General features: G+C 52.7%; 3 protein-coding genes across 6 annotated transcripts; 1 reads left to right on the top strand and 2 right to left on the bottom strand.

The window, feature by feature from the left end:
* Positions 1–3,259: 3,259 nt before the first annotated feature.
* On the bottom strand, positions 3,260–5,024 carry LOC111157656 (potassium voltage-gated channel subfamily J member 4). The gene has a single exon (XM_022519265.1). The coding sequence runs from the start codon at positions 5,022–5,024 to the stop codon at positions 3,669–3,671; it is 1,356 nt and encodes a 451-aa protein (XP_022374973.1). The 3' UTR covers positions 3,260–3,668.
* A 31,651-nt stretch (positions 5,025–36,675) lies between these two features.
* Positions 36,676–48,302, top strand: LOC111157662 (KDEL endoplasmic reticulum protein retention receptor 3). Of its 2 annotated transcripts, XM_022519278.1 has the most exons (5): positions 36,677–36,956; positions 41,382–41,482; positions 45,804–45,962; positions 46,598–46,850; positions 47,635–48,302. In XM_022519278.1, the coding sequence occupies exons 1-5, from the start codon at positions 36,866–36,868 to the stop codon at positions 47,673–47,675; spliced, it is 645 nt and encodes a 214-aa protein (XP_022374986.1). In that variant the 5' UTR covers positions 36,677–36,865; the 3' UTR covers positions 47,676–48,302. The 2 variants fall into 2 exon arrangements, with proteins under 2 accessions (XP_022374985.1, XP_022374986.1); XM_022519277.1 differs by having other exon boundaries at positions 36,676–36,956; positions 46,598–48,302.
* Positions 48,303–48,575: 273 nt separating this feature from the next.
* Positions 48,576–68,200, bottom strand: LOC111157495 (DEAD-box helicase 17). 3 transcript variants are annotated; one of them, XM_022518938.1, is made up of 13 exons: positions 67,849–67,936; positions 63,283–63,433; positions 62,816–62,915; positions 62,060–62,193; positions 61,690–61,755; positions 59,846–59,987; positions 59,321–59,481; positions 59,061–59,233; positions 58,611–58,721; positions 58,298–58,359; positions 56,825–56,872; positions 52,596–52,832; positions 48,576–51,595 (listed from the first exon to the last, which is right to left on the bottom strand). In XM_022518938.1, exons 1-13 carry the CDS (start codon positions 67,896–67,898, stop codon positions 51,090–51,092), a joined length of 1,941 nt encoding a protein of 646 aa, XP_022374646.1. In that variant the 5' UTR covers positions 67,899–67,936; the 3' UTR covers positions 48,576–51,089. The 3 variants fall into 3 exon arrangements, with proteins under 3 accessions (XP_022374646.1, XP_022374644.1, XP_022374645.1); XM_022518936.1 differs by having other exon boundaries at positions 51,090–51,595; positions 52,590–52,832; positions 56,825–56,884; positions 67,849–68,200; XM_022518937.1 differs by having other exon boundaries at positions 51,090–51,595; positions 56,825–56,884; positions 67,849–68,135.
* Positions 68,201–69,303: the final 1,103 nt, after the last annotated feature.

The following is a 69,303-nucleotide window of genomic DNA, read 5'->3' as shown; positions in this document are numbered from 1 at the left end:
GATCAAGACCTCAGCCAAAAACCAAGAGTGGGACGCTTAACTGACTGAGCCACCCAGGCACCCCCTGAGCGCTAGGATTTTATAAACAGTATATAGTCATGAAAAATGGAAAATCTGTAGACTCCATCAATACCAAGAAAGTCAGACCCCGTAAAAAACTTCGGGGAGAAAAGCCAGACGCGGGAAGAAGCCGCACTCCCATCACAGCAGGTGATCTAACTGAGCACCAGCAAGGATGAGGCTAGAGTCTGACCTGGTGAAACAGTTGAGTTACATTTGTAAGGAATAGGTTTTTCAGAAGCTGGCGGGAAGGAAACAAAGACGATCCTACAGGAATTATGCCTGAAAGGTAGGATTTGAAGTGAGATGAGGGGGAGGTTTTCAGCTTCATTAGACCACACCCTCTAACCCCCCCTGCCCCCACTTCTCTTCCTCTCTTTCTCCCACCTGATATCCCTTCCTTCCTTCCCTCCCTGCCGCCCACTACTCCCTCAGGCTGTGCCTGAAGGGGGGAAAGCTGGAGGGCCTGGCTGGGGAGGAGAGATGCGCCTGGGAAGATGGGGTGTGGCGAGGAAGGGCTAGCAGCCCCCCTTCAGCCAGCCCTGTCCCGTGACTGATACCCCAGCTTCCCTCACCCCAGATACAGTGAACCTCCCCCCCCATTTCAGCGCTGCCAGGAGCCCCAGTGCAGTGAGAGATCAGAGGAGCTGCCTGCCAGCGAGCAGTGGGGGCAGGCCGGTGGGAGGGCTCAGAAAGGGGAACAGGTGGGAGAGGGAAGGTGAGTCAGCACAGAGCAGAGCGAGCAAGGGTTTGCAAGCAGCCAGCGTGGCCTGGAAGCCTTCCTGCAGCTCTGAGCTGCCTCCCAGGCTCCCTGTGGCCCCTCCCCCGGGCCCGCCCCCAGGGCCCACGCCTGCACTCCTCTCTCTGGAACCCCGGAAAGTCCTTGCTTTTCCAGCCCTTGTCAAACTCGCCTCTCCCGTGTCCTCCAAGTCGAGCCCATTTGTTGACCTCTAAGATATGTTCTGGGTCAAAGATTCTGAGTCCGAGGGTGCCTTTCGTGACCCTCTTTCGTGATCCTCTTTCGTGACCACTAGTCACCTGGGCACCAAAGCATCCCTGGGAATGAAGTTGGCTGGGGAGGCCCTCCCGGGGGGCCTGCAGGGCTGAACAGTGGGACATCTCCGATGAGACCTGTGGGAGGTGAGACCCTGGCAGAGGGACACCAAAGGCCCCTCTGAGAGGGCTGGGCTCTTGTCTTGCTGAGTGGTCTCCCCAGGCCCTTAGGAGGGGCCCCAAAGGTCACAGGAGCGCTCAGAAATCCGGAGGGGGGCGGCCCCTGCCCCTCACTTAGCCCCTGCCTGGGAGAGGGTGAGCAAAAGGGAAGTAGGCCTCTGGCCTCTGTCCGTCCTCACCTTGGTTCGCGCCAGTCCCTTAGTTCCTGGGCCTCCACAAGGATTGAGACCACCGTCCTCGTCTGCCTGCCTCTTGGGACTCGGTCAGAGTTCAGCGAGTGACGGGCTGGGAAGGGTGTCCCGTGAAGGGAGGCATTGGGAAGGTTATTTGTTGAGGCTGGCTTCCTTCTCCAGGATGGAGGCCTCGGTTTCTTGTTACACCGTTAAAGCACCGCGGATACACCATGTTTTACCCAAATGGCAGCCATGTTGCTGGTGCTGGTGAAACGTGATCGTTCCCAATGCAGCTCACAGCAGCTCGAGGTGGATGAGCTCGCCTGCTGCTTCCTTGCGTTTCCTGAGGTAGTGGCACCTCTTACCTAGAAGACTCCCGGGAACAGCGAGGGTTCCCGCTGCTCCCTCACACCTTGACTGGTGGGTGCACAGTTGGCACGTAGACCAGACGTAGAGCTGAAAGGAGCTCTTGCACTGAAAGTCTCTGTGACAAACTGCCACGGAGGGCCTCAATGCCACCACCGTGTAGACACCTTTTGCCACGTGACTTTTACCGTGCTCCCAAAAGCTGGAGTCTGATTTCCCACCCCCTTTGAATCTGGGCTGGCCTGGTGACCTCTTTGGCCAAGAGATCGCAGTGGACATGACGTTGTCCAAGTTCAAGGCTAGGCTCAAGAGACCTTGTAGCTTCTGCCTTCACCCACTTAGGTCTGAGATGCCATGAAGGAATTTGGAGGAAGAGAGGCCCCAGCTGTTAGACAGACGGACTATCTGACATGTGGGCGAGGCCATCTTGGACCTTACAGCTGGGCCGAGCTGACATTCCCCAGCTGCTGGAGTGTGAGCCCCAAGAAACCGGGCAAGGGAGCACTCAGTCCACCCACAGAAGCTTGAGAAAGAATAAGAACACAGGAGTGTTGTCTAGGTTTTGGGGTGGTTTGTTAACAGAGCATAGATTAACCAAAGCCCAGAGAAAGGAAGGACTCACCCAAAGTCCCACCCAGAGGGACTTGGACAGAAACCAAGTCTGACTAGGACCAGGTTTCCCAGCTGCCCCCGAAAGCCCTTCCCACCAGCACCCTGAGGCCAGATTCACCTGCCCAGCCTGTGTAGATGTAAGTAGCCCCCCCAAATCCCCCCAAGCCCCCCCACCGCCGGTTACGGAGGCTTAGCTCCCACCCACACAGGGCTTTCCTGCCTATCATCTCTTGGGAGGGAGGAGTGATTCATCCCATTCTACAGATGATGAAACTGAGGCCAAGAACAGATGGGCGACTTGCTGGCAGCCGCACGTCGGTGAAGTAGCAAAGCTCTGGTTCAAGCCCAGGTTCTCTGCAGCCGGCTCAGGATCTTTCCCGTTGGCTCCCAGGAAGGAGAATGGCAGGTGGACAAGTCCCCTCCAGGGCTCAGTGTCTTGGAAAGGGACACACACACCACACACAGACACACTCACATCACGGTCTCTCTCTATCTGTTCTTCTGTGCTTTTCATCTTCAACCAGCCTACCCCTAATGGACCATATACTTTATTAAAAATATATAGTTACAAACTCCATTGTCAATCTGGGCTGGACCCCGGGGATCTGGAGGGACCACAGGGAGGGATGGTCCTCATCCTGCCCCTCGGGGACCCGCCTCTGCACCCAAACCCAACATCCAGGGGCCAAGATGGCTGGCTTTGGGGACCAGCCTGCTGGGCGGGGGGAAGGGGCTAGGCTCGCTGGGCCTGGGAGGGGGGGCGGTTCACAGAGAGGGACTGCACCTCCTTGTCCTGCAGGTACGAAGGCAGAAGGCAGATTTGGTGCCTCCATCTCTCCATTTATAGATATTTACAAAAGAAAGTCGAGAGCAACAGGTCACAGTCATGCAAAAGAAACGTCCCCCACCCTCCCTCCCCCCACACTAACCCCTGCCCACCCCAGAACCCCACGATGCCCACCCCCCCAGCAGTCCAGCCGCCTTCCCCAAGGTTCTGAGAGTAAAGGGGGCACGTCCTTGAAGTGTCAGTGGGAAAAATGTGGTGGGTCTGGGGTCCCCGAGAGGCCAGTGGGTAGGCTGACAGGTCAGGGGGTATCCTGGGCCCTTCCCAGGCCTGGGCTCTGGAGTCACTGAGAAGGGGTTCCCCAGTCTCTGAAGCCCCCAGCTCCCTGCCGCAGGCCCGCGGAGCCAGGGTCAGCTCTGTCCTGAGTGTGGAGGGGGTGTCCTGGCATCCCACCCCCGGCAGAGGCTCTTGTGGGAAGTGATGAGGGCGGGGCCCGGAGGTCAGATGGCGGACTCCCTGCGGTAGGAGATGTTGTCCAGCGGGAGGGTGGCTTGGATGCGCTCCAGATCCAGGTGGCTGCCGAACTCCAGCATTCGGATGATGCCCGCCTCCTCCTTGGAGCCCGCCTCCAGGCCCAGGCCCGCGGCCACGGCAGCAGCGGCCGCCGCCTCCTCCTCCATCTCCTCTTCCTCCTGGCTCATGAGGGCCAGCTCGTTCTCATAGCAGAAGGCACTGGGCGGGGGCGGCGGGGCGGGCAGCACGGTGATCTTGCTCTCCTGCAGCTCCCGGGCCGAGCAGCAGGGCGTGCCGGCCACCTCGTAGGTCTTGTGGAAGCGCGAGTAGTCCACCTTGTAGTGGCTCTTCTCCTCGAAGACCACAGGCTCGAAGCGGTGGCCCCACAGGATCTCGCTGGCCAGGTAGGAGCTGCGGGCCTGGGTGGTCATGGCGGTGGCCTCCACCATGCCCTCGAGGATGACCACGATCTCAAAGTCCTCCGACTCCAGCTCCTCCTTGCCCATGCCGTAGAGCGGGCTGTCCTCGTCGATCTCGTGGACGATGATGATGGGCGACACCAGGAAGATGCGGTCCAGGCCGATGTCGTAGCCCACGTTGAGGTCCCGCTGGTCCAGCGGCAGGTACTCGCCCTCCTGGGTCATGTAGGGCTTGATGAGCTGGGCCCGCACATGCGCCTCCACGATGTGGCTCTTACGCAGGTTGCCCACGCGCCACATGAGGCAGAGCTTGCCGTCGCGCACCGAGATGACCGCGTGGTGGCTGAACAGCAGCGTCTGCGCCCGCTTCTTGGGCCGAGCCATCTTGGCCATGATGGTGCCAATCATGAAGGAGTCGATGACGCAGCCCACGATGGACTGCACCACCACGGCGATGACCGCCAGCGGGCACTCCTCCGTCACGCAGCGGAACCCGTAGCCGATGGTCGTCTGCGTCTCCACCGAGAACAGGAAGGCGCCCAGGAAGCCGTTCACGTGCATGATGCAGGGCTTGGGGGCCGTTGGGGCCACCGGGGCACCCCCTCCCGCCGCCGCCGTGGCCGTGGCCGCCGCCGTGGCCGCCGCGGCCGCCGGGCCAGCCTCCAGGTCGCCGTGGAAGAAGGCGATACACCAGAAGAGGAGGCCGAAGAAGAGCCAGGAGACGAGGAAGGCCGCGGAGAAGATCATGAGCATGTAGCGCCAGCGCGTGTCCACGCAGGTGGTGAAGATGTCCGCCATGTAGCGCTGCGACTTGTTGCTCAGGTTGGCGAAGTAGACGTTGCATTGGCCGTTCTTCTTGACGAAGCGGTTGCGGCGTTTCCGCCGGGGCACGTGGGCCTGCCCGTTGCGGCTGTGCCCGTGCATGTCCTGAAGCCGGCGTGATCACCTGGGAAGACGCAGGGCCTGGGGAGAGGAGAAGCCCGACAGGTGAGATGCTGGCGCCCAGGGAACCCCACTCCCTCCCCACCTGGAGATGCTCAGAAGGGGAGGAGCCTGGCCTGGGACCCAGGACCTTCTGGAGCCCCTGCGGGCAGAAGGTGGGCAGAAGGTGGCGGGTAAGGTGCTTCTGAGGACAGGGAGGGAGTGTGGGGGCCTGAGCCAGCGCCTCCAAGCACCAGAAGATGAGGCCACCGGGACGGCCCTCGTGCTGCTCCCTCCAACCCTTCCAGCCCCCCTGCCCCGTCTGGGGAGCTTTCTTCTTGGCTCCACCATCGGGCCCACTACCCTGAGCAGAGGGAGCTGTGAACGCTCCAGCCCCTGGTCACCTCCTGGGCTCAGCCCCTGCCTGCTTGGCCCTCTCTGGGGCAGGACATCCTCCCGGGCTGACCCGTAGAGCAGCCAATGGCCACCTGTGGCTTTGTACATTGACTCAAGATGAAATACAATTTTAACTTCAGTTCCCCACATTTCAAGGGCTCAGTAGCCACCTGTGGCTAACGGCTGCCGCGACCAGACGGAGTTGACAGAGAACATCTGCCTCATGACAGGAAGTCCCACTAGGCTGTGCTGGGACCCGTGGCCCCATGTCAGTTCCCGTCCCGTCCCCAGACCTGCTGGGAACAGAAGTGGTGAAGACAGCAATGGTCGTGGTCAAGACGGAGGAAGGGGGAGCCCCAAGCTTTGGCTCCCAGGTAGGCATTGCAATTCCCATGTCACCAGTGAGGGAGCAGGGCTCAGAGAGGGGAAGCGACTGGCCCAAGGTCACACAGCTAGTGAGTAAATCCAAGCTCAGGTGTGTCTAACCTTACTTAGCCCGTAGGTGCTGTCAACACCTAAGGGCTCACGGGTCCGGAGGCAGAGGCAGACACACCCACTGCCTCGTGGAGACACCTCAGAAAACTCATCTCCCCTCACCTGTAAAATGGGGATCAAAAGCCTGCCTCACAGGACCCAAGGAGACACTGGGTGCTCGGTTAGAGACAGCCACCCTCCTGCCCTCCTTCCCGCCTCTCCAGAGCAGGAGGAAGCTGGCGAGAGGCAGGCTTTGCCTGTCAGCCTCCTCAGCTGTGTTTCGGTGGAGGCGGCCCTTACCCCTCAGGGGTGGCAGGAGCACCAGCTGGGCCCACGGAGGGCAGACCCTCCCTCCACCCCTCCCCTCCACGGGGCGCAGGGAGAGAGAGGGAGAGAGGGTGCTGCCCGGGGCCCCAGCCACTGGCAGGGCTGGGCCTGGGCCTGGGCTCCCGGTAACGTTTTGGCCCAAAATTATATAAGGCTGGAAGTTTCTATTTTCTGTTCTATTCTTCTTCCTGATCTAATTGTGCATCTGTGGCAATGTTTATACACTTCCCCGCTCAGGACAACTCGGTTGCCGCAGCAACGGGTCCGCACCAACGCTGAAATTTAGAGATCAACAGCCTGGTGCCTGCCTGTGCCTCTTCCCAGGAGAAACTCCCTCCCTCCGCCAGGCCTGGGGAGAGTCAGCCCTGCCCCCCCCCCCCGCCTCCCCCGCCATCACCCCCTCCTCTGGGTCTTCTCCCTTCCCCGCCTTTGCTACCCGGGGCCCGCAGCCCTGTGCTGAAGTCCTTCATCCACCGCATGACATGGGGGCAAGTCACTTGGCGGCTGTGAGCCTCAGTTTCTTCATCTGGAAAATAGGACCAGTGAGACCCACGGGTCTGAAGATCTAACAGACAATGTGGGTGGGCAGTGCTGGCCCTTAGGAGGCCATAACTTTGGCTGGGAGCACCAGACCCTGTCTGCCACCTCCCCCAGAGGCCTAACAGCCTGGGCTCCAGGTGGGAGCCCTGAAGAAAGTGGGGACCAGGGGCACCTTCTAGTTTTCTAGAAGGAGGTCTTCCTTCACTAAACATCTCCCTCTCTGCTCTGTCCCGCTGTCCTGATTGACTCCAGTAGCACCAAAGAAGGAACCAGAAAGCGCTTACTTCGAGACCCTTCTTTTATAGCTGAGGCCAGGAAGTGCAGACCTGGGATGGATTTGCTCAGGGTCCCAGGGTGAGGCCGAGGGGACCAGCCCGATCAGGGGCTCCTCATTCCCGCTCCAGGGCTCCTGGGCGGGAAAGGTGCTCCTGGAAAGAGAAGCCTCCTCCCCGGAGGGGTGGGGGTAGAGTTTGTTGCAGCAGAAGGCTCTTTATGGGGCTCCCACTCTCTAGGAGGGCCCAGGGCTGAGGGCAAGGGAGATGGTCCCCACATGTTCTAGGCTGCTGGCCTCACTCACCAACACTATCCACTTTCCCCGGGTCCTGGGCGGAGTGGCAGGATCAGTCTGGCCCCAGGCTCCAGGTTCAGCCCTCACCCCCAGCCCCTGCCCATCCCCACAAGCCTCACATCTCAGCCCAGTGGGGGCACAGCTGGCCCTGCACCCCTGCATCTCCTCTGCTGGTCACAACAGTGTTCTCAATCAAGCCCCTGCGACATTCCAGGCCCCGGGCCCGCAGCTCTGCTCCGCCATGCCCACTCGTGCTCAGAAATGTCCGCTCTGGGGCCAACGGGAAAGCTGCCCCCCAGACCCATCGCCCTCCGCCACAGAGGAGCCTGTGTGCCGCCTCTGCAGGGACCCGTTCAAGTTAGCGAGCGCTCCTGTCCCTGCTGACTCCTGCGGCAGGAACGACAGGCTCACCTGGCAGGGCGTGAGCTGACCCACACTGCGCCCGACCGAAACCTGAAAAGTACGAAGCTTGGCATCGTGCTTTCATGTGAAAGCCCTGGGAGACGGCCAGGTTTTTTGTCCCTTGTTTGTCACAAGGGGCTTCCTGGCGAAGGCCCAAGGGCAAAGTGCCCAAGAGAAGGGGCACAGTTGGTCCCAGAAGGGCAAGACGCATTGACCACCGGGGATCGCCCTGGATACAGGTGTTCTCGTGGGAAGACCGCGTCCCCAGGATCGTGTCTACAGTGAAACCGTACTTTTCCGGAAGGCAAAGAGCTGGTCTTCATTCTCTTCCAACAAGTGTGCCAGAAAATGAACACACCAGGGAGAACTCGGTTTCAGCCCATTTCCCACGGTGGAGGCTCCGGGAGGCCGGGCCCCCCTCATTGCCTCGTGGTGTGACCTTGGACAAGTCCTTCCCCTTCCGGGCCAGCTTCCTCGGCCGGTCGCTACCCTTGATCCTGAGTGTATCCTGCGACTCCTTTCATGGTCATCTTGGGGAAAGGATAGGGATAGGAGATGCCAGCTTCACTCAACGTCCTTTCTTGGCAAAGTGAAGGAGAGAGGTGCTGGGCCATTTACCAAACTTTTTTCTTTTCTTTTAATTTTACGGTGCTATCAATGTCCCAGATCTGAAGCCCCTAGTCCAGACCTCACTAGACGACTAGAGAAACTGAGGCCAAGAGCAGGGTGGTGGCACAGGGAGGCAGTGGCTAGCCAAGGACCTTCCAGCCCAGGGAGATGGTAAAGGTGACCGGCAGGGATGTCAACTCGCTGTCACCATTGCGAGCCTACTCCTTCCAGGGGAGGGCTGGACGCCCTGCCTGCCACGGGTCCAGAGCAGGCAAGATAAAGACCCCACACCTGTCATTAGGTTTTCCTCTGATTTTGTAACACTGAATGCCCCCTCCTTGCCCACAACTCCCTTTGCCAAAGGAAAGCTGATAAAGTGACAGCAGCCCCAGGGGGACTCCGGCAACCCCGGCTGACTGTGAGGACACATCTCCCCGTGTGTACCCACCCCATGCCCCGGAGAATTGCTGGTGGCTCAGGGGCATGTCACCCTGGCCCCCAGCCCAAAAGGCAGCACTTCCTGAGTCTGGGCCAGCCAGGCAGGAGGAAGGGGACACTTAGCCAGCCTGCAGGGCCTTAATGCTTGTCGTTGTTACTAGATGGGACAATAGGGGAGGTGAAGTGACTTGCTCAAGGTCATACTGCTCAGCCCTGGGACCCAGCTGAACCTATCGCCCTTCTCTTTTCGGAGGCTGCTCTCAGGGAAGGAACCTTCTGGAAGTGTCAGCTCCCTGCCTGGTCTATCTCCCTGAAGCGTCACTGCAAACCTCTGTTTACTTAACAAGTATTTATTAAGCACCAACTGCAGCAACAAGCATCGTTATTATTTCTCTCCCCAGCTGAAAAATCACAGGCCGGGGGTGCGGGGAGTAGGAATGAGGATGGAGGTGGCCCAGCAGAGGTGGCAAAGCTGGGATTCCCACTCCGGTCTGGCTGGCTCCCGCTCCCGCTCCCTGGCTCACCCTGGCCCCCAGTCTCCGGCTTTGGGCTTCCTTCGCCTCCCGCAATGCCCCGCTCAATACGGATCCCTCAGGTCTCTCCGCAGCCCCCACCCAGCCCCAACCCCAGCTGCTCTGGTTTCTGATCTTCCCTGACTGCCCCACCAGCTGCAACCCTGCCTCCTCTGAGCCCCTTGGCTCTCCCTGCCTGTCTGCTCCACTCCGCTCCTTGTCTGCTGTAGGAGAAGAACATGCTGGCTAAGCCCCTGTGTTCAGGTGGCAAGACCTGGCCCTCAGTCTCAGCTCTGTCAGGTCCTAGCGTGTCCTCTTTGGACCTCAGTTTCCTCATCTGCAAAGTGGACACGATGGCACTAGTACCTACGTCCCCAGACCCCCATTGAGTCAAGGGTGATAACCACCAGGGATAGAAACGCGGGCTGGGGGCTCCACAGGGCTTTGCAGGTGGAATGCATGGAATGTGCAGACGCTGGTGGTGGTGATGACGGTGATGAGATGATGACGGTGAAGGTGACACGGGACTGGGGACTGGAGGTGGGAAGCCCCACGTCAGGTCCTGGCTTCACTAACTGCTCCAGCCAGGCGCTCCATCTGCGAAATGGGAGACCATGTTTGCTCTCTGGCAGGAGAGTGGGAAGATGGAATGAAACATGGCGCCTGGCACAGAGTCTGAAATAAGGCGGGGGAGCTGGTGGGTGTTCCTGAGTTCCATCAGCCCCATTCATCCCTGAACGCCTCTCGGGCTTTGACGGGGAGGCTGACTCTTCTTCTAAGAGAGGGAGCAGGCCCAGGGCCATAGAGGTGAGGCACAGTGAGGCGGGGTGTGGGGCTAACTCAGTGCACCCAGATCAGATTCTAGAAGGTGGGAAGATTTCCCTGGGGGACATGGAAGGAATTCGCACCATTGTCCCGTTTCCCAGCCTCCTGAGGAGCCCAGGGCCTGCCTGTCCTCCGGCTCTGACTGAGGCCTTTTAGGCCCAAGCAGCCTGGTTTGGGTGAGGGTTCACTCAGCTCGGATACACAGGGCTTTGCATGGGGGTGGAAAAGGGCTTGAGGCCTGGCAGCTGAGCTGTGCTCCTCAACGAGTAAAAGGGAGCCAGAGATGGATCTAGCCACGGGGGAAATTGGGGCAGCGAGTCCCCTCCCCACAGCCCTCTGAGGGCCCCTGTCCTGCTCCTCAGACTCCAGGAGGTCTGACTACCTCGTCTTCATGAGTCTCAAGAGCCCACACCTTCCCCCTGCCCTGGCTTTGACCCAAGTCCAAAGTGGACTCTGTACCACTTTCTGCCTGTGTGACCTTGGGCCAATTACCGAGCCTCTCTGGTCCCCGCACTCATCATCTCTCTCTAGGTGAGGCTAACAATAGCCCTTACCTCATACAACTGTAACGAGGAATAAATGGGACGGTACACGTCACGTGCCCAGCATAGCATACGTGGTTGCTAAGTGGCACGAGTCACCCCCGGGTCTGACCAGTCCTTCCCTTGTCCGCCTCCCCCTGAATCTGAACCACAGCGCCCTGCACCCATCACGTGGCCCTGCCCTGGTTGTTTTCCCACAGCAGCCCAGGGAGCAGCCGCACAAGGACAGTGGCCACCTTCTCCCGGGGTGGGGGCTGGGCTGGAAGTGGGAGCAGTCCCGCCCCCTCCGGCAGATCCCCTTGACCTCTGCAAGCCCTGAGTGTCTTCACTCACGAAGGAACGCAGTCATGCCTACCTCCCTCGGCCGTCGTGAGGGTCAGATGCGGATTGCCAGGGGCCACAGGGGTGCGGGCCAGAGTGGGTGCTCACGAGCGCCACTCCTCCCTCACACTTTCCGTACCCTGGCCGCCGGAGTGACATTGCAAACCCCACGCGGAGCCCTGAGCATGCACTTCCTCTGTGGCGGCCCTCGTCTGAGTGCTTTACGCTGATGAATTCCTGCCCTGCTCACCGTGACCTCAGAGGAAGTTACCGTTATGATCCCTACTTTAGAAGGAAGAAAACAAAGGCAGAGAGAGGTCCAGCAACTTGTCCAAGGTCACACAGCCCATTAGGGGTGGAGCCAGGATTTGGACACAGGCAGCTGAGGCCAGAGCATGTTCATTAGATGCCTGACTCCCCTGGCCCAAGGACACACGGCCACGTTGCACGTTTCTTCCACTTAGGAAACGTTTATGAAGCCCTACTATGTGCTGGGCTCTGTAAGTCAGTCCTTCTGGGAGAGGAGAAGCTGGGTCATAGGGCCAGACACACAGGAGACTCTGGGCTCCCAGGGGGGCTCTGAGCACTGTGGGGTGAACTGACTCATTCTTCCAGCTCCACACCCCAACCCCCAACTTTCCCGCCCAGCCACTAAGCCAGCAGGTGAACAGGCTCAGAAAGTAAGTTCCCGGGAATGTCCAGAGAGGCCTTCTGGTCACAGCCAAGTGGCAGGAGCTCGTGGCCGCAGGACCCAAGGGTCACTGGTTCAACTTGCAGCCGTGCCCCTTCTTGCCCAGCCAGTGCCTGGTTCCTGCCCCCACAGACAGCTTACCAGCCCCACAGGAGCCACCTCGATTGGCCTGACAGTCCCACCAAAGGGACTGTCCCCAAACACCTGTGCCCTTCTCCTATACAGGGATTGGAAGGTGAGAGCAGATCCCTGGAGGCTCCTATTTTCCAGAACAATCTCAGCTCTCCTTGGTGGTAGGAATCAACCTCCTGTGCCCCACCCCCCACGGCCTCACTGTGGCTTCTCGGAGTCTGGTCTGCTGGGCGCATTCTTTCTCCAAAGTTACTCGGTCAATAACTACTTAATCACACCCTTGCTGTGGGTCAGACCCAGGCGTGGACTCACCCAGCTTATGGGTCAGCCCGGGAGAGACGCTGCGCACATTCTAGCATCTGCACAGCTGGGTGGTCAGAAATGGTGGTAAGCTGCTTGAAGGAAACGTGCTGCGATTGTGGCAGAGAGGACAAGGGGCTCTGGTTTGGTGGGGATCCCCTAAGGCCTCTTTGAGAAAGTGACATGGGAATTAAGGCCTAAGTAGTGACTGGGAGTCAAGTCAGGGAGGAAAATTGTGTGTCTGTGTGAAAGGTGGGGTGTAGAACATTCCAGAAGGCGGTTGGCGTGTCGAGAATCTGCAGCAAGTCCACTTAGTGGGAGTGAGGTGAGCAAGAGGAGGGAGAGCAAACTTGCCCAGGACGAGGCGCCAGAGGTAGGGGGGGGAAGAGTTACGAATGTCACCCTCACAGCCAGAGGACACAGGCGGGCAGACACTGGGGTTTTGCCTGGTTAGATTTTTCCAATTTTCATATGAAATTTTTTAAGACAAATAGGAATAAAGTATAATACAATAAACCCTTGTGTATTCTCCACCAGGCTTAAGAAATAAAACCTCCTCAGGGTGCCCGGCGGCCTCAGTTGGTGAAGCGTCTGATTCTTTACATCAGCTCAAGTCTTGATCTCAGAGGGGTGCCTGGGTGGCTCAGTGGGTTAAGCCACTGCCTTTGGCTCAGGTCATGATCTCAGGGTCCTGGGATCGAGCCCCGCATCAGGCTCTCTGCTCAGCAGGGAGTCTGCTTCCCACCACCCCTCTCTGCCTGCATGTGATCTCTGTCTGTCAAATAAATAAAATCTTAAAAAAAAAGAAAAAAGTCTTGATCTCAGGGGCGTGAGTTCAAGCCCCGCACTGGGCCCCATATTGAGCGGAGAGTCTACTTAAAAAAAGAAAAAAAATATACCCAACCCTCCTCGTGTGGCTCCCATGGCTCCCCCACCCTGGTCTGGCCTCAGAGGCCTCCACTGTCTGGGCCTGAGGCACCCACGGGGGTAGAGGTGCTGGGGCCCCGCGCGGGGTCCGTGCACACAAGGCCCAGACGGTGGCCTGTAGGGTACAGAGGTGGGTTGCACAGGCGGCTGGGAAGAAGGGTGCTGGGAACAGGTGCCAACGGGACGCTGAAGAAGGACCCAGTTTAAGGAGTGATGGTTTCTCCATGTGTGGTGGCCACGGGATGTGCAGGTGGAGAGGCCGCAGGTCGTTGCACCCTGAGGTTGGGATGGAGACGGCTGATGCTGACCACCTGTGGCCGTGTGGGAAGTTGTGCAAGCGGCTGCAGCTGCCTGGGGCAGGAATGCTGGGGAGAAGAGCAGAGGGCCCCCAAACCGCTGGGCATCCCCAGCACACAGCCCAGGACCAGGCACAGCAGCGCCCGGACAGCAGGGCCCCGAAAGCCAGAGAAGAGGGGTTCCAGCAGAGCTGCCTGGTGAGCCCCGACCAGCCCAGACCATGTGAGGCCGGCGGCCCCACAGCCCTTTTCCACTCGGATGCTGTCCGTCCCCAGCCACCAAGGACGAAGTGAGGACACGGGCGCCAAAGAAGGCAAGGGGTTCGGGATGGTCGCTGCAGTGGGCCAGGGACAGGAGCAGAAGTGGCCTCGGGAGAGCCCATGTCCAGGACATGTGCCCCAGCTGGGGAAGGGGTCGGGCATGGAGACCACCACCCCAACCTCGCTCCCTCAGCAAACAAACCCTCAGGAGCCGGGGCTGACAGTGGGGGAGAGGGTCTCCCAGAGCCATGGTGGGGGGCAGGGAATGGGGGCTGACACCTGTTACCCACACCGGCGCAGGGTTCCCTGGATTCTCCGATGGGCCTCATAAGAGATGTGGGAAGACCGGGGGAGTGGGGAAGGTGAGTCTGAGCCAAACCCCAGGCTGACTTCCCGCCTCACCCGGCATGGCCCTGGGTGGCTTCAGAGAGCCATGGGACTGCCTGGTGCTCTCCTGGGACTCTAGCCCGCAGACAGGCAGGAGGGGAGCCAGGCCCCTTGTCTGCCCAGCCTGGCCCGGAGGCAGCCCGATGCCATTGGAGAATGGCACACCCCACAGCCGGCGAAAAAGAGGAGGGAGCCCTGGAAGGAGCCATGTGGGTCTTCAAGATGTGTCTTTTAGCAAAAAAAAAAAAAAAAGGAAAAAAAAAAAAAGAAAAGAAAAAAAGAAAGAAAAAAAAGGCAACAGTGATGAACATTGAGTATAGTATCTACCATTTGTGGAAAAAAAGGAGAGAACGAAATTTATAGACACACATATTTGCTTGTCTGGGCTTGTCTGTGGATGGAGCCCCAGGAAGCTGGTGACAGGGGCTGCCTCCGGGGAGGGAAGCAGGTGGCTGGGGATGGGTGGGAGGAAGAATTCTCACTGTATTCCTGTTTGTGTCTTTTTAATTTTAGAGCCGTATGAATGTATTACCTACAGAAAAAAAAGACACATAGAAGGCTTTAAAATTAGTGCGTACATATGTGTATTTTTCTGAAAAGGCTTAGAGCATTCATAAGGTCCTCAGAAGGGCCTGTGATCCCAGGAAGCCTGAGAACGCTTTACTTCGGTGCTGTGCGGCCACGGGAAAATGCCTTGACTTCTCTGAGTCACATCCATAAGATGGTGAGGAATAACGCCCACTTCGTAGGCATGCTGTGAAGACGAACCACGGGGGTGGACGGTAAGAGTTTATAAACCGTAAAGTGCAGGAGCCCTTCTTGAAGGGGCTGAGTGAGGGTCACCTCCTATCCTCTCCCCGGCCAATCGCCATAATAATGGTAGAACGATTAACGCTGAGTTTCCACTGTGAGCCAAGCCCGGTCACAACTTTGATCCTCACCCCGGCGGTGGCTGCTGTCACTTTCATCCTCACTGGGGTTCAGGAGCTTCCCCAAGAAGGTGAACTGGGGGGCTGGGGCCTGGACGCCGGCTCCACACTCTGTCCACCCAGCCCGCAGCACTCCTCCTGCTCCAGGCCACGCCACACCACACAACTCTTCCCCCAGCCGCCCCCGCCACCTCTCCCCCTGCAGTCCCATGTCCACACGGGCTGAAGACCCCCGTGGCCCCTCCACTTAGAGCTCTTGGGACTTCCTACCACACGGCCCTGGCCCGTTCCCCACCCCCCCCCACCCCTCCGCCGCTCGGGCCTTTCTTCTTGTGCCTTGAACACAGCAAATTTATTCCTCTCTCTGGTCTTTACACCGGCTGTTCCTTCTGGTTGAAACCCTCCCAGATGCCACTGCTCACACCTTGCTACTGTTCAGGTCTGAGTCAGAGGCTGCCTCCTCCAGGAGGCCCCGGGCCCTCTCTGTCTGCAGCATTTCTCCGAGCCAAACCCATCTCACGTACAATTACCGTTAAGTGCTGGGATCTCGAACCTCTGCTTCACCCCAGAACCCTGGCGCCCGGCACGTAGTAGGCACTGATCAAACACCCGATGACCGACGAAGAAACATGATAATTTCCGTTGTCATCATTCCCTTGGGGGACCTAAGCAGGGGCTATGACAGCGTGTGATCAGGGAGGCGCTATTTTTGTCGTCGTAGTCAGGGAGAACTTCCCCGCCGCGGAGGTGGTCTCTGAGTGGAGGCCAGAAGGAGAGCCTCAGTGGCACTGGAGCGAGTGCCTGATGGCAGAGGCCTGGGGCCTTTGCCTCCACCTCCCACAGAGCCCCGGCTTCTCCAGTTTCTCTCCGAAGGGGTCCCCCGGGTGGAGGGGGAGTAGGGGCTCCCTGGTTCACACCCAGGACTCTAGGCCTATAAGAGAAGCTCCAAGGACTGGAGGGGGAGGAGGGGGAGGCAAAGGCAGGCAGACAGGTCTCTGAAGGCCCAGGGACAGGGGTAGTAGGAACACTCAGCCCCTGCTCCTGCCCCAGCCTTCCTGCTCAGCCCCAGACCAGAGTGACTGTCCCTGTGGGGAGCCGGCTACACCAGGAGGAGTGCAGTGTGCTTACTGTCCTGGCCATCTGTCCCACTGGTTCCTAAGGCCAGAGACTCTCAGACTCCATTCATTCATTCACCACCCTACACCTGTGCTGAGCTGGAGTGGCCTCTGTCCCCCTGCCTAGTGTGTCCGCAGCACAGCGTGGCGCCTTCCCCAGGGGAAGCTCTGTACCTCCCCGTGGAATGAAGGACCATTTATTGAGCACCTACCATATGCTGCGGGGAGAGAAGGGAGTAAGACAAGACACAAGCCTGCTTGGCTGAGCTCCGTGTGTTAACATGTGAGGACAGAAGGTGGGGTTCCCAAGGCCAGAGGGTTTAGAGAGAGGTCCCCAGGAAAATGTGGGGAGAGCAGGAAACGCAAAGAGGAAGCAGGCCTGGGCCCCCGACTGGGCTGATGTGGGCTGGTCAGAGAGTGGGCCCCAGGCCATGGGGTGGGGTGGCTGACTGGGGGGCTTGACAGCCCCGAGCAAAGTGGGCTGCTGGGCCAGGGAAAGGAGATCTGAGGACAGGAGAGTGGCATTCTTGGAATTCTGGGTACTTATATTCTAGCATCCTAGAAAAAGGGGGATCTGCACACCTCAGCCTCTGTGAGCGCTGACTCCAGGATTTCTAGACAGGGCGGGAGCTTTGAAACTTTCTGACCAAGACTCAGATTAAAAACAAACACATTGTACATCGTTACTCATTATACAACGTATATATTTTTAAAACGGTAACGAGAGCATTGCAAAATAATGCCCTCATTACATACCAAGGATTTCACATTTTCTTTTTTATTTTATTAAAAAAATAAGTAGTGAGCTCACTCAGTTCATTTCACAGCCACTAATGGATCAGGACCTGCTCATACCCTGAAGAACACTGGCCTGTCCGGTGCTCAGGAGCCCTGAGCTGGCTGAGACGGGGATCTAGGTTTTGTCTATTTTCTTTTCCGGTGTCCCCTGGGGCTCGGGCGGGGCGTGGGGGTGCCCACAAGCCTCTAGGGCCGGTCTTGAAGCTGCGACTGCCCATGCTAGGACCATGAGCTTTTGGAGGGCATAGCTGTTGGGAAAGCTGTTGGAGGTCATGATGGAATGCTTGGCACAGTGTTAGACCCTTAGGGTCACGGGACCTCCATACTGTGGCGCAGACAATAAGGACTCTGGGTTCTGGGTCTGATCCCTTTCTCTGGCCCTGTGTTAGAACCTGCCGCCGTCCCCCTAACAGATGTCATTCAGCAGCTGCTTGCACACCTCCCATGACAGGGAGCTCACTCGCTCCTCAGGCAGCCCACTAGAGTGTGGGGAGTGAGGCTCTGCCATGCTATTCAGGCAGCTAATATCTAGAACTCCCTTCCATGACTGGCTGTCCATCCGTTCTCCTCTCTCCTGGCCTGTCAGCCCAGGGACCCGAGCCAGCTCCAGCATGAGGCCATGCCCGCGCTCTGCCCCACCTGGCTTCTTCTCCTCCCTGTTGCCCAGTGTCTGGGGGATGGCTCTGAAACCCAGCCAGAGAGGCTCTTTCCAAGGTCAGGTGGCCTGAGGATTTGCAGCTGCACAGCCTGGTGCTGGGGCTCAGCCAGCCCTGCCCCCACCCAAGCAGGTCTGGAGGGTTCGGCAGAGAGTTCGGACGCTGACACCCAGGACAACTAGAGAGGCAGCGTCTGAAGGGGGTGGCCGGTGTGCGCAGGGGCTGGAACCTGGCAATCAGCAGGAGTCGCCCCTGACTGGTCGGGCCACACAGCGGCTCCTGTCACCGATGGGCTGTGTTACACTCAAAGCTCATGGATCTTCCCAGCAACCCACAGATGTAGGGGCACAAGCCCACCCCATAGGTCACGGGATGGAGGCTCAGAGAGGTAAATCTGCTGCCCAAGGCCACACAGCCTCTCAGGGGTAGAGATGGACTTGAACCCAGAGCTGTTTCCCCTCCACAGGGCTCAGCTGGGACTATGGAGGCCAGAGGAGAGAAGTGTTTGGGGAGCAGGGGGAAGCTAGCTGCCCCTCTGGGAGGGAATGGGCTGTTTCCCTGAGAGCAAAAGCCAATTAGAAGAAACATCTACTAATGTTCTACATTAGTAGAACCAATAGGTATCCATTAGTAGAACCTTCCAGACATAGTGGGATGCCCCAGGAGATGGTGAGCTCCCTACCAAGAGGGGTGTTGGGGGCTCTGATACCCTTGTGTCAGAGTGACTGGGCCCCCTCTGCCCTCTCCCACCTCGTTGCCCATGACCGTGCCACCTGCAGCTCTGTGCCTGTCGCCTCCCCTAGAGCGTCCCATGGAGTTTCCCAATCACTGGCCCCCGCAGCTGTCCCCTGGGCTGAGTGGCCCCTTTACTGTCACAGGGCAGAGGGCTTGGACTTCTCAGGCCTACAGTGAGAGTATGGGGTAGAGGCTGAGATTGGGAGAGGAGCTGTAGGGGCGGGTAGGGGAGAGACTTCGCTGGTGTGGAGGAGGGAGTCTCAGAGGCCAGACGGTAAAAGCTGGTGCCGATTCTGCCACCAAATCAAGGCTGGGCAAACTCCCTCCTCAAGGCCTCAGTCTCCGCAACAGTAAAATGGGATTAGTCCCTCAGTCATGTACGCCCTCCTCCCTGGCCCAGCTCAGGTCCCCTCCCATCTTGCAGCCCAGGTAGAGCTGGGGCGCACTCTGACAGCAGACAGGGCAATAAAAGGGAAAAGCCAAGCACATCCCATTGGAGAGGTTCCCAGGGGTATAGTGACCCAGTCAAGGTCACGAGGCGTAAAGGGGGGTGGAGCTGGGATTCAATCCCAGGCCTGCCTGACTTCCTTGTTCAGCTGCCCCAGCTGTGACCCAGGGAGGGGGCTGTCTGTTGCCCCTTCTCTCCCTCCAGTCTGGGGGTTTCCCAGAGAGGGGCTTGAAGAGAACTGGCTCTTCCCTCCCTCCTCTAACCACCCCCCCAAGATAGGGAGTGTCTGAGAGAGGGGGCAGGTGCTGGCAGTCCCAGGGATGGAAGGCAGAGGAGTCAGGAAGCAGCCCTGGGTCAGTCCAGCCCCAGCTCTGGCACCGTTGCTGTGTGACCTTAGGTGATTCACTGTGGGTCTCTGGGCTCAGTTGCTCCATGTCCCAGCAGAGTCTGGGAGAAAAAGCAGTTACAGGAGCAGATGGGGTCACCAGAAAACACTGGGGAGAGTTTCCCCATCTTTCCAGGCCCAGCGGTGCCTCTGCTCAACTTACACTCCCCATGTCCAGCCCCATCTCCCCTCTGCCCTTCCAGAGGCCCCTGCTGGGCCCACCTGAGCCGGTCTAGCCCAAAGCTCCCAGCTGATAGGGCCATGACCACGACCACACCTTCTTCCTACACCACTCCAGCTGGGGTCCAAACACCAAGGACCACCTGTCTTGGTAGCCTCTCTCCCTGACCTGCCAATGCCCCCCCAAGGACACTTTGCCCCCCATCGGCCCACTGAGACTGGGTACTCCAGCTGCCGGCACGAGAGTTAGTCAATCACTGGCTAGGGGGTCACAGGGAGGAATGGGGGAACTGGTGCAGGGAGATTCAGGGGATCCCCAGGCTGGAAGAGATGCATGTTTCCTCCTTCCCCAAGCCGAATGGATGGTCCCAGAATGGCTGGAACTGGGAGCATTCCAGCAGGACAATGGTATAGGGCTGTCTCTACCTGCTGGACCTTGGGCAAACTCGGGCTTCTAGCCGAACCTCAGTTTCCCCAACTGAAAAGTGGGAGTAATGGCCCTTGCAGGGTGGCAAGGAGGACTCAGTGAAACAAAGCCTAGCCTAGAGCCTGGCACATGGGGGCTTGTCCCCCTTCCAGCCACAGGACCCCCAAGAAAACCTCCCTGTCCACCCAGCCATGGAGCGTCAGCACCACCTCCCTGAGCAGCAGGGCCTCTGAGTGTGCGTGTGAGAAAGTGTGTGAGAGAGCTGTGTGACTGTGTGCCAGAGGGCAAGAGAGTGTGTGAGCGTGTGTGCTGGGAGGACTGAGGCGGGGGCGGGGGGGGGGGGCGGGCAAAGGGCGGGGGGCAGTGCCTCATCCCAGCACTCCCCTCCCCCATTTGCCTACCTGCGTGTCCTGAAACAGAACAGTGGTCTTAGAATCAAGCAAAACCCACCAGCTCAAACCTCATCTCAGCCACTTTCTATTTGTGTCCCACCAGCCACTCCCCCTTGCTGGACCTCAGTGTCCCCTTCTGTAAACAGAGAGGACCTCGGAGGTCCCGAGGTGCCCGGCTTCACCCTAGGGACCAGAGAGTGGGTGGCAGGCGCAGGAGGGTCCCAGGCCTTTGAGAGCAGGGGGAGTGGGGGGCTGAGACCCAGAACCAGCTGGAGCGCGAGCCCACCCTGCCCCCCACGCTGCATCCCACCCACCACCCCAGGAGCCCCGTGTGTGTGTGCGCGCCGGCAGGAGCGCGCGTGTGTGACTCAAGGTCTATTCATAGCTGAGCTGCACCAGCTGCGGCGTCACAAGCAGAGGGGCCTCAGCCCGTATTATTATTTCAATTACCATCTGAATTAAAAGTTTGAGCAGCGATCAGCCCACGTAGCAAAGGGAAGAGGGAGCAGGAGAAAAATAAAGATGAAAAGGAGAAGAAGGGCTGCGCCGAGATTCCCCCCCACACCCCAAGGAGGGCTGAGTCGCCCCGGAGGCTTAAAGGTTATGCCAACCTCCAGGATTCCTGCCTGCCCCTTGCCTTGGGGCCCCGGGTCCTTGTGGGGATGGGAGGAGCACTTTGAGATGGCCGCGCTCCGGCAGCTACGCTGCGGAAATAGATCACCCGGTCCAGATTCTCCCTCACGCGGGCCAGCACAGCACAGCAAGCTCCGAGAGGGTGGGGAACGGACCTAAGGTCGCATCTGAGCCACACCCCAGGCTGCAGGCGCCAAGCTCCTCCTCTCCTGCCAGGCAGGTCCCACCCACAAGTTCCCTGTGACCTCACAGGGCAGGCGACACTGACATCTGTGGGTGGCTCTGGGGCAGGACCAGGGAGGACAGAGGCGGACCTGCGTCCCTGCTGGTTTCTCTTCCTGCGCCCTTCTCTGCATTCCCGAGGCCGAGTCCCATGCCTGCAGCCAGCACTCTCAGCCCTCTGCCCGACCACAAAGCAGTCGGCCCCTCGGGTCCCAGACCTCACACCATCGAGGGCCCAAAGGACCCTCCCGACCCACCAGGGCGGGGAACAGACCCCCAGCCCCCCGGCCCAAATCTGACTCTCTGGGCACCTTTGAACAGGTCCCTCTTTGTCCCTCTGCTTTAGTCTTCCCCTTGAAAGTGAGTTCTTACTTGGGTGCTTGTCTGTATTCATGTCTTCAGAACGGAGCCCCCCCCCCAGGGATCATTGAGGGGGCGTCGTGCTGTGGGGGCAACACATTACCTCCTGCCAAACCCCAGCCCAGGGGAGGGACTTTTTCCATTCTTTTCTCAAGGAAGTCCTAGGGACAGCCCCCACCCCCACCCCCACCATCAGACTGGCCGGATGCAAATCCAGACTCATCCACTCACTTCCCTGCTGTGTGACCTTGGGCAAATCACAGACTCTCTGAGCCATGGCTCCCCCGTCTGTGACACAGGGACACCATATCGACATTGCGGGGCTGTTGGGAGGATTACAAGGGAAACCCTTTGCGAAAAGCTCCTGCCCCAATGCCTGGCGTAAGGATGTGAGTTCCCTTGTTGGAAAGCGGGTAAGTGACTGGTGCTGCCCCCCCAGCCTCTCCTGGGATATGAAAGACTCCTGGGATTTTGGAGGTGGAGATGTCATGCACCCTCACCCATAAAGCACGACTCACCAGGACAGAATTATTGGCAGGTACTTATCTGGTTCTACTTAAATAGCTCTAGGAATGAGGAGCTCACTATCTCACAAGACATCCACAGAGGCTCCCCGTCTTTCTCTACCTCCAGCTCTGGGAATCTTCTAGAAAGGGCCATAATCTTCTAGCTTAACCCCAAATCTAGCCTGTCCCTCCACCTCCAGCTCTGGAAATCTTCTAGAAGGGGCCATAATTTTCTACCTTAACCCCAAATCTAGCCTGTCCCAGCCTGGGACTGCTTGGGACTCGCTTTAAAATGAGCCCAAAAGGGAGCTCTTCAAGTTTACTGAACGACAGATGGGATTAATGCTCAGGGATGGTGGAGATGAGGGGAGCCAGGGAGGAGTAAGGGAGAACAGAGGAGGCCAAAGTGGGAACTGGGCCCTCCAAGCTCCTGGGTCCTGCCCTGGTCCACAGGGTGTGTATCTGCCAGCTTGCCCACCTACTTCCAAGGAGGGCTGGGAACCAGGGCCCCGGGTTCAGGCCCCAGCTCTACTCCCTCTACCCCCAAACCACTACTGTGACTTTGGGTGGGGGTCTACATCTCTCTTTGGGCCTCAGTTTCCACTTTTGTGAAATGAGCACATCCGACCAGTGAGTTAAGCTCCAAGCCTTCTGTCCCTATTGGGCTACTGTCCCCGCCCCCTTACACCCCCGCCCCGCCCCCCCAGCATGCAGGGAGCCACCAGGCCCCTGAGGGTCTGGGGGTTCAGGGCCAGAGACCCCATCTCTTCCCCTGTCTCTCACCTTCACGTCCACTATCTCTTCCCCATCTTGTGCCTTTGAGGGTTCTCTCGTCCCCATTTGACAGGTGAGGAGATGGAAGCATAAGGAGGTAGAGTTACTTGCTGAAAGTCACAGAGAACCATTCAAAATTCCGGACTCCTCCTCTGTGCCCAGGAGAGCAGCAGGGCTCAAGGGCGTCTTTTCCAGGAGACTCACCAGGATCTCAAGTGGCCAACTGTTCTCCACACAGATGTAGACACTGTACAGGGCATGGGGTGGGGGGGACCTGCCCAAGGTCACCCAGCGAGGAAACAACAGATCATCCTGAACTTAGGCTCCCTGCCTCCCAGGTGCCACCTATCCCCGGGGGACAGCAACGTGGTCTGACCTCCCAGCCCTGGCCCTGGGATCTTTCCAAGATTGGAGCCCTCTCCTGCCTCAAGGCCCTGCTTGGCTGCTCCTGGAAGCCCCCACCACCTGGGACTGAGGCGGCAAGAGTGAGCAGGAAGATGGGAATGAAAGTTGAGGGTTGGCCGCTTGCCCCCACCCCCACCCCGGCCCTCCGTCCCTCCCTCTCCTCGTGCAGGGGGAGCGGCAGTGATGTAATGCATGTAAGCCGCTCGGCTTTGGTCCCGGTGCCAATCTCAGAAGAGAGACGACAGATTGCGTGAGCCAAATTTGGCATCCTAGGGGGGAGAGGCATGAAAAGTGGAGATGTGGAGGAGAGGAGCGAGGAGCCTGGGGAGGTGCGGGAGAAGCCCCCCTGCCCGGCAGACCCCGGACTCACCACCTCTCCTTCCACCCTGGCCCCCTGTCCACCCCAGCCCACCTGACCTCGGGGTCCCTTCTTCACTCTGAAAGACCAGCCTGGCTCCTCCCTGGACCCTCTAGCCCCAGGACTGCCAGTCCTGCCCGCCCCCCAACACACCGCTCCAGCTCCATTTCCCACCGCCACTAGTCTCCTGGTTACCGTGTTGCTGGCTGTCATGTCGCTTACATGTCCTCGTGACTCAGTGGTCCCCGCAGAGGGGCCCCCTCCTCCTCACACCCCCCTCAGCACTCACCCCCGCCTCCCCCAGATCCACATTAAGAACCAACCCGCCCTGTAAGCCTACACTGTTCCTCCTTCCCTTCCCTCTTATCCTAAGCTAAGAAATCTTTCCACAGCATCTCCTGGAGCTACTTCATTCTGGGTTCTGCAAATGTCTAAGAACCTACTATGCTCCAGGCTTTTGCAAGCTGCTTTCAGAGACCTGACATGGTCTGTAAATCACCTGGCAAACCAGTGAAGTCAGTACCAACATCCCCATTCTCCAGTTGAAGACACTGAGGCCCAGAGGGGTCAAACCAGCTGCCCAAGGTCACCCAGCAGATATTCAAGGCCAGCTCCTTCCGTTCCCAGTCACCCCAGAGGCTTTTTTTTTTCTTCTGGGAGAGGAGCTTCCTTTTCAGGGGTAACCACAGGTTCCCGAGGAATAGCTCCCAAGGCCCAGATCCTCCTCTAATTTCTGGACACTCCCCTTCTTGGTCAATCCTCTATTTGAGGCGATCCTCTCTCCCCATTAGCTGTCTACCTTCCCAAAGGTAAAAATGAGTCCTTACTGCCGCCTGCCCAGCACTTTCCCCAGCCCGTGAACAGTCCTCAGCTCATTTGAGCTCTTGGAGGTCAGTGGGGCAAAGAGCTGTATCCTCATTCCATAGATATGGAAATGGAGGGTCAGGGAGGAGAGGGACTTGCTCAAGGTGCTGGTCCCCCAGCTAGGGAGCCGAGTTCCAGAAGCCTGAATGTAGGGTATGTGAAGCCCACTTCCCAGTGTGGAAAACCCCAGAAAGAGCCCTCCTCCCTGTGGAGAATGGTCGAACGTTCTAGGCTCAGCCCTCCAGACTCCAACTTGGATATGGGTCAGCTCAATGGCCAACAGCCTTTGCTCCTGCCATGTTGCAACCCAGACCTTATCCCACCACCCTCTTCTGTCTCCTGTTCCTCTCATCCCAGGCCAAGGCAGGGCCACACTGTGGCTCTCAGGCCCCCAAAAGTCCTGCCCATAGCTCCCCAAACTCTGGAAGCCTGGGAGGTCACAGGACTGTATGTGGGGAGAAACAGAACAGGCATTTCTCTCTCTCTCTCTCTCTCTCTCTCTCTCTCTCACACACACACACACACACACACACACACACACACACACACACACACGGGCCTGACTCCTCTCTGGGTCTTGCACACGTGGCCCTGGGACCTCCATCCCTCAGCTCCCCGTTCCCTCAACCTGCTGCTCAGCACCCAACTGGTCTCGAGGCCCTGGCTTGCCAACTTCACCAGCCTGCCCTGCCTTTAGTCCCTCCGCCACACTCCCACCTGCCATCTCCCCGCATTCTCTCCCCCTCTTAGAGCCTAAGCACTGGAGGCCAAAGTGGGATGTTGACACCACCGGGAGGCAGGCAAGTTTCCCTGCTCAGGGGCTCATTCAGACCTCTCTTTCCTTGGGGCTCTCCTGTAGGGACAGAAGAGCAGTCTTTGCCTCTCTCCACAGCCTCGGTCTCTTGCTCTGACATGTGAACCCCCTCGTGGATGATTCCCTGTCCACCCACCCTGGGGTCACCTGGCCCAAAGTAGGCGCTCAAAGCAGGAGAGGTGGGATGTTTTCCGACAGATCAGAGGGCCATTTGCAAACAGGTTGCAGCTGGGGAAGTGGAAAGGGGACCCCCCCCACACCCTTTGCCACGAGTCACCTGCCTTGAAGCTCCTCAGAACCGGCTGACAACTGGGGGTGGGTGGAGGCAGGGAAAGGTCGCGGCCGGGGCAGGAGGTCAAGGCCTCTTCTACCCACCCGTCTCCGCCTTTCCGGTCACAACCGAGACCTTCACGCTCCCGACGGACCGACGGACGGAGAGACAGAGCTCGCCAGCTCCCAGGGAGTCGCTGGACCGCGCGGAACGCGCCTGGCGGCGGAGACCCGCGGGATAAGGCGCGGAGCGGGCGGGGCCGACGGCTCCCATCGCCCCCCGCCCACGACGGGACACACAGACACGCACGCGCCCGGACAGACAGACGGACAGCGCCAGCGGTGTTCGCGGGCCCGGCTTACCGCGGGGCGGAGGGTCCGACGAAGGTCCAGGAGGCGGCGAGCGGGCTCTACATCCCACGGCGCGGTCGGGCGGGCGGCGTCCCGGGCGGGGAGAGGGGACTCCCGGGACCCCCTCCCCGCGAACTCGGCGGGCCGGCGCCGCCCACCCTCCCCGGCTGCCGATGGGTCTGTCCGTCCGTCTCCGGGTCTCCGCGCCTCGGGGCCGTCCCGCGCCGCTCCCCGCGGGCCGCCCAACTTTCAGCGCTGCCCCGCGCCGCGCCCCCGGCGCCGCCTGGGCGTCAGCATCGTCGGGCCGGGCCCCGGCTCAGAGCGCGGGGGTCCGGGGGCCCATGGCTCTCGACCGCCCGCGCTCGCGCCCCCCGCCCCCGCTGCAGCCGCCCGCCCTCCGCCGCCCCGCGCTGTTCTCGCGCTGTCACTCCGCGCTGTCCCCGCGCCCTGGGCTCCGCTCCCTGCCCCGCGGCGCTCGCCTCCGGCCCCGGCCCCGAGAACCCCGCGGCCGGCCGGACCGCGATCCGCAGCCTCCCACCCCGGCTGCCCTCCACCCCCGGGTCTCCGTCCCCCTGTCCCTCTGCCTGTCTCCTCTGTCCCCGTGCGGGTCTCTCCGTCTCTCCCTGCGGGGTCTCTTGTCTTCTGCCGGCCGCCCTCCCAGTGTCTCCCCTGCCTCCCTCCGCCTCTGCCCTGGCTCTCTCCTCTGCGCGTCTCTATCTGTCCTCCTCCCGGTCTCCGTCTGTCCTTCTCTGTCTCTCTCTCCCTCCCACTCTCGGTGCGGCCCCCGCTGTCTCGGACCCAGGCCCGCGCCTCCGCCGCGTCCCCGGCTCGCCCGGGAGCCCGAGCTCCCGCCGCCCGCGGCGCGCCGAGAACTCCCAACTCGCGGCACGCCGCCCCGCTTTGCGAGACTTTCGCCCCTCCTCACACGTGACCCGCGCCCCAGTGCGGAGGCCGCGTGCCCCCCCCCCCCGCCCCGGGGCCCCGGACGGCCCACGTGGCCCCTCCTAGCCCCTTCCCCGCGGCCCAGCGGGTCTTCAAACCCCCTTCGGTCGGCGGGCCGCGCGGGGCAGGGCCGGGGGCTGGGGGCTGCGGGGCCCCGCTCCTACCGCGAATCCTGCCCGGGTTTTCCTCCTCCCTCCAGGAGCGCTCCTCCCAGAACCCATTCCGAAAATCCGCTCCCGGGTTTTCTAGCCCCCAGGGGCAAGTCGGTAGGGTTCCTCCCGACCGGGAAGGGGTGGGTGGGACAGGGTCTGTCCTGGGTCTGGAGGCTCCTGGCCACTTTGCTCAGCGATCCCCTTCCGCTCCTGAAGTACCGGCACTTAAGGACCCTACGCACTGCGCTCCGGAAGACAGAGGTGGCGTTGCTGTAGGGACCCTCACAGTCACCTAGACAGCAACGCCTCATTTTCCAGACTGGGGGACTGAGTGCCAAAGAGGGTCATGAGCTTGTCCAAGGTCACCCACAGGTGGCAGAGCCGGACCAAACCCCAGTGTCTTATTCTCTGCGTCCCCATTACTTCACATTGTCGTTACAGGGGAGGATCCTGTTCTGAGTGTGCCCCAGGCTGGGCCCCACGCTCTGGGCCATGGGGAGGAGTCTCCAGCATCTCACAGCCCCCCCCCCCTCCCCCCCCTTCAGCCAGCCACTTCCCTGGGCATCCTGCCTCCCCCCCCCACACCCTTTGAGGAAGGAAAGTACTCCTTTGCTAGGGTGGAGGTCGAGAGAACACCTAAGTTAGACAGCCAGAAGAACTTCCCTGGGAGCCTGGCCATCTGTGGCTAGTCTCATTTGAGAGGTGGAGAGACTTAGGCACCCCAAAGCGGGATTGAGAATTTTTTGAAGATGAAATCTCCTTCAGCATCTTCTCCAGGCTGATCCCTGAGCATGAGTCCAGCACACTAACCACCATGACTGTCTCTCTTCCCCATGGATCCTCCCCACCTCCAGTTGGGATCCAGTCCCAACTCCCCATTATGATGTACAGTCAGGCCCCACCTTATCCAGCACTCTATATAACCACACATACACCCTGATTCCCACAGATTCCAGAACATACCAGATGCTTCCACACCTCTCTGCCTTTGCCCGTGCTGTTCTTCCTGCCTAAAGTGCCCTTCCTCCTTCTCTGCCCAGAGAATTCCTGCTGCTCTCCCAGCTCAGTCTCCCCACCACTTCCCCTGGGAGGGCTTCCTGATGCCCCCAGCAGAAGTCATTCATTACCCACTAACTCATTCATCTGGCCCTGGTACTCCAATTTTTTACTGAACCTGTTTGTAAAAGGGGGTCCCTAGCAGCGTACCCCCACCTCACAGAGGCAGATTAGGGGAGGTAGATGCACAAGAAATTCACAGTTCATAGTAGGTGTTCAATAAACATGACCATTCTTTCTCAGTCCTCCCTCCAATACTGTGTGGAGTCCCATACCGGATGACCTGTTCCATGCCCGTCTCCTTCATTACTCTGCGGTGTCCTCGCAGGCAGGCAGCCAGACTGGAGTTCCTTCCCAGGAATCTTTGGTGTGAATGGATGATGAACTTCAGAATCTGAATCCTGGGTTAGTGGCAGGTAAGTGCCTGGTCACTATCACACCTTTCCATGGAAATTAAGAGGATGCGGGTGAAGCAAAGACCTGTGGTCTCTTGACCTAGCCAGAGGCCTGGCCTGGTGGCTGCCCTGGAAAAGTGGGGTGTGGGGGGAAGGAGGGAGGGGCAGAGGAGATGGGGCAGAGATTTCCAGATCCAGAGCCTCTGTTCCTGTGGTATCAGTCCTGAGGCTGTCACTGGGCACAAGTTTAAGGAAAACGTAGGGGCCTGGGGATAGTGACTTCTAGGGGATGGGACGGGGAGGCCTGGTGGCATGTGACATCATAGGGTTTTGAGGAAACCTTTGGTAATGGTCACCTTGCTAGTCGTGGGGCTGCAGCCTGGAACCCCCCTCGACTCCCACCCCTTGCTCATCTCCTGTAAGGAGGGTCTGGTGGAGGCTAGGGTGGATTGGGAGGAGGTGGGGAGCAGCAGAAAGGGCAGCTTCAGTCAGAGAGAGGTTCAGGGACCCCAGGATAAAGAATCCCCATCCCCCAAGCCTTGTGTGACTCTGGGCAGCTCACTTCTCTCTGGGCTTCAGTGTCCTCCTCTGTGTGACATCCTATCATGTCATAGGGTGATAGCCCGATTGCTGCGATGACAGAGACTGGGGGAGAATTCACGGTTGTTCAGCCCATATTTGAGAAGGGTGGGGGTAGGAGGTGAAGGTGGGGAGGGGTATGAGTAGCCGGGGCAAGGGAGAGAGACTTGGACGTTCAGGCCCTGGGCAAATTGCTTATCCTCTCTGGACCTCAGAAGCCTCGTCTGTAATGGGAACAGTCTGGACTGGGTCCCCAGTGGGCAAGTAGACTTTGTCATCGGCTAACACAGAAGCGCCCCCTGGAAGGAGTGAGGAGAACAGGGCCCCCTGGGGTGATACCATTGGCCCAGCACCATTCTAGGCCTTCACAAGCTACTATCTCATTTAATCCTTACAAGAACTCTATGATGCAGGCACTTGTTACCCATGGGGAAACTGAGGCACGGGTCATATTATGTGGCCAGGGCCGGCTCTCTGGAAGGGTGATACTTGCTCTGAAGTTTGATGGATAATGATGGTAAATAAAACATTTGTCTGACTGGACATTTTGCCAGAGCTTCCAGCCCATTTTCCATTCTCAGATATGATTCTCACAACGTCTTCAGGAGGGAGACTCTAGGACATCCCCCCCCCCCCCGTTCCCAGGTGAGAAAACCAACCAAGACACAGAGAGAGGAAGGGCCTTGCCCAGGGTCACTCAGGGAGTAAGTCAGAGTCTGAGCCGGAATTGAAATTGGATCCTAGTTTCTGGGGAAAGGTCGTTTCAGGCCAGCAGAGCCCTCACGCTCATGAGCTGGCTAACCCCGGGAGCCCAGTCAGGCCTCCTTGGTCCCATAGAGGCCTTGACAGCCTGTACAGAGGGCCCTGAGGACTGCAGGGTGAGAAGGATTAGGCCAAGCAGGGAGAGGAGTAGGGGAGGCATCCCAGATGGATCCCTTCAAAACGCCAAAGTCACAGAGTCTAGGGGTTTGGGATTTAGAGAGTTCCTTAAAGTCTGGCTAGCCCATTCTATAGATGGGACAAACAGAGGCAGCCCAGCTGCTGAGATGAGAAGTCAGCCTGGGACACAACTGGCCTGCCTCTGAACTCCAAAATGCCAGCAGACCTGAGGGGCGAGGACGGAAGGAGCAGGGGGGGAAGGGGTGAGGGGAGTCCAGAGGGCCAAGACCCATCGCAACAGGCTCTGGCCTGGGGATGGAAGATTGCAGGGGTCTCTCCCGCCCTCCACTCCCACCCTCACCCACCCCCCCAGCACTCAGTAGTCACCAGGGTGGAATATTTTAGCACCTATAGAAAAACCGCCGCAGACGGCCCGCGGCAGCTGTTGCTAAGGAGACGCTCCCAAAATAGGCCCCCTCCGCCAACCTTTCCCGCTGCTGCTCCTGCTGTGGGGAGGGGAGGACTCCAGTGGGGGGGGGGGTGGCACACGAGCCCTGGCCCCAGGTTCATCCACCAGCCCTCGCTGCCACTGCCCCCACGCCCCTGGAGACGAGGGGCAAGCCAGTGACCTGGGCAGCTCCAGGTGGGCAGAGGGGTCAAGGGCGAACCCAGTATGCCTGTGGCCTGAGCCACAGTCCTCAGCTGGAGGAAGGTCACCCAGATGAGGGGAGATCGGGCAGAAAAGAGCCCCCACACCCAAACCCCCTGCGCACTCCCACACGTGCACGATTACAGACCTCACGGTTTTACACACCCGCTTGCACACACCACAAGTACAAACCCACAGATGCCCCCGGATGTTCATGTTCACCACCAAAGACACAAATAGATGCACAGATAAATACATATGCCTCAGACACACAACACACACCTGCAGGCACACAGCACGCAGCCATAAATACGCACATTTACATACACGCGCTCCAATATGAATCCCAAGTACACACAAACACCAGTGCATGCGTGCGTGCCTGGCCCAGGTACACACACACGCAGCGCGATGTGTATACGGTCTCACAGCACATGGATACACAACTTGTACAACCACATGCCCAGCATGTGGCATTCAAAGAGCATTAAGGGGTGTTACTATCGGGTTCTGGGCAGGAACCACATCCTGGGCTTTCCAGACATCCTCACTTGGTGGGGAACTTCTACGATCCAGCCACAGGGTAGAAGATTAAGAGGAGGTGTACGGGAGGGTGAATGGAGGCTGCTGTCTCTGTGAATCCGTCTAGTAGGCAGTCTGGGGACCAAAGGATCCCTTGATGCCTGGGAGAGCTACCCTGTTTCCATTCCCTGGGAAGGAGGGAATTCCGGGAGGGGAACTCTCACCCCGATACTGCAAACCTCTGGGCATAGAGAGTGGGGAGCCTCAGGTTTACCAGGCATCTGGCTGTCACTGAGCCCACAGATGGGGCCGGACTGATGAGGACAAGACAACAGAGTGACGGTAGTGATGGTCCTTAACAGGTGCATGACACTTTACAGTTTATAAGCCACTTTTACACTCATTCTTTCACACACTTGGTAACAGTACTCTGAGCTATGGGTGGTGCTGTCCCATCTCTCCCACCAGGCAGGAAAGGGGACTTGAAGACCACATGGCAGGCAAGTTACTGGCTGAGCTGGAACCAGAGCCCAAGGAGGTGCCAGCACCCAGCTCTACCTACCAGCCTTCCACCTGGCCGGGCTGCCCAAGCTGGAAAGCAGGCCACGGGGGTGCAGGGCTTGCCTTGACCCCTGACTCACTCCGTGGTATCGGGGAGTAGCCAAGCGGTCCAGCTTCCCACCTGGAAAGCTGAGAGTGAATCCCAGGGGTGTATTCACCCAGCAGTTTGTGGCCTCAGGGCTAGGGAATGGTGGTTGCCAGGTGCCCACAAGAATGCCAGCGCAAGGACGAAGGGCACCAGTCGCTCCCCTCCGCCCTTGCCCGCCACCATCTCTCCCCAGCCGCCACCCCCACCCCACGCCGCGAGCCGGTCGCTCCGTGGCTCCGGTTCCGTGATCCGGGCTCCGGGTCTTCGCTGACGCCTCGTCACTCGGGAGACGAGGTGAGCGGCTTGCGGTTGCCTTGGGAACCTCCCGGCGGCCCAGGCGTGCGGCGCACGACTCGGAGCTCAGGGCGCTGGGCCTGCCCCGCGCTCCAGAGAGTGGTCTTGGGTGTCTCAGGAATACACCTGTCGCCTGCGGCGAAGGGGGCCGCGTCGCAAGATCTGTTATGTTTTTCTTTTAATTGAGGTGTAACTTACAAACTGTCATACATCAGAGTACAGCCCGCTGGATTTTTACATATGCATAAAACCCGGGTAATCACCACTGGAGCAAGACACAGAACACTTCTAACGAACACTCCAGAAGGCATCCTCGGGCTCAGACGTTATTTTTAATTGTCTTTTTTTGCACTTCTGGAATAAACCGGAGAGGGAGTGATCGCCTTCTGAGAACACAGAATTTTGTTTTCTCTTGGCTCTGCTTTGGGGACCCTCTCTGGGCCTTGTTGTCCCTTAAAAGGGAGCAAGGGACTGGCGTTTGCCGAGTGGTTTACTTCTTGCAAACCGTTTTAGGTACCTAGCTAACTTCGACTCTGATAACTAACCTATGAAATCAGTACTTGGTTTATACACAGGTTACCCACGAGAACAGTATGACTTGAAAAGGTGAAACGAATTGCCCGAATTCTGACAGCTCCTCAGTAAGTAGTGAAACTTGAGACTTGGACAAAGATCTGTCTAACCTTGACGTTCATCCTTCCCCGCTCCCCTCTCTTCTTCCTGTTTATTGGTCCCTTTTATTTTATTTTTTTTATGATTTTATTTATTTATTTGACAGACAGAGATCACAAGTAGGCAGAGAGGCAGGCAGAGAGAGAGGAAGACGCAGGCTTCCCGCTGAGCAGAGAGCCCAGGGCTCATCCCAGGACCCTGGGATCATGACCCAAGCTGAATGCAGAGGCTTTAACCTACTGAGCCACCCAAGCGCCCCTATTGGCCCCTTTTAAAGAGCTGTACAAATAATATGTGCTGGGACAGTGGGTTGTATCATATTTCTGTGCCTTAGTACACATAGTTGCTCCTATTTGGGACTCCTACTCTCCTCTCCCAGGTTTTGTCCTTCAGGCAAGCTCCTACTCATTCTGCAAAACCCACTGGGGCATTGTTTGAAGCCTTCCTAACTGCAGTCCTCTTCTCGACTCTCTGCCAACCAAGGGTAATTACTCTCCATCTGTGCCATATTTAACGCAGGCACAGACACCACCTTCCTCCTCCCACAGTGCCCTAAGGGCTCCTTGAAGCTTCCTCTAGGTTCAGCCTGTAAGGCAGCAGCACACAGCTGGTCTTCTGCAAATGTGGTCGGAACTAAAAGTGGAGTAGAGGTTTTGGAACGTTGGTTCCCAGCTGTGCAAAAATTGGACTGCCCTTGCCCTGCAACATGTCACTCAAAAGATATTGGGGACTGGGGTGCTTCCCAAACACCTGGGGCAGAAGCACATGAAGAGAAAGGCTGCCCTCAGGCTAGATTAGGGAATGGACTTGACCGAACCTCGGGAGTGGGACATCCTGGGGCTGCCTGGGAAGAGTTCTTTCTTTCCACAGGCGAGCATCCACTCGCGTGTGCTGGAGGAAGCCACAGCGGCCCCTAGTGACCTGCAGGGAGTCCCAGGAGCTGGGGCCCAGAGCTCCCCATTTTTTCCACAGCCCTGCCCAGTGAAAGGCAGCCAGTGAGGTGGGGGAGTATTCTCAGGATAGTGGTTTTCACTCTACATCCACATCCTCCTTCCACACAGAATCTGAGACAGCTGGCAGGCTATTCGGTAGGGCGGTGAAGTATAACAAAGGGGTAGGACCAGGAAGGAGAAGAGATTATTACACACATTTCCCCCTATAATTGAGTTACTCCCCCATTCTCTCTCCTTTGACTTAGAATTTACAATTCACTTTGTTAATGAGGAAAAAAGAACCTTTGCCCTCTTTGAGCTGAAGGAAATTTCCCTCTTGGCTTCCCCCCCAACTACATTCCTACAGCAGACACATTTGGGGTGTCAGGAAAGTAAGGCATGCGGGAATGAGGAATGCGCCCAGAACCACCCAGCATCAGGGACAGATAGTGTCTGATGGTGCCAGTGGCCAAAGTGCTGGCATGGGTGAGGGCCGAGCATTTTAAATGAACTCATGGTTTTCCTTCTTCTCCATAGGCAGGGCTCATTACTAAGAACAGAGTGGTAGAACTTTCGGGAGAGGGGTCTATGTGACCTGGGGGAGCAAGAGACAAGTTTGAGCCTCAGTTTCCTCATCTGTAAAATTGGTGTGATGATGGGGTGCCCAGGTGGTTCAGTCGGTTAAGTGGCCAACTCTTGATTTTGCCTCAGGTCATGGTCTCAGGATTATGAGATCGAGTTCCAAGTCGGGGTCTGTGTTCAGTGTGGGGTCTGCTTAAGATTTTCTCTCCCTCTTCCTCTGCCACCCCCCGCCACGACTGCTTGTGGGCTGTCTCTCTCTAAAATAAATAAATAAATAAATAAATAAATAAAAAATCTTTTAAATGGGGGTGATGAGCTCCCTGTCTTGAGGCATAGGGAATATTGGTTTCCTGGAGAGACTGGAAAGACTAGATGCAAAGAGGACCGGTCACCAGTTGGCAATACTTTCCCCTTCCTTATCCCCATTCACAGATGGGAAAGCTGAGGCCAAAGGAGAGAGAGGACATGGCAGGCTCAAGTACACTATGGCAGGCCCAGGACAAGACCTTCTTGGCCCTGGGGCCACACAGCCTGGGCTCTGTCCCCTCCACCACCATGGTTCTCAGACCTTCCCTGGCTTCGGTCAGTTCTCCTGGGGGATGGTGGGGGGGAGGGGGCAGCAGGTGGCGGTGGCTGGAGAGAGAGAGGGAAGAGGAGAATTCTAGCCTTGCTCCAGCCCCCAAGGCAGTTGGGATTGCTTCTAAGGAGGACAGATGTTTCACCAAATGGCAAATGCACGTGCTTTTCCCTGGCTTGGGGAGGAGGTAGGCGCTGAGCAGGAGATGCCAGCTGGGAGGGCCGAGAACCATAGCCGCACCTGAGGGGTTTAAATAGCCACCGCCTTCTCTGGGCGACGCTGGAAGAGAGGCATCTGGGCAGGATGGCGGGGGGTGGGGGGGTGGGATGGGGGGGAAACAGGGATCAGAGCAGCCCATTCAGAATCTGTCACAGCCCCGAGATGAGTGCCAAGATGAGTGCTTCTCCTCCCAGAGAAACTTGGCCCATGCCTCTCCCCTCCCTGGACCTCCACAGCTGTCACCTGCGAGATGAGGACTTAAAGCGTCCTGGAGAGAACTACTTGATGGCTGTTGTCATCCCAATGTCCCTGCCGGGGCAGGAGTCCCCACTGCGACATCTTTGACAAATGGGGACCCACCCCCTGCTCACCTACCTCTGGTGGCAGAGACCTCATCATCTCCCATGATGACCCACAGTGTAATGTATTAATTTATTTGCATAAACCCTGGGGGTGCCTGGCTGGTTCAGAGGAACAGGAGCTCTTAATCTTGGGGTCATGAGTTCGAGTCCACTTTAAAATAAAATCTTTTTTTTTTTTTTTTAAGATTTTATTTATTTACTTGACAGAGAGAGACACAGCGAGAGAGGGAACACAAGCAGGGGCAGAGGGAGAGGGAGAAGCAGGCTTCCGGCTGAGCAGGGAGCCCAACGAGGGGCTTGATCCCAGGACCCTGGGATCATGACCTGAGCTGAAGGCAGACCCTTAAGGACTGAGCCACCTAGGTGCCCCTAAAATAAAGTCTTAAACACACACACACACACACAAAACAACGCACAAATTGCATAAACCCTGGAGTCAGACTGTGTGTTGGAATCTAGGCTCCACTACTTAAAGTTTGCATGACTTAACCTCTCATGCCTCAGTTTCCCCAGTGTCAGATGGGAATAGTAGCGTCTCCTCCCTCACAGCATTGTTGAGATCAGTGCCTCTCGGACTTCCATGTGCCCATGAAGCGCCGGTGATCTGTTCACCTGCAGATTCAGAGTCAGTGAGGCTGAGCTGGGGCTGGAGACCGCATTCCTAGCCCGGGATGCAGGTGCTGCGGGGCCCTCAGACCACACTCTGAGTCTCAGAGGACCTCGGAGGAGTCGGGGAGTGGCAGATCCCATCACAGCAAAGCCTCTCTGGCTGTGGTGGGGATGGGGGTGGAAGGAGGCCAGTGTTTAGGGAGAGATGAAGGGCCTGGGTGGGACAAGGGCCTAGTGGGGTCGAAAGGAGGGTGGTAATAAGGGCCCGTAGCTTAGGCGGTCCGCCCTCACAGATGCAGAGACCAAGGCCCAGAGAGGGTGGGCAGACCTGCTCAGGCCACACAGCACTGGGAGGACTCCTGTCTGCCGGTGGTCCTTTGCCCTTCCCCTTTCCTGCTTCCCACCTTGGTGGCCAACAGCCCACAGCCCTCTGGAGTCTCCTGGTCTGTGCTCCTGTGTATCATCTTGTAGCAAGGAAAGGAAAACACTAGGGGGGCCCTGGATCTCCCTGACAGACATCTTCCGTACAGTAACCTCATTCTACAGATGAATCAACTGTGGCCAAGAAGGGAAGGCGCACAGCGGGGAGGCTGTACTTGACGACCATGCCTTCACTCCTGCTGGTCAGGGCAGAACACGGTGGGCCTCCCAGTGAACAGGTGAGAGAGCTGCGAATCCGCCTCTCAGCAAGGAGGAGTTGAACCCCAAGTTGATGGTCACATTTAGGGGTACTTCCAGCACCCTAGGCGTCTGCCAGGCGCCAGCCCGCTGAACACCCCCGCTCCATCCTGGCCCACGCCTTATTAACCCGGGGTGCAGATGAGGGGACTGAGGGGCGACAAGGGCGTGGCGCGCGGGAGACTGCGGGGGCCGCGGGAGGATGGGGGTGGCAGAGGCCGCGGCCGGAAGCCCCCCGGTTCGCCCCGGCCGCCCCGCCCCGGGCCCGAGGCGCTGGGCCGGCGGGAGGCGGGATCTTGGGCGGCGGCGCTTCCTGGCTCGCCTGGCACGGTGGCCGGTGGGCCACGTCACCGCCCGGCCGGGAGTGTGCGCTGGCCGAGGGGGCGTCGGGCAGGGAGCGCGGGGCTCGGAGTGCGGGCAGCGGCACGCGGGACCCAGAGCCGGGCCGGGGACGTGGCAGCCGCCTTGCCCGCCAGAAAGTTTCCCGGGAGGTGGCGGCGCGCGCTGCGGGAACGCCTGGGGCACCATGAACGTGTTCCGGATCCTCGGCGACCTGAGCCACCTCCTGGCCATGATCTTGCTCCTGGGGAAGATCTGGAGGTCCAAGAGCTGCGCGGGTGAGGGTCGCCCCCGGCGGCGGTGGGAGGGCCGGAGGTGGGCCTGGGTCGGGCAGCCCATGCAAGGCTGGGATGGCGCGGGGCCCGGGGGGGCTCCCGAATTTCCCTTCTGCGCTAGGGCTTCGGCTTGGCGGTGCGAGAAACTTGTTTTTGCACAGCTCAGCTTCCAAAGAAAATTTAAAGTTGTGCCTTATCAAAGAAGAAGGGCTGGCGGAGAATAGGGACGGTGGCTGGGCTTGTGCCTCCGCTCACCCCCACCTTCCCTGCCTTGGCATTGCCACTGCTGGTGAGAAGAGGAGGGAGATTAGGAGGAGGTGAGACACTCTCGCCCAGCCAGTGGCTCCCTTTACTCTGGAAGAGCTGGAGGTCTTAGGCCCAGGGTGGGATCGGGAGGTGGGGGAGGTAATGCACACAGGAAGTGGCCTCCAATTCCCGGGGCCTGCTCCTTCCTTTCCCCACCACTCTCCCCTGCCCCCTCCTGGGGCCCTCTTCCCTTCCCGCGGGAGGCTGTGATGTGGCAGGAGGGACACCTGGCCTGGCCCTGGTGAGCAGGGAGCTGCCCATGAGCAGAAGCCCAGGGATGGCAGGAGAGGTCCCCCTCTGGCCCAGCAGTCTGGAAGCCCCGCTGGGGGTTTGGAGAAGTTTCGAGATGGGGCTGGTGGTGACCCCACAGACTCAGTGTATTAAGAGGCTGCTGCAGCCATCTTTGTCCCCTGCGGTCCTGAGGCGCCCACCCTGTGCTTGGCATGGGGGCAAGGGGGTACAGAGGACTGTGCAGGCTAGGAGGGGGCCAAGGAGGCAGAGAGCAGAAGCGCCCAAAGGCTTCGTGGAGGGAGCAGATCCGTTGGGTCCCGGAGGACGGGCAGGGTGTCGCCCAGGAAGGGTGCGCTGCGCGGAGGGCACTGGAGGCACAAAAGCCTACAGGTCGCAGAAGGCAGGGCATGTCCCAGGGAGAGTGAGCAGCCTGATTTGGGGGTCGTCTGTAAGGGAGATGAGGGGCAGGGGGGCCTTGACTTTCAGGGTAGGGAGTTGGGACTGGGGAGTGATGGAAGTTTGGGAAGCAGGGGAGGGGGCCCAGAAGGGACCTGAAGCAGGTCCCTCTGGAAGCTGTGTGGCCCCTCCAGACAGGAGGCAGAGAGAGCAGTGGGGAGTCAGCCAGCCCGGGAGGCTTGTGGAGGGTGAGGGGTGGGTGCTGGCGTGGGAGGCATTGCAGACGGAGTGGTTCTGGACCTGCAGGCCATTCCAGTTTTCGGCCTCTGGAGAGACAGGCCCTCACGGCCCCTCAGATTCCCACTCGGGGGAGTGAGGCAGCTCCGGTGAGGGGAGGACTCTAGCTGGGCCTGTCCCGGCGCTTCCGCAGAGGGCCCTGGCTGGGATGAGCAACCATGACCAGGAGGGGGCGCTGTTCCCCACCCCGGTCTACCAGCACGGCCCTAGGCCCCCTGGACAGAACTGGGACCACAGGGGCAGGGCCCCAGGCCCCAGGGGGCGGGCTTTCCAGCGGTGGGAGACTGCCAACAGCAGCGGTCAGAGCAGCCAAGTAAATGATACGGTGTGTTAGACGTGCTAAGTGCTACAGGGAAAGGCGAAGGGTAGCCGGGCGGTGCGTGCCGAGCGTGTGGAGAGGGGTGGGCATAGGCCTGGTTGGGATCTGAGGTGAGGTGCCTGGTGCTAGCCCTGCCCACCCCGAGATGCGGGCCTGGTGAGACCCTCACTGACCACCCCTTCCATCCCCCACAGAGGTGGGACACTGGGACTTAGTTCTCATTCAGCCACTGACGCACCGTGTGACCTCAGACCTCAGTTTCCCATGTGTGAAGTGGAGGGAGGGCTCCATGGGTCCCATATGTGCTCACATGCTCCCCCCTCCCCAGGGACTCTGTCCAGGGACCAGCTCCTGTTCGCTCCCACATCCTGGGTCTGTGTGTGTGGCTAGCGCTGGTGGAAATTTTTCACTGCGTTCCAGGGAGTGGGAAAACCTTGGTGCTCAAGATTGCCAGGACTCCCAAGCACTGAGGAAAATGTGAGCAAAGCCCGGGAACCTGGCAGGCCAAGGGCGCAGAGAGGGGAGGGGTGGGGGAAGGCCGTGGGGGCAGGTAGCAAATTGTCCCCTACTAGTCGCCCCTCCTGGACCCTCCTAAATGGTGCTGAGGACCTCTCTGCAAGGCCTCTGTGGGATGGGGCAGCAGCAGCATAGCCCAGAGCTGGCCTCAGGTTAGCGTTGCCCCCTGGATTGGACTCCACGCCCCATGCCTAGGGGTGGGCTCCCTACCCCCGAGCCAGCCCCACTGCCACAAGTCCAAGGCCCAGACCCCCAGGGAGGCACTCTCGTTCTGGCCAAGTCCTGTTCCACCTGTGTGAGTCTGCTCGTTTCACAGTGAGGACGGTGGGGCTCAGGCCTGCCATGCTGGTAGAAAGGCTGACATGGGCCCCCCGCGCCCTCCAGAACCTGAGGCCTTTGGCGGTATCCATCCTCAGTCTTTAAAGTTGTCCCCCTTGGGGCGCCTGGGTGGCTTAGTGGGTTAAGCCTCTGCCTTCAGCTCGGGTCATGATCTCAGGGTCCTGGGATGGAGCCCCACTTCGGGCTCTCTGCTCAGTGGGCAGCCTGTTTCTCCCTCTCCCTAATAAATAAAAATCTTTAAAAATAAAGAGAAATAAAACTGTCCCCTCTCCCCAAAATGTCCCAGCCCCAGGGAACTAGATAGCGCACCACTGAGGCCAATAAAGGAACCAGACCCTTAATCAAGTAATGTCACTTCTCGGTGCCAAAGTCCCCAGTCGTTTTCCTTACCTATAGGCCATTGGTCGGTAAGTGGAATGGAGTGGGGTTTGGCAGCAAGGACGGACTTGGGGAGACCAGGGAGACCACCAGGTAGGGTGCTGGGTGGGCAGGGGGCATGGAAGTGGGGGTAGTGGAGCTGGGGAAGACGGAGGGGGAGGAACACAGGGGAGGGACCCTAGGATGGCTCTTGGTTTCCTGGCTTGAGCATGGAGGGGACAATGGTGGCATTCTCAAAGGAGGGGAGAGAGGAGGAGGGGCTTGAGGGGATGATGGGGAGGTAGGTCAGGCTGGCACCAATAGGTTGGAACTCGGAGGAATGTCTAGAGTTGGGACATCCCTGGTGCAGGGACAGGGAGAAGCTGGGGTAGCCCTCTAACGATCAGGTGGCGAGGACAGGAGCGGCCAGGGGTGGTGAGCCAGTGGTGTGAATGGTCGCAGAAGCCATGGGAAGGACGTGGTTCTGAACACTGTCCTCAGTTGGCTCTGGGGAGGTTGGGTGAGTGAGGACAGAGTTGACCTTTGGATCAGAAACGCAGGCATCACGGCTGGGAGTGGTTTGCTGAGGTGTCCGGACTGGTGTGGGCTTATCTGTCGGGCGAGAGGAAGTGGGGGGGGGCGGTAGGGCAGGGCTCCCCTTGCCCTGGACCCACCTCCGTGATGTGGCAGAAGTGGCCACAGGGAGATTCAGGAGCGTGACAGCTAAATGTAGTGCTGATTCCTGGACTGGTTTGTGGGACACAAAAGGGATGTCAGTGGGCAGTTGGGAGAAACCTGACTAAAGCCTGGAGTTTGGTCGGCAGTGCCATGTCCATGTGAATGTCTTACTTTTGGCAAATGTCCTGTGGTTAGCAAGATGTCAACGTTAGGGGAAGCTGGGTGAAGGGTGCGTGGGACCGATCGGTACTGTCTTTACAATTCCGCCGATCTAAAATTAGCTCAAAATAATAAAAAGTTAAAAAAGAGAGACCAAAGCAGGTGAGGAGATAGCATGAGAAGCACGACCCCGGTCGTGGCAAATCGATGTATGCACGTAGGTGTGCACAAGCAAAGATCTGGGAGGATGCCCGCTGAGTCTTTGGGATTCAGGGGACTGCTGCTTTCTTATTTATATCTATATGTATTCTCTTTTTTGTTTTACGAAGGGTAAAAATAGAACTTTTATAAGTAAAAAAAAAAAAAAGCATTTTTAATTTTTAGAATTTGTAAAATAAAACAGAATGCTCCACGGGGCCTGCTTTTTCCTCCACCTGCTCTGGTCTCCCTTGTGAGTCGACACATTGTAAAGTCTGTGAGTTGCTCTGCAAAAGACAGAGCTTTGGGGACCGTCGGTGGAACTCTGGGGGCAGAGCGAAGAGAAGCCTCCACGCCACCCCACAGCCTCACTGAAAGCGGGAGCCAAACCTGGGCAGGCCCGTGCTGGGGCCCTGGGAACTCGGTGTCTGTGCACATGAGAGGAACTCAAGGGATCCAGCAGGAAGGGCTGTTGCTGACCCTCAGAGAGGGACCGTGCAGGGACAGGGTGTTGTCACTTGAGTGGGACTAGATACCCTGCACACCTTTTCAGCTCAAGCTCTGGACTTCTTGAGTGTTGGTGGGCCCAGGAGTCTGTGTTCCCATTGTCTCCTGTCCTCCTTTGCCCACAGGCATCTCCGGGAAGAGCCAGATCCTTTTTGCCCTTGTCTTCACCACCAGGTACCTGGACCTGTTCACCAACTTCATCTCCATCTACAACACAGTCATGAAGGTGAGGGGCAGGTGTGGCCATGGTGGCAGGGCCTGCAGAGCCCGACAAACTGAGACCATGCGCTTGGGAACTCAGGCTGTGGAGGCAGGCAAACCCGGATGTGAATCCTGTGTTAGCAGCTGCATGGGACCTGGGCTTGGGCAAGGCATCTGGCCTCCATGTACCTCCCTTTCCTCATTTACAAGGTGAAGATAATACTAGTACTCACCTCACCTCAGAGGGCTTGTGGTGAAAATTAAATGAGGTAATACCTGCAAATACACAGTAGCCATCATATATATTTTTAAAAAGATTTATTTTTAGAGACAGCGTGCACAACATGTAAGCCTGCAGGGTCCGGGGGGGACAGGGAGCAAAGGGCAGAGGGAGAGAATCTCAAGCAGTCTTCCCACTGAGTGCAGAGCCTGAAGCAAGGATTGGGCTCAACCTCAGTCTCACGACCCCAAGATCATAACTGAGCCAAAACCATGAGTTAGACACAACCCACTGAGCCACCTAGGTGCCCCAATAGCCATCATATATTAAATAGTCAGTAAAGGTTGGCGTTGGTTATAATGGTTAAAAAGTAAGCAAAAAACAAAAACAAAAAACAAAAAACAAAACAAAAAAACCAACAACAAACACAAACCCTGAGCTTTCAGAGAGATTATTCATCCAACATCCATTTGACAACTATTTATTGAGCACCTACTATGAGCCAGGTACTTGAAGAAGACATAGGAGGCTCCTGCTCTCATGGAACCTCTATTCCTTTTTTTTTTTTTTTTTTTTAATTTATTTAAGAGAGAGAGAGTGAGTGAGAGAGAGAGAGAACATGAGAAGGGAGAAGGTCAGAGGGAGAAGTAAACTCCCCATGGAGCTAGGAGCCCGATGTGGGACTCAATCCTGGGACTCCAGGATCATGACCCGAGCTGAAGGCAGTTGCTTAATCAACTGAGCCACCCAGGCACCTTGGAACCTCTATTCTAAGTGGGGAGACAAATAAGAAAATAAGCAAGAAAACCTTTGATTAGGAATGAGCCTATGCAAATAATTAAAATAGGGTGACGTTTCCTTTAATTAAAAAGTTTTATTGCTTGCTTGTTTTATTTATTTTTTTAAAGATTTTATTTATTTATTTGAAAGACAGAGATCACAAGTAGGCAGAGAGGCAGGCGGAGAGAGAGGAGGAAGCAGGCTCCCCGCCGAGCAGAGAGGTCAGAGATCCCAGCAGAGATCCAGGGTCCTGGGATCATGACCCGAGCCAAAGGCAGAGGCTTTAACCCACTGAGCCACCCAGGCGCCCCTGCTTGCTTATTTTAAGTAGGCTCCGTGCCCGGTGTGGAGTTTGGGGTTTGAACTCCTGACCATGAGATCAAGACCTGAACTGAAATCAAAAGTCAGATGGTTAACCAACTAAGCCACCCAGGCGCCCCATAAAAACAGTTTTAAAAAATGGATGATGTGATAGAGAATGAACAGGAAGCTGTTCAGGGAGTATGACCAGGCAGGGCCTCTCTGAAGAGGTGACATCAATGTCGAGGTCTGTGTGACACAAGGAACCAGCCGTGGGATGATCAGAGGAAGAGCATTCCAAGCAGAAGGAACAGCCGTTGCAAAGACCATGAGGACGGGAACAAGCATGGCGTACTCCAGGCCAGGCAGGGAGCCCAGCAGGCGAGGGCTACTGTCAGAGGGCTGGGGGAGGGCAGGTGGTGCAGGTCAACAGTTCGGACTTCGTTTTGTGATAGGACGCTGTTGCTTTGTAGCATGGCCCTGTTTTATGGGAGAAACCGAGCATCTCTTGGTTCCACTCAGAGGTCCTTCGGCTCTGGGCCATAACCATTAGATGTTGTTGTTGGGGTGAGGCATTTTCTGAGCTTTTAATCAGCCATCCTAGCTCTTTTTCTTTCTTTTTTTTTTTTTAAAGCTCTTCACCCAAGATCAAGGGTCACATGCTCCATTAACTGAGCCAGCCAGGTGCCCTTCAGCCATCCTAACTCTTGAAGGCAACATACATTAGTGAAAGGAGCACAGGTTTCAAAGTCAGTAAAGTGGAATGTGACTGCTTGGATGCTGGTAACAGAGACTTATTAAACAAAAGTTATTTTAGGGGTGTCTGGGTGGTACAGTCGGTTAAGTGTCCGGCTCTTGGTTTCGGCTCTGGTCGTGATCTCAGGGGTATGAGATCGATCCCCACGTTGGGCTCCGTGCTCAGCTCAGAATCTGCTTGATTCTCTCTCCCTCTGTCTCTGCCCCTCCCACTCGTGCTCTCTTTAAAATAAATACCTTTTAAAAAGTTATTTTAGTAAGATAAAGGTTTATTTTTACCTTCCTCCTAACATGGAATCTGGAGATAGGCAGTCCAGGGCTGGGATGGCAGCTCCTTTTAACTTTCTGCTGCAGCTTTTCAGTGACCAGGACTCACGGATGTGCGACCCATGCAGTTGCTCAGAAGAGCCCCACACTTGGGTGTAATGCTTTGCTGTTGCCATCTTGAAATTCAGTTAAGAGGCCCTGCAAATTATACAGAGTCCAAATGTGAAACCTACCCTTGAGGTTGCCTCAGGGTCACAGAATGGATGCTGGAACTCCCTACCATCACACCACATTCTGGGCAGGATGGAGTTAGAAGTGGAGAAAGCAATAGGGTGTCTGCCAGCTGGGTAAGCCCTTTGTAAAGAGCTTTCTCCAAACTGTAGCCAGTAACTCACCTGCACATTCGTGACCATCCATATCTGCAGAGGAGGCTGGGAAATGTCGTTTTTAGTTAGGCACATCATCTAATAGTTCCATTTTTTTTTTTTAAAGATTTTATTTATTTGACAGACAGAGATCACAAGTAGGCAGAGAGGCAGGCAGAGAGAGAGAGGAAGGGAAGCAGGCTCCCTGCTGAGCAGAGAGCCTGATGCGGGGCTCGATCCCAGGATCCTGGGATCATGACCTGAGCGGAAGGCAGCGGCTTTAACCCACTGAGCCACCCAGGCGCCCTAATAGTTCCATTTTTTAAGAAGAAAGGCAATGTGAGGGGAATTCTGTGTTGCAGGACTATTGTGAATATACATTTACTGTATATAGTAAATGTATACATAATATACATTTACAATATACATTTAACTCTCTCATCTGAGAGTATATGTAAATGGCCTAGGAGATACTTAACCAAGGCAAGTTCTCTTTCCCCTCCGTATCAGAGATGTTATGACGTTGTTAGTGTTGAACGTGTGACCTTCCGTCTTAAGTCCTAAAATCACGGTCTTCATGTAAAGTCAACACAGAAATAGCAACCACCACCTACTTAGTTCATTCCTTTACCCGAGGATCTGATTCGGACAGCACTGAGAGGGACTGCAGACCCAGCCCTTGGCACAGATGAATGAATTGTAGGAACCTCAGAGAGGCGTTTCTCCATTTATGAAGTGAGGAAGTGATCGCCACTTCATTCATTCATTCATTCTGGCATGTTTTGTGCTGGGCCCTGAGTTAGGGGCTGGGGATGCGGAGGTGGACATGAAGTCAGGACCCTTTTACAGAAATCTCCCAGAGGGGAAAGAGACTGGTACACATTTACAGGACATGTGGTTCCAGGTGGCAGTGAATGTGTTCCCACGGGGCTATGGAGACACAAAGGATAGTTGGCATTCTGGTGAGAAACTAATCTGAGTTTTGAAGTACACATAGGAGTTCTCTAGCCCTGTGAGTTCCTGGACCCAGCAGCATCAGCATCACATAGGAACTTGCTGGAAATGCAGATACTCAGGCCTACTTAGACCCACGCAATCAGTAGGAACTTGGGGCAGGAGGGAAGAGGCGGCCGTTTGTGATTCTGACGCACAAATTTGCGACCCTCTGGCAAACCATAAAACCATCACATGCTGGAGGGCAGCTACTGTGATAAGAAAAAGAGAGCTTTTCTGCAGGAGCTAGGATCGGCTGACTCAGGCTGTCAGTCCCAGTGCAAGAATGCTCACAAGTCACTGAGGCCCACCCAGGAATTTCAGTTAAGAGCCCTGGAATTCCAGCCACTGCTAAATCCCTGGACGGAGACCAACGCTGGGCTTCTCCCTAATGCTCTGCACGAAGGAAAAGCCCGGGCACCTTCGAGTTGTCATGGTTCGTGCCTTCAGTCCTCATTAGAAGCATCAAGTTACTTAACCAAAGGGTCATTGGCTTCAGAATCTAGGCCAGTGACTCGGGAGAAGCTGCACACTCATTTCGCTTTGTCCCCCTTGGGCCAGTGCACTAGCTCTTGATTTGGAAGGTCCCAACTCAGGGTGGCTTGGGAGCCCAGCAAACGGGCTGGAAGAGGACTTGATTCCCATGTGTCTCTTTCCCTTGTTAGGTGGTTTTTCTCCTCTGTGCCTGTACCACAGTGTACATGATCTATGGGAAATTTCGGGAAACATTTGACAGCGAGAATGACACATTCCGCCTGGAGCTTCTTCTGGTCCCTGTCATCGGCCTCTCCTTCCTTGAGAACTACAGCGTTGCTCCCCTGGAGGTAAGGGAAGGGAGCCAGAGTATTAATTCCGAAAGGTTCAAAGTAAGTATGTTCCCTGACATCCTTCCCTCCGACCCTCTGTAGCATCTGGGCGTGCTTTGTGATACAGCCAGGATGACGACTCCTACATTGTTACAAGTTTAAAAATCGGTCATTTTGAAAATGGGGACATCCAGATGGTCATTATGTCAACAAAGCAGCACGCATCACAGCGTCAACTTACGGCTGAGAACTTCTGTCCAACAGGTGGCTTCTAGAGCACAGTCCATGCTGGGCTGATCTGGGCTGCAGCCCAAGAATCTGGGGGGCTACAAGCCAGTGTTCACAGACTACAGTTTGAGAAACGGTGGCTTCAATTAAGACCAGTTTAGACAATAAGGTTCTGCAACAATTAAAAACTATGTTCTGAAGAAATGTTCATGGGATGTTAAAAAAAAGTTTGTTTTCCTCTTTTAGAAATATTTTATATTTAGAGACGGGGTGGAATGACACGCTGATTATTTCAGAAACTTTTCTCTTTGCTTCACTGGATTACTCCAGTAAACATTCCTATTTTAGTAATTACATTCTTTTAAAGAAATGGGTCCCTCATGGTCTTGATCCACCTCCTCTGGCCACCTATCTCTTTGGCTCAGATCCTCTGGACTTTCTCCATCTACCTGGAATCCGTGGCCATCCTGCCCCAGCTCTTCATGATCAGTAAAACCGGAGAGGCTGAGACCATCACTACTCACTACCTGTTCTTTCTTGGGCTGTACCGGGCGCTCTACCTGGCCAATTGGATCAGACGGTACCAGACGGAGAACTTCTACGACCAGATTGCAGTGGTGTCTGGAGTAGTACAGACCATCTTCTACTGTGACTTCTTCTACCTGTATGTGACCAAAGGTAGGTGCCAGAACGGAGCAGGGTTGCTGGCACAGGCACAGGGAGCTACCCATTCAGTATGAGGGGACCTGGAAGTGAATGTAGAGACATAAGTCTCTGCTCCTCACGGTGCTTTTATTTTCTGTGATGGAAGATGAACGAGCATTTTCAGGAAACAAGTACCATGAAAGAGCACAGAGTAGTCACATGCTGGATGTACCGTGCATGCTGCATAGAGAGAAGGGAACTGTGGGAGGACACACGACCGAATACTTGGTTAAAAAATACAGGAGGAACATTCCAGAGAAGGGCTTACGTAGGAGCCACAAGGATGGTACCAGGTTGGTGTGACAAGGACTAGAAGGCTAGTGTGGTCACAAGCTGGAGAGCTCAGAGGTCAAGCAGAATCAGGGCTTACGGGTTTGCGCTGTGATCGTCAAGTGCAGCCACTGGAAGGCTGAAGAACCAGCCCGGCAGCTGCTGCGGAGTAAAAGGCAGGACGTAGGGAGACCAGGGATGGGGCGGCTGCGGTTGTTCAGGTCACCCGAGTGTGGGCAGATCTCGAGTGGAGGCATCGGACGTATGTGGAACAGAAAGGGAGGTCAAGTTTACAGCCTAAGGGAAAGTGGGATCAGTAACCAAGATGGGGGGGGGGTGTTTACTGTCTGCAGTTATGCTGGGATGCAGTGTCCCCCTTGGCTTGAACAGCCAGACACCTATTAGGAACGGGGAACTAGAGACTGCAGTTAGTAAGGGAGTCTTTCATCAGTGTGATGAATTCTAATTTATCTCCATTTTCTTCTAGTCCTTAAAGGAAAGAAGTTAAGTCTTCCAATGCCAATTTGAGGGTCCCAGAGTTGGTTCTACGCTTTAATAAGAACACTGAACAAAACTATCTGAAATGTTCTGGACTATTACAGGACTCGGGCCAAATGTTAAAATTAAAATGAGAACAATGCTTAGTGTGCATTTCCGCAAAGCACTGATCATTCTATGTAGAAGACGTTCTCACCAATCTGTCCCTTAAATTATAGCAGCAATAAAAAACCTAGGTGAATTATACAAGCATGGGGCCGCAGGTCACCTGGGTATTAATAAATCATAGGTGCTTAACCCACGTATGGCTCTAACTATTGCTCCCAAATGTCCTAGCCCGAGAGCCTCATGCTAGGAACAATCAGTCCCATCTGGAGAGAGACCTGTGTATACAGCAGATGCCCCCAAAGACCAGACTTCAAGTATCGGAACATGCTGTTTGATTTTCACTTTCCAGATCAAGTTTTAGGGAACAATACACAGGTGATCTGGTCTTACAGGAGTGAAGTGTTACTTCACTTCTCATCTGTCTTCAAGCCACAAGTAAAAGCCAAACTTCCCGACTCTGGCTAGACTCTGCTTTCTGCCTCACCGGTAAAGCAGATGAGGGTCTTGCTATGGCTCAAGGCAGCTCTACCTGGTACTTTAATCCCAGTAACCGGGGGGGGGGGGGGGGGGCCCCCTCCCCATGGCAACTATTTACCAATAAGAAAAAAACTGCCCTAAGTTTTTTACCTACCAGGTGTCTGGCTTTGCTGCTTTGGGACTCCGATTCTTCCATTAAGACCACCTCCCTTTCACATTTTGAGGTGCTAAGGTGGTTACTCAGTTCAACACCCCCAAACTTGGTCTTGAAGCAAATAAAAAGTGTTTAAGACAACTACCACTGGACTCTAGTTGGAATTTTCAAGCAATAAAAAAGTTCACACCTTATTGTCAACAGTGTTTTATTTATACCTACAAAAGAAAACAAGATGGTATCAAAAGGACAATTTACAAACTAAGAAGAGTAACATAGCTCTTAGCATCCTGTGCCTGAACATCACGCATCTACACAGCGTTCAAGTCTTAACGCAACAGGAATGTGTTCAGAGACCAGCAAGAACGTGAACAGAGCACACTGATCCCGAGCAAAAGCCACCAACCTTTCAGATGAGAGAAGTCCACACAATGAATTGTTAGGGAGGAACTGGGGAGCAGCAGCCCCATAGCTTAAATAGTTTCACCCAGGACTGCAATAGAGCTAGCGTCACATGAGGACTCTTCTGCTCATGCTCTGAGGCAAAGGCAGAACCTGAATTATAAGTGACAGAGAAGCAGAAGAGTTACTCTAAAGCTACATAGGAAAAACTCTGCTAGATTTCAATTGTGCTCAGGCCACAATAGCTTTTGAGATTTGAGAAATATGCTGTTTTGACTTATGACCACAACATCCCTGGCGGAAAAAGGGAAGCAAGCAGCAGACCAAGTACCACATGCTTGCCCAGAGACCTTTCCCACAAAGGGATGCTTGAAGACCTGCAGAGATAAGGACGACACCCCTTGTGGTGGCACCTGTTTAAAAACAGTTTTGGTGTAGAAAGAAGTATCTATAACGGACTGGTCAGGGCTTAGACCAAAAAACAGTGATTTTCTTTCTTTTTGGCAGGGATAGAGGGGGCACTTTGGTTTTACAAGCACAGAGCAGTTTTGTCAAGTTTTCCTGTGCCTACCATCCTCCCTCAGCCTCAAATTGAAGAAGGGGGAAAAGGAAGTAAAGTTAAGAAGAAAATGGGGGGGGGAGAACACGTCGGAGTTCTTACATGCATACGTTTCAGCTTATGCTGGACAACCTACCTGTATGTTGCACATTCAACCACACTTTTCAGAACCCCTCAGAAACCATCCCTTCTCTCTCCCTGAAGAATTTTAAAAAGAAAAACAAAGAAAAAAATACCCAAGTATTTAGATATTATAAACCAGCAGGCACCCTCAGGCCTTAGCCGAAGGATGCAGTGGAGCGCTCCCCCTTTAACTACATTATTCACGAACACCCAGTAAGAGCACAACGAATTAATACTCTAACACTGGATATGGAAGAGGGTCTGGGGCTGTCTGATCTCCCTGTCCTGTTACAGTGAACACGAGAGCGGAAAACTCCTCCTAGGCCCATGTGCTACAGAGGTCTCAGTAAAACAATATCACTATGAAGGGGACAAACTCACCTACCTTCAGGAAGAAAAGTGAGGATTTAGGCTTTAGTCCTCTGTAACTTTCCTTAAGCACTACCTACCTGTAAAAAGCTGAGTGCAAAAGGATGCTGAAGAAAATTTGCATCCAAAAGCTGTTACAAAGCACTGCAGAGAAGAGTATGAAGAGAATTAAGAGCTTTCTTAACAGACCCCCAAGGTTCTTTATTCAAGATAATTTGGCCAAAAGGGCTGAGCAGCTAGCAAAGAGGTGCTTTCATTCTAGCTCTACAGGTAAGAATTTAGAAAGAAAATTTGCCAGAGTATATTCTGTTTATAATCAAAGGTGGTTTTTATACTGCGGGGTAAATGCATACTTAACTGGTTAAGTTACTTAACTGGTTAATGAATTTCCAGTGAGCATTTATGTTCATTCTGCTCCGAGCGGCTATCTAGTCGGAAAATGAATTTCACAGATGGTCCCTGGTTATGTAGGGAAGAGAGACAGGCAGCTCCCACCAGATGCTGAGATGCTACATTTAACCATTGCAATAAACACTTGGGGTTTTTAATTTAAAAGATACACTCAACTCAAAAATTCAATGTCTATCTGGACTAAAATGGTTATTTTTCAGTAATTGGGAAGGGGCAAGGCAGAATAGGAGGGAGACAAAACCAATCAGGAATTTTTTTTAAACTGTCAAATGCGCTTAACAAGCAATCAGCCGAAATGACAATGGCGAAGAAAGCACTGTCTTAACTCATCAGGCCTGAGGAACATTAAAAAACATTACAGAAAATGTGCGGGGAATTCCCTCTTGGATTTCTAACCCAGTAAGGAAAGCAACCTAAAGCACAGATGCCATCTTCTTCTGCAGAATTCAACCCTTTACCCTCCCCCCTACCCCCCCAACTCAGGACAAGAAAATGGGCTCCCACAAAAGGGCCTAATACCTTACTTTTTCTTTTAAGATGAAAAATAGCTCAAGTATCCTCAACATGCAAGAAGTTGGGGAAAAAAAAAAAAATCTCTTCCAGTCAGCTCTCTCTATATTGTTTTTACAAAATCTGTTACTGCAGACTGGATCATTTTGGTGGACAGAAGAAACCTGGCAGTGAATTCTAACTAATCTGCATGAAAGACAAATCACAATGGTTGGGGAAAAAATTAAAAAAGGAAAAGAAAGAAAAAAGGGGAAGGGGGAAAAAAAAAAAGGAAAGACAGCGTTCCTTTAAATGTAGTAAGTCTGCACAAGTCACTACCACTTGAGTGGTTTCATTTACGTGAAGGAGGAGGGGGAGGAGGAGGAGGGGGGTACTGGTAGGCAGTCTGCCCCATGTAACCTATCATACTGGTAGCTCCCGGAGGCTGTGCAAACTGTTGTGACATCAGCGGCTGTGGCTGCTGCCCAGACCGGCCTATCCCACTGAACTGCTGGCTAGAGCTCTGTGAACTTCTCCCAGTTGAGGTGGTGCTACTAGCCCCGTAAGTGCCAGCGCCATACTCTTGGGCTGTATAGCCACTGGTGCCATAGGCAGCTGCCCCATAGGTGCCTTGACCATAGGTGTATTGGCCTGCTTGTGCTCCAAAGGCAGAATTTGGACTTCCGTAGCCACTGCCGTTAGCATAACCGGCTCTATCGGTTTCACTACGATCCCGATAGCTGGCAGAGTCTCTCCGGCCACCATCTTTGACTCCTCGAAGCCTCCGGTCACACTCATCCTGATACATCAGATTGGGATTGTTGGCTGAAGACGTGGTCCGGTATCGAGAACGACCTCCTGAGGGGAGGACACGAGGTATTTTTAATGCCAGTAATGCCAAATATACAACCCAACACAACCAGATGCAAAAACTCTATGAGGTACCAAAGTATTCAGCATTCTTTCTCCATCTTTAGCTAGGCCAGCCTCCACATCAGTTACTTTGAAACTATACCCATAATTTGGTTCTTTAATAGGACATACTCAGAAGAATGAACATTCCACTCCTCACCATTTTAGGTCCTTTTCCCCTTTGAGGATTTACCAAGAAACACAATCTTCAAAATGCAGGAACAATGGGAAAGAAAGTTTAGGTGACTTACCACAGGTTAAAACACAAAAGACAAGCGGCTAAGTTCAGACCACCCTCCCCAGACCCTCTACTAGTACGCAGCGGTTCTCAAACGTTCCTTCGTGGACCTGATGGCATTGCAATTACCTCACAAGCTTTGGGATCCTAGGCACAATTCCAAACCCACTTAAAAAACAAAAACCTTGTTATTTAAGAAACCTCTCGGGTAATTTTAACAGCTTCAGCATGCAGTTCAGTTTGGGACAAAATGATAAAAACTGGTAGTCAAGAAGCTCTGATCCTAGTATATTTTGCAACTACCCAGTTTTCAGAGCCATGAACTACACCTGTTTCTAAGACCACAGAATAGTGTGAACTCACTCATCTCTTCCCCTGAAAAGCCAAACACCTAATATACACTGAGGCTTTTGAAGGTATTAAAAGCGACCAGAATTCAGCTTAATTCTGAACATGCACCGTGTACTTCAAAACACAAAGGACAGTTTTATAGCACCATCTACGGAAATACTGGGCTGCAAAAGGACAATCCTGACAGCACCCCTACCCTTCACGTGGTCTCACTTAAGAGAGATTATGAAAAACTACTAATCACTGTCCCCTGTTATTAAGCAACATACTCAAAAAAACCCCAAAACCCAAAAACGGCACAATAAGCACAGAAAGATACCTTGGCAGTACCTGGAAAACTCCAGGACTTACCCTTACCCCCTCCTCCGCCGCCTCCTCTGTGGTCCACCAACTGCATCAGTTTGGGATTGATTGCCTGATTAGCCTCTTCCAGCACTTTGATCAGCTCTCTGGCCTGCTTTAGGTTCCCTGGCGTGAAGAAGGTGTATGCGGTGCCCTTGTTGGTGCTACGGGCTGTTCGGCCAATACGGTGCACATAATCCTCTGAGCTGTTTGGATAGTCATAGTTGATCACAAACTTGACATCTTCCACATCTTCCAAGCCAAGGACGAGTCAGAGCGGAGGTTGGTGCGGCAGGGAAAGAGAAGGTAAAGGACATGCCAACAACAGGTGGGAAGCACGAATGCAGATGACAGCAAGAGGAAAGAAGATTAAGTTAGTAACCACTCTGAACAGGAACAAAAAAAGACTCATCCCAACAGAGTAAAAGAGGATTAATGATTCTCGGGACATGCACAGGAAGTGGCATCTTTATCAAGCTGTAAAACCCCAAGGGAATCCCATCCAACCATCCAAACTCCTGCCTCTGTATTTTAACCAATATACCGGCAGGAATCGTCACCAAATTCCGGTTCCTTTTCAACACTGGAAATGCAGAAGGTAAGTGGTACTACCGATAAGGTACAAGGTCAAATTACTTCTACTCTGTTGGGAGAAGCCTGGCAAAATCTACCAGTAGTATAACAAACTTACCTTTAAACCAGTCACAGAGCAAAATGAAAAAAGAAACTTCATATACTTTATTACTACATTTTCAAGGAGACTTAATTGAAATATTTAGTTTAAAAAATGTTTGCTCTCCTATTTTAAAAAACTCATCAAAGCCAAAGTTAAGTACACACCCATTTTCCATTGCAGAATTAACTGAATTAGCTTTCCCCTTTCAATTACAAGAGCACATTACACTAAAATTTCACTGTACTACCAAACCAAGCCCAGCTCTGCCAAATGAGGTGTTTTGTTTTTGTTTTTGTTTTTGTTTTTTGCTCAACTCAAGGTTATTTCAACTCAGTACTTGCTTCAATTATCGAAGATTGTCTACATAACCTGGGAAATTAAATAGCCAAAGAGGGTGGGAAAAACCATGAAACCTTGAGATACAGTTTAATGTTCTATCCACTGCTGGGAATTGAGTTCAATAACCTCCTAATGCTTAAAGTATGTAAATGTTAGTGTAATGCTTTCAGCTAAATGTATATTTTTACCTACTTAAACAAACAAATCTAATATAACAAAGAATCCTAATGTTTTGTGGAAAAAAAATCTGCATTTTACAAAGAATATTCAGAAAATATCCTAGATAAAACACAGATTTTTGTGATATAAATAATTAAAAAACATTCTCTGTTTGTTACCAGACCGATGCACACTCCCTCCTCCTTTGGGAAACCGCTGCAGCCGATCCCGTCTCTTTGCCTTTTATTTTTGGCGGCCTCCTTTCGAAAACTCCGCCTTCTGACACGGGACCACTGGAGCGCGGGGAGCATGCATCAAGGGTCCGTGGCAGTGAGAAGTCCCCACACACGCTCGCTCTGTGAACTGGCTTAGATGCTTCTCTGTAGCCCCATTTGGTTGCCAAGCGCCGGAGAACCTGGGTTCGGGTAAAAATTTCAGGTCCTCCAACGCCTCCCCCAAGGATAATTGGGGTGATTGTAGAAAAAAATAATTAATAAAAAAATGTAAGTTACATCCAAAGGGTCAGACTGCATCTATTGCCCAGACTGGATTAATTTCAGGGGAAAGGGGAGATGATTAAAAAAAAAAAAAAAAAAAAAAATTCAGCTGTTGTTAAAGGGCCTGTGAAGAAAGGGGCATGAATGTCTGTTTCTTATTACAATAAAGGCTCCTCAGTCTTTACTGACCCCTAAAGTCCTGAAATCACACCAGAAAGGCGAGAAGGCAGTTATCACAGGGGGCAGCGTGAGTCTCCGGCTAGGCTCGTTGATGCAACGAAGGAAAAACAAAAATGGACGGGGCCAGGATGGACGGGAGGTGGGGCATGGGAATCAGGCTCCATGGCCAGGTCTTCGGAGCTGGGATAACGCTCCTTAGTCAGTCCCACGGTGTCTGACCATGGGCAGCAGAGCAAGCTGAGGGGCTGCACTGAACGCGCAGATGTGTGCTTTCCTAGCAGAAAGCACTGGGGACTGGAGTCAACAGTTCAGAAACTAAGACCTGGGGGTATTTCTGGAGGGCTTCAACAGGGGACAGACATGGTGCCAGGTCTTCACACTAGAAAGGTGTCCTGTGTGTACACACAGGGCTGGCTCAGGGCACATAGGAGCAAGCGCAGAATCTGGTTTTCTCCAGTCAAGCCTGCCCTGATGTTACTTGTGCGCTGCCACAATATAATCTTGCTGCCTTTAGAGAAGATGCTGTAGCAGGATAAGAAATTGAGAAGTTAATGTTTTGGCCATCTGCCTAGGAGAACAACTTTCTGTCTGACAAGCCCTAGGACATGGCCTGAGCATCCGATCGCTAAGTGGGCGGGACTGAAAGGAACCAACAGGCTCATCTAGAGCGGCTTCGGGCCAATGCAGATTTGCCTCGGCCATGTACTGAGTGATCTGCAGCTGCTAGCAAAGCTTCTGTTAAAAAACAAAACAAAATAAATTCAATATTTTTAGTTTCACAGTGTGTAGTTTAAACAAAAAAAAAAAAAAAAAAAAAAAGGAAAAAATTAAAACTATCCCAGTGGAAAGGGACTAGTGGCTTCCTGAGGAGGACTACTGTAAAACTACGGGAAGTGAAGAACTTACCTGAAGGGAACATTTAAGAGGCCATCGCTCGACAGGAAGTGAAAAAAGGCCTGGTGACTCAGCTGAAAATTGCACCCCTGTCTGTGAGGTAGAAGCCTTCACTTTCCAGGATCTTGTAGGACCTTGGTCAGCATTCTGCCATTTTGGTGGGTTTTCCCCCTCCTTTTGATTTTTACAAGGCAGCAAACAAGGGGCCCGAAACAAGCACTGATGCTGAGTAACAAGAAACAGACTCAGGTACCTTCCCTCTCCCCTCACGTGGATGAGTGGGGGCGGGGTAAGAGTCTAAATTATTCTAATGGCAGCCAATTGATTTGGTTTAGAAATGCAGGGGGAAAAGGAACAAATATTTTTAATTGTCTAGGCAAGATGCACAAAGAAGCTACCAGCACATAGCAAGCCTGTTTAAAAACCACCATCACTGAAAGCTTTTGTGTAAACTGCTTTCAGGCCTCAGCCTCTTCTCCCAACAGGCCCGAGTTCTAACCGCACAGATCCAGACATGACCTCAGAGGGCAGAGACAAGTTCCAGTCATGGCTGCAGGTCACCACCTCTGAAGGAGGGAATGAGGAGTGCTATGTATAGAAAGCCTTCATTCTTTTGTACTCCGGCTGAACATTTATCCCCTTTATGTTAAGTACTGTAAGGGAATACGGTACTTCTCAGCTTACTAGGCAAGAAATTAAACACCTGCCAATAATTTAAAAATATCTTTGTGATAGAGATGTCATCTTTTTCTAATACAAAAGTTTTGAGTTCTACCTGTTTACCTCAGAATAATGGGATAAAGTACCACAAAATTGTTCTTTAAATCTTAAATCATAATGGGTGGAAAACTCCAGAAGAACACGAGCTTCAAATGAAGTTCTTAAATTGGGAAACAGCACACTGATCATATAGAGCATGGGTGGAAAGAGGGGATAACTGAGTGTCCATGATAATTTTACACCAGTAAATAAAATTGGGCAATGTAGACTTAACTGCTGAATGATAACGTATTTATAGACTTATTAAATCCCAAGAATATATTATGTTAGCATTCATGGAATTGGGCTTCCACATACACGTCTGGTACAGATAGACTGGTATTGGGAGGACAACTGTGGACACAGCTTTTATCAGCTAGGTTCAATCAGGCTCCTTCTACCCAGCCAGGAAAGAGAATAAAACCAGGAAGAAGCTGAGCTGTTCAACTGAATGTCTCCTGCCCCTCTAACTGTTTCCATAGTCATGCCTAGGCCCTGCTGCAGACCAAAGCCTATTTGTCAGGAGCAGGAAGAGACTTTGAAAATAAAAGGAAAAACAAAAGAACAAAAAAACAAAACCAAGGTTAAAAGAAGTTGGGGGGGGGGGTCACACTTTGTATTCTTCTCTTGTAAACAATTATCTCAACACACGTATATACAAACTCTAGTTTGAAATGACAAACAAATCTTTAAACCGAAAGATACATATACCATTGACAGAGACCCCTATCTATACAAACCTAGCCCACGGGAGGCTACATCTGTGGCAATGAGGATGGGCGCCTTTCCTGAACGGAACTCTGTAAAACAAGCAGAGTGCCAAGAAAGCCAAGTTATACAACCAAGGCTAAGTGGTTACCTTTCTAAAATGACCAAACATTCCTAACCATCTGGCCTTTTTATTTTACCAGGTTAAACTTCAAATAATGGTGTCAGAACATGCCAAACTCCTAAATTCAAGGGAAACCGTACTTCTTTGAATATCTTTATTATCCTCACTCGTAACAGAGGAACAACGGACAAAAACCCACCTCTAATAATGAAGTACTACTAACTGTGTAGCAATTTATAACAAAATTAAAATGAGCTAGAATTTTTTCCCCTGGAATTACGACACTGAGGTTACCTTCCAAATGAAATAAAGCCAAAAGTAGGGGGTGGGGGAGAAAGCAATTTTAAGATGTGGTATCAAAGGAGAAACACTACTTTCCTTTGAAATAACAAAGTATGTATATTAGTCTCTGCCCCCGAGTCCTGGCCCTGAGCTCCTAAAACCCTTGTACAGAGATGGTTAGGGGAATCTTTTATTCCTGGTTCCTGATACAGAGACCCCAAGTCCCTCAGAATTTCCCGAGTGATGAGAGTTGTCTTGTGCTGAGACAGTACTTGTGGAATCCCGGAGAGCTTTGGGATGGGGCTGGTCACGAGAAAAACCAAGCCATGCTTATAAGGGAGCTTGGAACTTTCAGCCTCACCCCCCATCCCTGGGGAAGGGAAGAGAGACTAGAGATTGAATTAATATTATCAATCAGGCCTATGCTATGTAGCCTCCATAAAAATCCCCAAAGTAGGAACATTTGGGTGGCATCATCCACTGAGTGTCCAACTCTTGGTTTCGGCTTGGGTCATGATCTCAGGGTCGTGAGATTGACACCCACATAGACTCTGAGCTCAGCGCAGAGTCAGCTTGAGAGTCTCTCTCCTTCTCCCTCTGCCCCTCCCCCTGCTCAACAGCTCTCTCTTAAAAACAACAACAACAACAACCCCCCCCCCCCAAACCCCAGAAGCATAGGGTTTTGGGTAATTCTCCAGGCTGATAAACACAAGAACATCAACAAGGACAAGATCTTATTAAATAAAGGGTGGTCTAAGTTATGAGAAAGTATGAACAGCTAGTATTACTGACCTTCAAGGACAGTAGAGATATGTTACAAAACGTCCCTAATACTCATTTAGCAAGAGCAAAGCTGGGCCAACTCTGGCCTACAGATTCAATCTGGCAATATCTGTCTTAACTATTTTACCACAATAAAGCAAGACTGTTTCTTTACATACTGCCTATGACCATCTTTTTGCTATTACATCAGAGCCAATGACTGTGACACAAGCCACTGTACAGTTTGCAAAGCAGAAAATATTTACTTCTAGACCCTTTACAGAAAGTCTGCCCATCCCTAAAACAGAATATGGACAATGTTCAGTTCTGAACTCACCATTAAGTACCCAATCTCTTTCTGGTTGACTCTTGTCTCCATGGATACACATAGCTGGCCAACTGTCAGAAGAAAAGTGACCAATATTTCAGAAATACTTTAAAGACAGGTGAACTAAACTTTAAAAAGCACTACCACACGGAATTCTCAAGGTTTATTAGGCTACATGAATAGATTACCCTGTCCATCTGAAGAGCTAAGTGCATGTCAGATATTACTGAAATAGCATAGAACATCCATCACACCAACTTACAAAGACCTACTGAACTGTATATATAAAACCTGTGGCTAATTACTTCCGCGCAGGACTCACCCATCTCTGCGCATCCTTCGAGTGAGGTCATCACAGCGTCTCTTTGTTTCTACAAATATTATTGTCTTATTTTCTTTCTCAGCCATTATTTCCTCCATGAGCTGGATCAACCTGAAGATGAGTAAAAATGCACACATTCAGAGCTGACCTCCCCATACATAATGTAAAAGCTACGTCTACAATATCAACTCCCCAAAGCTACAGTACTTTCTTTTCACGTTTTTTATACAGCTGATAACTATGTGAACTGGGACTTAATTTTAAGGGTGCAGAATCCTTGCTTGTAACCACAATGCTCTGGAGAATGAGATAAAGAATGGATAGTTGGAAAGCTAATGCTGCTTTTACTGTTTTGGGGCCTCAAAAAATTTCAGACTTCTTCAGTGCTTTAACTCTTGGGAGGATTATTAGGAAAGCTTTAACAGCATTATCGAAAGAGTAAAATCTTACTTGTGGTCTTTTTCACTTTCCATGCAGACATCCACAATCTGGAGGATGTTGTGGTTGGCACTCAACTCCAGATTGCCCACATTGATCTGGGTGTAATCCCGAAGGAAATCCTCTGCAAGCTGTCTTACTTCTTTCGGCCAGGTTGCACTCCACATCAATGTCTGCCTGTCAGGCTAGCAGGAAAAGAAAAGCTTTCTTTTAGGCTAAGGAACTGTGACAGCCAATGAGCATAAAGACAGGGTATCATCAGTTTTACACACCCTGATTTGGTCCACAATTTTACGGATCTGCGGTTCAAAGCCCATATCAAGCATCCTGTCAGCCTCATCCAAAACAAGGTAAGTACATCGGCGAAGATTTGTCTTTCCTGACTCCAGGAAATCTATCAGGCGTCCAGGAGTAGCTATACAGATCTCAACACCTGTAACACACCACCAAAGATGTGGCCAATTAAGAATTCTTTATAAACACTGTACCAGTCTCAGCTAAGAAGTGCCAGCTCTGGTGGCTGCATTCGATGCTACAGAGCACTAGCTGAATTTTAACACAATACTTGGAAAGCATGACGTTAACAGGATTTATGTATAATCATCAAATTGCCACAAAGTTTCAGTCTCTAACTACATTAGGCATTCCTTTAATAGCAATTTAACCACACCTGAGAATTTCTAAGCTGCTGAAACACTTTTTTTTCCCAACAAGAACCCACTATTTTATTTTCCTCTCCAACTTCACTCATAAAAACTGGTAAAATGAGAAAAACCACTAATTTTTTAAAAAATTACCTCTCTCCAAGTCTCGAATCTGAGGACCTTTAGGAGCACCTCCATAAATGCAAGTACTCTTCAATCTAGAACATTTGCCGTAGTCATCAGCCACCTGCTGCACTTGCTGGGCAAGCTCTCTGGTAGGAGCCAGAACTAGACACTAAAACAAACACACGTTTAAGACACCTACCCCAAGTTAAAAAAGAAAAAAACCCAAAAAGGTCATCTAAGTTCTTTCTGTATTGTCTAATCTGGTACTTTAAAATTATGTGAGGAGATGGGAAAGGCACAGGTTAAGACAAGTGCACTGGAGTGTGAAAAAAAAACGGAGTATTTAGCTTATGAAATGACACATGCTTATGATATGGGATTTACTTTTGATACAGGATGCATTATAGTCTGTATGCTATTTGAGTGGATTTACAGATTGTTACCTACTTTTAACTAAACAACTCTTACAAGATGAACAAGTGGCTTTAACCATGGATTAACTATTAGGAAAAAAACAAATGAATAAGGAAATAGCGAAGCAGATACTTCTCTGACCTCTAGCTTAAGCTCTTAGATGTGTAGGCAAAAACAATGACTTATACACAAACACCACTAAATTAGAACTCTTTGAAATAGGTTATCATATACGCTGTTAACAACACACCCTGTTCCGTGTACAAATACATGAGATATTAGCTAACAATAATGAAGCTAATTCTACTAGCCATAGGGAATATATTTCATATCACAAAGTAACATATTATCCTTTCTGTGAACCACACTGTAACAATGTACCTGTTTGTAAAAACATACCAAATGCAAGCTCATTTTTTTTTTTTTTTTTAAAGATTTTATTTTTAAGGGGCACCTCAGCGGCTCAGTAGTTAGGCATCTGCCTTCAGCTCAGGTCATGATCCCAGGGTTCTGGGATTGATCCCCGCATTGGGCTCCCTGCTCAGTGGGGAGCCTGCGTCTCCCTCTCCCACTCCCCCTGCTTGCATTCCCTCTCTGTCAAATAAATAAATAAAATCTTAAAAAAAAAAAAAAAGGTATTATTTTTAAGTTATCTCTACACCATCATGGGGCTCCAACTTGCAACCCTGAGCTCAAGAGCCAGTCAGGCATCCCTCAATTCTCAAAAAACAGGTTAAGAAGGTATTAAAAAACGTTCCATAACCACTACACACATTTTACACAAAGTAGCTTAAGTGAAAATAATCAAGCCAGAAAACCATACTGCCCTATAAACATTTACAAAAATATTACTTAACCCCGGCACCTGGGTGGCTCAGTGGGTTAAGTCTCGGCCTTCGGCTCAGGTCATGATCCCAGGGTCCTGGGATCGAGCCCCACATCAGGCTCTCTGCTCAGCGGGGAGCCTGCTCCCCCCCCCCCCCGCCTACCTCTCTACCTACTTGTGATCTCTCTCCCTCTGTCAAATAAATAAAATCTTTACAAAACAGTATTACTTAACCACAAATAATACACGGCCTAAATCTGACTTACATGTACATGGCAGGGACATCATTTCATACTTCCTTATTCCTCACAGAATCAACAAGCAATTCAAAACTGTATTAGAATTTACTGCAGAATAAATGCAGTATTATGAAGCAGTATGAAGGCAGTGCACATGGCGGTTAAGAGTAAGACTGGTTCAAATTCAAACTCAGCCACTAACAGCTGTAGGACTTTAGACTGAGCACTTAATAGCACTGTATCAAAATTTTATCAGTAAGGCAGAGGTAACTTCATTTCCAGGTATGGAGCGTGGGTTGGAGAATGAAATCCGAAAACACAGGCCAAGCACAGTGCCTGAAACACAGTTATCATTAAATTGTGCTTATTTTTAGAATTATGAACACACTTACAATTGGGCCATCTCCCCTTTCCAAGTACGGCTGGTGGTTAATATGGACAATCGCCGGCAGCAAATACTAGGGGAGAAGGGGAGAAAGAACAATAGTCTTTATTCCAAAACTAAGCCATTATCCTAAATTATCACAGTTAACTGATAACGCCTAACCGCAAAAGTGAAATCAGAACTCACAGCTGTTACACATTATGTGCAAGGTAAATTTGAACACAAAATACTTGCACACATTTCCCATAGCTAAGAAACCTGAAATATTACCTATACTATCTGAATTAGAATTTTTTAAGAATTAAGAATTAACAGGATAATCAGAATAGCAAAATAAGTTACCATCATGTTAACATTCCCTCGCTGGTGGTACCTACCGCCAGAGTCTTCCCAGAGCCAGTCTGAGCGATGCCCACCATGTCTCGGCCACTGAGAGCCAAAGGAAATCCCTGGCACTGAATTGGAGTTGGTTCTGTAAAGTGCTGATCCATCAACACGTCCATCACATATTCTGTTAAGGGAACAGATGTCAGCACTTTTAGGTACAACTAAAGACACAGCCAGAATTCTAAAAAACTGTTCAACTCGTCAAAGGAAAGATTTACCCAGCTTTGTATCTCTCCAAGAAAAGTGCCATTTCTTTCTTTAGTTACTTAATCTCTGACCTGCTGACTACTACCTCAGAGGATTGTTGCCTTAGCTATCTATCCCCCTTCCCTTCAATACTTTAAAACCATGGACCTAGCATCTCCAACAGAGCATGGGTACATGGTTGTTGGTCACATATTATTTGCCAAGTTATACCCAGCTAGAAAGCCAATTCTTTGTTTTCTAAAAGGCAGAGGCAAAACTTCTAGAGAAAGATGAAAAACTCAAAGTTTTAAAGAACTTATAGATAAGCATAAAAAAACTTATAGATAAGCATAAAAAACTCTTATGCAACAATACAGCATTTACTTCCAGCCTTGAAGTTAAAAAACAAAACAAAACATATATTACCATCTTTGTGAAAGGTTTCTACTTGCCTCTTCAACAAAATACTGAACCTAAATCAAAACCTTTAATAATCCATTACCCATATGTACCGTTCAATAAAAATTAACAATTACAATCCTGGTTTGAAGAACACTTACGTGGGAAGTTAGCATGATGGAAGGCAAATACAGGTTTAGGACAAACATCTCCCCCTCTTACTGTTATTTCCTTCTTTCGGCGTAGTTCATCAACCTCATACTAAGGAAGAAAACACAGTTTTAAAAAAAAAAAAAAAAAAAAAAAAAAAAGAGTAAGTTATTCCAAACATGCAAATCTTTATGTTCCAGTCAAGCTGAACAATGATTTAATCCAGGATTACACTGGAAAATACATCTCTAACAGCTGTAACAGCACTTTCAATGTAGCAAGTGATAAGAGTTCCATTTTCCCCATGAGAAAAACAGATACTCAGAAATATTGAAAGTAATCTGCCCACAGTAAGAACTAGGAAGAGGGAGAAATAGTGGAACTCGGGACCAAGTGCTCTTTCCATCATAGGCCTAATATGTCAACTTGGTCATTATTGTGTATAGAAAAGGTAAATAAATCAATCCCCAAAACTTACCGGAGTCAGCCTTGCCACTTCTGGGTGTTCTACATAAAAATTCTTCTCAAACTTGGGGAGCTCACTCAAATCCCACTTCTTTTTACGTAAACGCTCCCCAGGATTACCAAATTTCTTCGGGGGAAGGCCACCACCACCTCTTGCACCGAATCTAGAAACATCAAAATTTTTAATTTTTTAGTATTTTAAAAGCAATATACCTTAGGTGGCATAAAACAAGCAAAAGATTTTCTCTTAGGATACTACCAGCCCCCTCCAACAAGTATTTTTTTTTTTATTCTTATTCAAAGGTATGGAGAAAAAGTTTATAACTTCCTTTACTATCCAGTAATATTGTTACAGGTATGATTACAATAGCTGAAAAAATCAAACTCCTATGTTTAGAAAACTAATAGGGGTTACAACCATATTCTAGAATCACTGTAAAGGTTTGAAATTTTATTCTGCCTTTTATGGTATGATTTTTAACAATTTAACTTCTCCGACTCGTTTCTTATGTAGACAAAATACTATCACTTCGGAGACTGAGATGAAGATAAAGTGCTTAAGAAAGTATCTGGCATAGTAATCACTCCGTACAAGTTGGCATAACTGTATTCATTGAGCAAATAGTCACTGTACCAAGTAGTGTTTTAAGTGGTGCTGGAGATATTAAATTGAGTATAACAGAAGTCTCTATTCCTGTGTAATATTCAGACATATATGCAAGGGAAGACATTAGCTTATGTTCAAAATTAAAGGCAATACTGTAGACAGGTTAAAAAAAAATGTATTTCAAGCCCAGTCGCCCCACACTTGGAACAGTATCTTGAGCCTTTTATCACTCCTACTGCCTGCTAATCTAAAGAAAACTACTAGCTGCCGCCGCCCCCCCCAAGACTAGTAGGCTACTCTTCCGTTTAGTATGCTAATGAACAGCCAGAACTGTTTTATGACCTCTTTTTCCTCTTCATCCCCACCTTTCTGTTCCCAGGGAAATAGTATTATTAACTATAAATCTACCATAAAAAGTAAGTCTTAAGGTTTTACTTAAGTCCATTATTTTCAGTAATCTCTACACCCAACACGGGGTTCAAACTCATGACCCCAAGATCAAGAGTCACATGCTCTACTGAACCTGCCAGGCACCCCTTATTTAAGGTTTAAAAAAACTAACGTTTAAAGCCAATCTTTGTTTTATCTAACATTCCTAACAGACAAGTTCAACTGGAATACAAATGACCACCAGGTAAACTCACAATGTTCCAACTTTTCCTAGAACGTGGAGATGGGTCTTCATTTCCATACTTCAACCTATTAAAGTGTGGGGCATTGCTTCTTATACAAGTAGTATACACTTACACTGTGTTTTCATTCAGTTTCCTTACTCCTGAATTTGAATTTAACTTCCCTTTTTCACTCTAAGCCACTCATAACATCATCTTGCTGATGGTTCCACTTTGTAATTGACAGGCAGTAGCTGTATTATTTTAAAGGGTCTCAATTTCCTGGAATTCGAAGTGTTCCTAAAACTTACTCAGCTAGACACTTCTCTAAATACAAACATACAATGACGGATGGCGGGAAAATTTTCTTGGGACCACTAAGTGTCTTCACTGAATAGGTAGAACTTGATGGATTCCATTTACACTACTGAACTGGTAAGAGAGATCAGGAATCAAAACAGAAGCTAAGATATATACATATATTGAAGAAACCGTATCGATTACATCTTCACCTTGCCCTCAGGCCCAAAGGTCAATACTGAACAGACAATCATCTTTAAAGACCACCTGGATCAACTCCCCCCCTTTTTTTTACAAATGAAGCAACGCAGATCTGTAATAGGTAAGACAAGTTTTTAGATTGTTAGGCTTACAAATGAATCAACGCAGATCTGTAACAGGTAAGACAAGTTTTTAGATTGTTAGGCTTACAAAGAATTGTAATACCAATTTTTAGAGACTGTCACCCTAGTTTATAATAATTTACGTGGCTCCTAGAAGGTGCTGTTTCAATGCTTCTCCTGCATTCCAATGCTTCCGCATTCAAATGCTACCCGGACCTTAAACTAATGATCCACAAGAACACAGAACTCTGGAAAGTGACATTCCTTTTAAGGCTTATTCAAAGGAAGAACCGAGGTTTCTCCCATCTCTCTATTGCCCTGACCATTTAACCAAAATCTATCATTCTACACCATGGATGTAATTTGAAACACGGTTCTTTAAAAATACGCTGTCTTCCACCTTTCTAATTAAAGCTTCCCTCAATATTCAAGATGGCCTCTTACTCTTACAGAATTCTTGCCATCCTTCGAAGATGCACACATCCTAATCCCTGGCATACTATACTGTTCATTAAATATTTTGATTGCTTTGCAATAAATGCAGGTCTGAAGATTTATGTATTTACATGCAATTATCATGCTAGTTTAAATGCACAAGGCACACAACTTGGATTTTACATGTACACTGATCACACTTCCATTCCCTTTTCCAAATAATAATCCATTTCAGCTTCGTTAACATTCAGTTAAGAATACAGCTATTCAACCGGGCAATTCACAGACCTGTACCCCTGGGGCTAATAATACATTATATGTTAATAAAAAGAAAAATTTTTAAAGAAATAGTAATTTAAAAAAATGGAATATAGCTATTCAAATCATAAATGAAACTTCATGGTAAATGGAGAATTAGGACACAGACCTTACGAAAAACTGCCATTTTGTTTCAAGTTTTTAAAGCTTTTAAAAAAATGTCATCTGATAGTCAATATGGGGTTAAGTATGGATCAGTAATTCACTTTTTCAAATTAATTTTTATTGTTAAAACATATATGGTTAAACTTCTAAACCAAACACCCACATCTGAGAGAACAGAACATTATCAGTACCTTGGTAGCTCCCTGTACCTATTTCAAGTTTACAAACCCTGTACCTACCACCTCTAATTTTGCTTTTTGAGTCTTGTCGTATGTATCCTTATAGGTATTATCCTTTTTTACCACAACTTGCGTTTTCACTTGTGAGTCATCCGTGTTGATGTACGTTTTCTCTTTTCACTGCTGTATTGTATTCTACTGTATGGACACCCCCACTTTATCCAGACGTAATGGTTTCCAATACTGTCACAAACAGTGCTGGTAAAAACATTTTTGTCCATGAATCCCGGGGAACATACACAAGGATTTCTCTGGGCTTTACCGTCTGGGTAGTATAAAGCTTTAGAGAGGAATTACTGGGTCATTTTCTGCTGGGTAATGTCAAATTCTTTGTCTTAAGTGGTTGCACTGAAATTCACTTCTAAATATAGCTATACTGTGAAACACTAAGCAAATATTCCACTTCTGGCCCTCCAAATTTAACATTATGTATTTTCCTTTCTAACAAGGTTTACATTTTTTATTTTATAATTCGGGTGGTAATTGAAGTGCTTGTGACTAGAATGGGAGTCCTGTGTTTGAACCACAAAAGAATGTTTGGAGAAAGTATCATTAACAGAACACCTACTACTAAGAGACAATTCCGCGTAGCACCTCAATTCCCAAGAACAATGCAAAGTAAAGGCAATGACGATGCCCACTAGGCTCACAAGAAGGTCCAGGATTGCACAAGGTCATGTATGTATCAATAACTGGCTTTCCATTACTTTTTATCCAGAGAAAAGAGGTTTATTACAAAAAAGTAACAACACAGAGAAACACCAGTCTCTTAATCAACTTTTGCCTTTAACTGATGTTAAGATCTCAATCTGTTATCTGGGAAGACTTCAGGTTTAATCTTGTTAACTTTCAACTGTGGCATTATCCCATCGAAAACTTTCTAACCACGCTGGGAAAATACCCCAGGCCAACTGGAGGAAAAAAGAAGGCGCTATGGGGAGGAACCCTGTAGTAACAATTAAACAAACAAAAAAACCCCCTCCCTCCTCAAATATGATCATTTAGATGGTGAACAATTCCCCTGCTTCACTGTCCAATGTGCTCCCTTCGAATTATATGAAATACGACTAAAGGGGATTTAAAGATGTATTTAAACTAGGAATCAGGCTCTTGGTCGCTACTTTGCAGTGCCATTCACAGTCCTCTCTGGCGACAGATAACGCTAAGGGAAGCCATTTGGCATCAAGATTTTCCCAGACCGCACTCGGAGACCTCCTCCTCTTCTCAGCAAGAACATCCGTGTTTTACAGAGGAACGCGGAGGCCTGGAGATCAAATGACTTGCCCAAATCGGCGGGGCTCGAAAGCCGGGCAGCGAGGCGAGGCCCGGCCAGGTCCGCGGCGCTCGGGGGCAGCTCCCGCTCCCCGCCCCGACGGTGGTCCGCAAGAAGGGGTTGGGGCGTCGCTAGGCCGCCCCCCCTCGCCGGGTCACCCGTGATCCCGGGGCGCAGGCCCACCCACCAAACCGCTCTTATGTCCCAGGAACGCCTCGCCTCCCCTTGTCGGAGGCGTCGGTCCCAGGCCCGCAGTCCGCTCCAGGTCCCCCTCTCGGCCGCAAGCTGCGGTTCCCTCAGCAAACCACCTTCCCCCCCCCCCCGGCCCACGCACACTCGAGGCCTTCCCTCTCCCCCTCCCCCCTTACCCTCCACGGTCACGATCCCGGTCCCGGTCCCCAAAGCCGCCTCCGCGCATGGTCCCAAACGGATAAAGATCTGGGAGCGGGGCACGGATGGCCGGGCTCGGGAGGGCCTGCGGCTCCGGTCTGGTGACGACCGATGGCGGCGGCGCCTCCGCTGTTGGGGCGGCGGCAGGCGCGGCGCTCTCTCGCTCCGACGCGCTGTCTCCCGTCGCAGACGCCACCGTCGCCGCCTCTCTCGTCGGAGACGGGAGCAAAACACAGAGAATCGGGGTTATAAAAACAGTGGGTAGGTTTGGCTACGCTCAAACCCGGCAGTGCCGCGGTTTAGGCGTCTCCTTCCTTCCCAGCTACTGCACAAAATGGCGGCCGGCGCTGAGACTGCTCCAGCTTAACGCTACGTACGTCGGAGACGATACGTAAACAGCGTCTTAGAATAGCCCGAGGGCTTAGCGGAGTACTAAGGTTATTCTTGGAAGCACTTTACGTCACTTGCGCAGACGGGTACGTTTTGCAGTCAATAGAAGAAAAATAAAGTACGAAGCGGGCGTAGAGCTCTCGCGCCACCTGAACTAGAACGTGGGGTGGGGTGAGGGGGAAGAGCCTCCGGTGCGACGTAACATTCTTTGCGTCGTTACCCGGCCCACTATTGCGAAGATGCGCAGTGTGCGTAACGCATTCTGTTTGGAGAATAGAGGATTTTGCTGGGTTCCGAACGCGAGCCGGAACCCGGCCCTCCTTGTGCAAGTTGCTTTGCAGACACAATAACTGTCCTCCATATTGCAGTCGCCAAGTGTCAGGGTCTTCAGGTGTCTTAAGCCCGGGCAGGTCTTTAGGGGTCCCGGCTGGCGCTCGTAGATGGCCGCGCCAGCCTGGGCCTACGGTCACTGGCCGCGCGCCCCGGCGCCATTTTCTTTGGTTGCCTGTTGCTGCGCTGTTGCCGGCGGCCATGATGGATGCTCGTTGTCCGTTCTTTGGGAGGTGATCGGTTGAGGACGTCCCAGTTAGGTTAAAGCACTTCCTACCATCACTGAAGTGCATTTTCTGAGCAGAATATTTACACTGTCCCTGGCTGAGCACAGTTGGCTAACAACCAAAACGTGGGTAGAGCTGTTGAGGTAGACACCTGGGACCCTTGGTGGCCATTCCCCGGCCCTGCCTCAGGAGGCCCTGGCTGACCCTTAGCGCTTTCCCCAGATGAGAAGGGCTAAAAGCGGTGGCCCTTAAGACACAGAAAAGGTGAAGGCATAAGCACGTGTTTTTAATCAGGCCGGACCGCGTTCCTCTCAATTCCTTCCAACCTGGTTTCCAAACTAAGTGCTTCCTTCTCCCTCAAGCTGAACTCGACCGTCTCACGAGTCTGGCCAGATCGCCTCCACAATGGTCGAGGAGCTAAGGCCCTTGGAGAGCCGTTCATCCGACGTCTCTTTATCTCTACAGAGATACAGGGTGCCGGGGGGA

The sequence above is a fragment of the Enhydra lutris genome, unplaced genomic scaffold (assembly GCF_002288905.1).
Source record: "Enhydra lutris kenyoni isolate GAN:26980312 unplaced genomic scaffold, ASM228890v2 scaffoldscaffold55, whole genome shotgun sequence".
NCBI classification, from domain to species: domain Eukaryota; kingdom Metazoa; phylum Chordata; class Mammalia; order Carnivora; family Mustelidae; genus Enhydra; species Enhydra lutris.
This window is presented reverse-complemented; position numbering and strand designations above follow the sequence as displayed.

Bases quoted from the DNA above. Each gene is read 5' to 3' on its own strand.
- LOC111157656 (XM_022519265.1), bottom strand. From the start codon at position 5,024: ATGCACGGGCACAGCCGCAACGGGCAGGCCCACGTGCCCCGGCGGAAA.
- LOC111157662 (XM_022519277.1), top strand. From the start codon at position 36,866: ATGAACGTGTTCCGGATCCTCGGCGACCTGAGCCACCTCCTGGCCATG. The intron at 36,957-41,381 runs GTGAGGGTCGCC...CTTTGCCCACAG, and splicing joins GAGGTCCAAGAGCTGCGCGG to GCATCTCCGGGAAGAGCCAG. The intron at 41,483-45,803 runs GTGAGGGGCAGG...TTCCCTTGTTAG, and splicing joins TCTACAACACAGTCATGAAG to GTGGTTTTTCTCCTCTGTGC.
- LOC111157495 (XM_022518936.1), bottom strand. From the start codon at position 67,898: ATGCGCGGAGGCGGCTTTGGGGACCGGGACCGGGATCGTGACCGTGGA. The intron at 61,756-62,059 runs GTAGGTACCACC...CTTCTCCCCTAG, and splicing joins GCTCTGGGAAGACTCTGGCG to TATTTGCTGCCGGCGATTGT. The intron at 59,234-59,320 runs GTGTGTAAAACT...TTTTCCTGCTAG, and splicing joins AAATTGTGGACCAAATCAGG to CCTGACAGGCAGACATTGAT.